The 63,401-nt window shown below is 31.8% G+C and overlaps 3 protein-coding genes and 1 long non-coding RNA gene across 4 annotated transcripts in view; 2 read left to right on the forward strand and 2 right to left on the reverse strand.

Moving 5' to 3' along the window:
• The first annotated feature begins 20,988 nt into the window (after window positions 1–20,988).
• LOC111700492 (bone morphogenetic protein 2) lies at window positions 20,989–24,463 on the forward strand. Its single transcript, XM_023471423.1, has 3 exons — window positions 20,989–21,261; window positions 22,051–22,198; window positions 22,513–24,463. The coding sequence occupies exons 1-3, from the start codon at window positions 21,130–21,132 to the stop codon at window positions 23,289–23,291; spliced, it is 1,059 nt and encodes a 352-aa protein (XP_023327191.1). The 5' UTR covers window positions 20,989–21,129; the 3' UTR covers window positions 23,292–24,463.
• Window positions 24,464–35,241: 10,778 nt separating this feature from the next.
• Window positions 35,242–54,690, forward strand: LOC111700502 (uncharacterized). Its single transcript, XM_023471434.1, has 20 exons — window positions 35,242–35,426; window positions 35,681–35,784; window positions 37,660–37,764; window positions 39,475–39,526; window positions 41,917–41,967; window positions 43,568–43,609; window positions 44,070–44,468; window positions 45,718–45,895; window positions 45,995–46,046; window positions 47,838–47,952; window positions 48,631–48,721; window positions 49,738–49,814; window positions 50,455–50,484; window positions 50,874–50,928; window positions 51,214–51,317; window positions 52,257–52,313; window positions 52,507–52,628; window positions 53,445–53,646; window positions 53,904–54,149; window positions 54,268–54,690. The coding sequence occupies exons 1-20, from the start codon at window positions 35,388–35,390 to the stop codon at window positions 54,319–54,321; spliced, it is 2,175 nt and encodes a 724-aa protein (XP_023327202.1). The 5' UTR covers window positions 35,242–35,387; the 3' UTR covers window positions 54,322–54,690.
• Window positions 54,691–56,701: 2,011 nt separating this feature from the next.
• LOC111700503 (uncharacterized) lies at window positions 56,702–59,101 on the reverse strand. The gene is made up of 2 exons (XR_002764998.1): window positions 58,489–59,101; window positions 56,702–57,813 (listed from the first exon to the last, which is right to left on the reverse strand). It is a non-coding gene; the product is annotated as an uncharacterized LOC111700503 (long non-coding RNA).
• A 2,796-nt stretch (window positions 59,102–61,897) lies between these two features.
• The window catches only part of LOC111700496 (uncharacterized), a 17,083-nt gene continuing 15,579 nt past the window's right edge, over window positions 61,898–63,401 (reverse strand). The window contains exon 8 of the mRNA XM_023471426.1: window positions 61,898–61,994. Coding sequence (XP_023327194.1) covers window positions 61,921–61,994 — 74 coding nt within the window. The 3' untranslated portion in view covers window positions 61,898–61,920. The remainder of the gene's footprint in view (window positions 61,995–63,401) is intronic.

Raw genomic sequence — 63,401 nt, forward strand, 5'->3', positions numbered from 1 at the left:
AAAAGTGTAAGGACAGAAAATAAAGAACAAATAAAAATGCACTTATTTTACTGTAAGATAAACACTTTATCCTAAAATGATCACTTTTTTAAAAATATTTGTCTGACACAAAACTGAATTGACACTTCTGACGTAAGAATAAAGATGTACTGAGAGTGTTTAAATTCTACGTTGCCATCTATTGTACAGAATCTATTTGGAACCATTGTGTTTTGGTTTTTATAATATTAAAATATATTTCGGATTCTGTATTTATCTCACTTTTTTTACATTATTATAATGGATCTAATTTTTGTTTGCCAGGGTGTGAGAAGTTTTTATATACAACGATTGAAAAAAAGAAATCGGGTTGTTTGCAACAATGAACGAACGAAATGAAAAAAGTCGACCATGTCCATCTCTATATACTTAAGGTTAAAATTACAATTAACATAAAATAAAATTTGACACACCTATAATACTCTTTAATTACCTTTTAGAATTGTAATCTTACTACTTACATACAAATTAGACCCCCAGCTATTATAGGGCTAAACGTGTCACCTTACTCCTCACCTTTTAAACTTGTAATCTTACTCCTCACCCTTTAAACTTGTAATCTTACTCCTCATCCTATAAAATTGTAATCTTACTCCTCACCTTTTAAATTTGTAATCTTACTCTTCACCCTTTAAACTTGTAATCTTACTCCTCATCCTATAAACTTGTAATCTTACTCCTCACCTTTTAAACTTGTAATCTTACTCCTCACCCTTTAAACTTGTAATCTTACTCCTCATCCTTTAAACCTGTAATCTTACTCCTTACCCTTTAAACTTGTAATCTTACTCCTCACCCTTTAAACTTGTAACCTTACTCCTTACCCTTTAAACTTGTAATCTTACTCCTCATCCTTTAAACCTGTAATCTTACTCCTTACCCTTTAAACTTGTAATCTTACTCCTCACCCTTTAGACTTGTAACCTTACTCCTTACCCTTTAAACTTGTAACCTTACTCCTCACCCTTTAAACTTGTATTCTTACTCCTCACCCTTTAAACTTGTAATCTTACTCCTCATCCTATAAACTTGTAATCTTACTCCTCACCTTTTAAACTTGTAATCTTACTCCTCATCCTTTGAACCTGTAATCTTACTCCTTACCCTTTAAACTTGTAATCTTACTCCTCACCCTTTAAACTCACTACCTTACTCCTTACCCTTTAAACTTGTAATCTTACTCCTCACCTTTTAAACTTGTATAATCTTACTCCTCACCTTTTAAACTTATAATCTTATTCCTCAACCTTTAAACTTGTAATCTTACTCCTCACCTTTTAAATTTGTAATCTTATTCCTCACCCTTTAAACTTTTAATTATACTCCTCACCTTTTAAACTTATAATCTTATTACTCACCCTTTAAACTTGTAATCTTACTTCTCATCATTTAAACTTGTAATTTTAATACTTACCCTTTAAACTTGTAATCTTACTTCTCACCATTTAAACTTGTAATCTTACTCCTCACCTTTTAAACTTGTAATTTTAATCCTTACCTTTTAAACTTATATAATCTTAATCCTTATTTTTTAATCTGTAATCTTAATCCTTACTTTTTAACCTGTAATCATAATCCTTACTTTTTAACTTGCAATCTTAATCCTTACCTTTTAAACTTGTAACCTCGAACTTCTAAATGTGTAATCTTAATCCTTACCTTTTGTAACGATGTAAGTCCACAAAGAGTTCCCAGAACTTTTACAAGGCTTAGCTTACACCGATCAAACACCTGAAAAAATAGACTGTCCTGTACAGTGATAATTAGACAACTGTACAATGTACAATGTACACTGTACACTGTAAAATGTACACTGTACAGTAGAAAACTTAAGAATAGGAAGACGACAATAAAACAATGCATAACATTAAAACAGTGCATAACTACTTCAGCACTGTTTTTCCAAGGCCGTTTATCATGCAACTAACAAAAAATTGATTCACTTGGAATTTCAGTGACAGTCCCTTTAAAATTATTATTTTTATGTTGTAGACAACAAAATTTGCAAACACCTCAGAATCGCTGAGATCCCCAGCGTCTACAGCACAGCGTCCCTACGGAAAAAAATCTTAGAATGCATTTAAAACGTAAAAATGTTATTCTGTTTAACTTTTTTTTGGTATCTTGGAAAGCAATGTTTTTAAAGCACAGCCATCTTACGAAAAAAGAATTCATCTTTGGCCCATGACTCGTCGAAGTTGATTTTGTGAAGAAAAAAATATAATATGTCTAGACGAATCGAGACATTAAACTAAGGGATTAGAAAATAAAGTGGTTGACAAAACTCAATTCCTTTGTATGTATGTAATGTATATATTTATGATATCTTGTATAATATTGTATGTATGTAATGTATATATTTATAATATATTGTTTGATATTGTATTTATGTAATGTATATATTTATTATATATTGTATAATATTGTATGTATGCAATGTATATATTTATAATATACTAGAAATTCAAGGCGCTTCGCGCCCATCTCCTAAATTAATTGTGAACATGTTCTCTTTGTGTACATCGCAAAACAAAACAAAAATAATTCGCGGATTTTCACAAAAAAATTCGCGGATTTTCAAAATTTTAAAAAATTTAATGACGATCGAATTTTATTATAATTTATTATATAATATTGTATTTATGTATTGTATAGATTTATAATATATTGTATAATATAGTATGTATGTAATGTATATATTAATGTAATGTAATTAATTAAAGTAATTAATGTATGTAAAGTATACATTAAGTTTGACAAAGTTTAGCAACATTTCATCTCTTGAAATTTTTGACTGAATTTTTGTTATCAGACATCTTACCGTTTTATCAGCATCAGACTAAATATTTGTTAACAGATCTTACCGTTTTATCAGCATCAGACTGGATCTTTGTTATCAGATCTTACAGTTTTATCTGTACCAGACTGAATAGCTATGATAACAGATCTTATACAGTTATATCCGCACAAGACTGGATCTATGTTATTGGACCTTACCGTGTTGTCAGCACCGGACTGAATCTTTGTTATCAGATCTCACCGTTTATCAGCAACAGACTGAATCTATGTTATCAGATCTTACCGTTTTATCTGTACCAGACTGAATCTTTGCTATCAGATCCTCATTTTGACAATTTTTGCCTAAACAAAACCGAGTTAAGTGTTTCCAAATAGGCATTTTCCAGACTCACTTTCCCAAAAGTATCTCCACTTATTAAGGGACTTTGTGCAAAATTTAAAGTGACCCTCCATGCAAAAGGATGGATTATATAATTTATAAAATGGCCAAGTTCACATGGATCCAGGCTGCTTTAAAAAGTTGCATCAATTTTAAGTTGACTGGGTCGATTTTTAACTGTCAAAACATCCTAATCTTTGTTTTGACATTACTGATTTAGTCATACTTTTTTGTAGCCTTTAACATGTACATTTTAGAACTGAAAAAAACTTGTTTTAGCTCTATTTTGTAATAGGTAATTAATAAGTTTAATGTGTATAATAATTTTATTTGCCGTTTCTGAGGACCCTCTGAATTTGGCTTTGTGTTAAGCATATTGACAATATTGGGAAATTTTATAATTGGTATTTTCACTGGGGAACATGGCCTTGGGAATAGCTGTTTGGGAAAACGTCCTTTCGGAAACCATTACAACATACAATTGGGCCCATTAACTGTGGAATAGGAAGACGACATTTAAGCAGACATTTGCATGAGTTTGGCGCTTTTATAAAGCAGATAATTTTCAGAGTAGCTTGAACATTAACTTATTTTTGACGTGTCACGTGACCTGAATCATAATCTTCGGACCAGTAGTTGACTGCAGCAGATTTATGGGTGTACAGGAGCAGGAGAAAACTGTACAGAAACCTGCAGTACGTTAGTCTGTACATCACATCAGAGTTATCATGGCATTTTTATTTTACACTGAAAAAATATGTATTTTTTTAACGAAATTAAGAGATTTGTATATGATTATGTCTAATCCGTAGGTAAAATGTAAATTGCGGTTCATATTTATATACTCTTCTATCTTAAGTGCCCGGCAGTGACCAGGTTTCTCATATTTACTCCCGCCGTTTATCCGCGCTTGGACTTAAATTATGATTTTATCTGAAGTGCCTGGGGTTGACAGCCTATCCTCCCCAGGGTAACCATGGGTTCCCTAAAAATCATTCAGCCAATTTGGTCCAATCGTTTGGTCAGCTAAAGCGAACATATAAATTAGCAAGGATAACAGTCATATTTCTGTTTAATTTAATCTTATAGAAACAGCTGGAAGTATTTATATTGATATTGACCTAATTCTTTATTAAAGGGACTGAACGGAGGTACAGGGTGTCCCTCGAAACATGACAGTAAGCCAAACGACTTGAATGTCGTCTTGATTTTTGATATAAATTGCTGCGTTTATTTGTCAACCTAAATTTAGAAGTAAATTTCTAGAGATAATAATCACAAAATTTCCCTTGTCCTGCCATTTCCAAAATGTGGTCTGCCTTTTTTGTGCTTTCAATATTGCCCGAGATATGAAGAATTTCGTTCAGATTTCGACAATTTTGCTTTTATTTAACAAAATTGAAATCTGAACCAAACTCTTTATATCTCCAGTAATATTAAAAGCACAAAAAACGCAAACCACTTTTTGGAAATGCCAGGGCTAGGAGAATTATGTGATAATTGTTTCAAGAATCATACATGTTAAAGTATATAGAAGACTAAATGTCACAAATAAATTCAAATACCAAAGACGACTTTCAAGTCGTCTTGGTATTGTCATGTTTCGTGGGACACCCTGTAGCGTAGTTGAACTGAGCCAGCAGTATTATTGTAGGATTGATTTGATACTACGGTTTCCAGCAAACGAAACGTTTCGCAAACTTTATTGCGAAATTTCCCGTTTTTTCGCGAAAATAAATTAAGCAAAATTATTTTTTTGCAAAATGCGAAAATATTTTCGCGAAACTGCATAAAATTTTTGAAAACCATGAGTTTTATAGCTGCAAAATTAAAATTAATTGCTCAAAAGAAATTGTGGAATTGGGTTCGCGGATAAATGAAAATGAGTCTTGTATTCTCAAAATTTAGTCGTGAGCGAACGAAATGCGAAAATGAAGCGAAATGGTCGCGAAAAAAAAATTTCCCGAAAAATGCGAAATTTTCGCGAAACGATTTTCCTTTTCACTGGAACCCCTATTTAATATCAATCACTTTGAACTATCAAATTATATAAATACTAGACTTTTTGGGCGCTTCGTGCTCATCTTCTATTTCAACTTTTAATTGTAGCTTTATCTAAGAGCATCTTCTCTTTGTACTGAATAAAACAAAAACAAAAAATGTTTGCGGATTTCATAATATTTTTTTGCGCATTTTCAAAATTTTACAAAAAATTAACAACTTTTAAACTCAAATTTTTTAAACTTTGATCTTTTATAAACCTTCCCTGGGGCCACGTGAGGTCCCACACAAAATTTGGGCCCGATAGGTTCAGCCGTTTATTGGGTACAAACAAACAGGTACCTAGACAACTTTTAGTTCCAGTTTTCTTCCAGGTTATTGAATAATTGTAAAAAAAAGGTTTCTTCCGCGGACCATTTTTCCAGAGCCCGCGATTTAAAACTTCGGCTCGAGCTGTAATTACTTAAACCCGACTTTAAGGCCCAATCTTCGACCCGACTCTGACGACAGCTTGTGGCACGTGATTGACAGCTGCAAGATCTTAGGCTCGACTGAAGGAGTTAGGCCCAATAAAAATAAAAACGACCTTGGTCGGTTTTAGTGGAGAATAAGGCTCAATGTTGAGTCTTGTTCTCATAAAACCCGGAATGCGCCAATTCCAATCATAAAAATCCGCCAAATACAATATTAAACCGGTTTTTGAACTCAACTCTGTGGAAAATAAGATGCAGCTTGAATCCGAAAGCTAAAGCCGTAAATAAGGCCCAACGACAGAATATACCTGAGTCGTAATTTCTTGAAATTCAAAATCGCCGGCTCTGATGAAATTTTACAAAAGAATTACGCTTCTTCTTAGAAATTATTCATTGTGAAAACATCTCATTAGTATTAAATTAATCCTAAAAAAATGTCTCTATAATCATGCAGTCTCAGTTCAACTATGTTTCCTGGGCAGTCACTCCCATTACTGACTTTGGTTTTTGTATACAATCCCTTTAGTAAATATACTTTCACTGGTGTTATACATTTCATTCTTGATTTTCAAGAATTTAATTGCATAATTATTATTCTCTATAAAGAGATCTTGACCAAGGGTTAACAAGGGGCTGGGATCTTAACCACCCCCCCCCCCTGTCGGACAAATTCACGGATAAACCCCTTATTTTTAATTTTCCTTGGTCGTTTTGTACAATTTCAGTTTCATAACGCTATATTTCCTCTTATTCGTTAGATCACGTATCTCTCGAAACTAATCCTTCAAGCTATTTTATTAATTGAAATTTGATACTTATTTGTAAAATAGAATAATCTAAAGGGGTAGACACAAAACTGAAAGAATAAAATTTTGGAATGTCTGATTATCTTTAAAAAATTACTAATTTGTCTAGTTTTTGCCTTTCCCTTTCCGCTTTTACAAACTTTGGCTGGATGTTGCCGTCTCAATAAAAAATGAATTTATTTTTCTACAAGTCTGACATTTTCACTATTTTATTTTCTTTTCTGCGTCAAAATTTGATTTCTGTGAAAACGGTTTTCTAAAGAAAACTATACAATTCTCAATTTATCTAAACCTTCAAATTTAATTTCAGGATACTACAATGAAGACCTTAATAACGAATAAATCGAAATAAATAGCCATGAATATGCGGGAACAGTTTTAAAGAGTTCCATATAATCATCTAATTAAAAAACTAAATATCCGCAACATTCCATTATTAGAAAGTGAAGAATACAACATTTGATGAATTCTTTCGATGTATTCGTTACTAAGGGTTTTACTGTATTTCAGAACAATACTTTAGTCTCAAAGTCCTCTTGCTTTTTCCAGTTCAATTGGCTATTAATGGACCCGACTTTAAACCACTTTTATTCCAAACTATGCTTCTCATTTTCATACACGATATTATTTGCACGTTCTCTTTATTCCAATATAAGTAGGTTCATGGTCGGTAATTTTTATAATTGTTCATTTAGTTACAGGGGTACCTACAAACAATGAGATTTTATTGACGACTTAAAACTTTTTAACTTTAACAATATGAAGGTTGAAATGAATAGAAAGTTTTGTAACGGAGTATTAAATGATTTGGCAAGAAAAAAAAAACATATACAGCTGTATTGGACAGTATGAATAAAAGAAAACATATACAGCTGTATTGGGCAGTATGAATATAAGAAAACATATACAGCTGTATTGGGCAGTATTAATATAAGAAAACATATACAGCTGTATTGGGCAGTATGAATATAAGAAAACATATACATCTGTATTGGGCAGTATGAATATAAGAAAACATATACAGCTGTATTGGGCAGTATGAATATAAGAAAACATATACAGCTGTATTGGGCAGTATATCTCATCGTGTGTGGGTATCCCTGTAGAAACAGAGGGGAAAGTTGATCACGTTGTTTGCGTTCTTTGAAAGAAATTTGAAACTTTAAAAAAGCTTAATTTGCCAGAGTGTAGGATTTCTTTTTTTCCCTCTCATTTCGCTTTGTTATCTAAGCAATTTATAAATTGTGTTAAAGGGAGTGTTCGCGAAAAATGAAAGGGGGTATAGGCTTAATGCGATAAAAAAGCGCTTTTGATCACTACTAATCTTACTTCTATCTGTTGCTTCTCTATAATGAGAAAATTATTAAGGACGTCTCATACCGAATAACATGGCGTTCATACAAATTGAGAAAATTGCAACATACGACTTAGACCTTTAAAAAATCAATTTAATTTCAAACAAATCATTCAGATATTTTAACCTATAGTCATCGATTATCTTTCGCCACATTTATATATAGTTGATTTTATATAATATGTTTTAAATGTTATGATTTGAGAGTTACTTATAAAAACATTTATTCCTGTTTCGGGGATTTTTGGTAATGAAGACGACATTTTCATATTTTCCAGGAATGTTCGAAAACAAGTTGTAAGCTAGATATTATTTTAAAAAATAAAATCAAAACATATTATGAAAAATCAACTATATACAAATGTGGCGAAAGATAATCGTTGACTATAGGTTGTAATATCTGAATGATTTGTTTGATATTAATTTAATTTTTTTACGGTCAAAGTCGTATGTTCCAACTTCCTCAATTTGTATGGGCGCTACGCTCTTCGGTATGAGACGTCTTTATCAATTTTCTCCTTAAAGACGCAACAGATAGAAGTAAAATTAGTAGCGATCAAAAGCGCTTTTTTATCGCATCCCCCCTTTCATTTTTCGCGAACACTCCCTTTAAGTGTACCTTTATCGTTTAAATGTAGACAATCTCATAAACGTGGAATTTAAAACACAATTTGATCTTATAAACGTAAAATTTAAAACACAATTTGATCTTATAAACGTGGAATTTACGACTCAATTTTATTTTTAAAACTGATCCAAACTGCTTCTATTTTAAAATCATTATCACTTGTGGATGCTCAATAGAAGTGACCTAAAGATTCAGGCAAAGATTTAAAATCTCTAAAATTTAACCCAGAAAAAGTCTTTGGTGTTTGAAAAAAAAATTCTCTTCAGCTCTGGAAGAAAGCATCCCTTACTCAGGTGTATATTATGTGATTAAAAACCTCTGCAAATTCAACAGCTATAGGATTCTCACCCATAACATTACAATAGTTAAAATATAAAAAATACAAAACTAAGTTGTACACAGCAATCATATGTTCTACTGTATCCTATATCATAAATAGAAATAAATAAAAGCGAAATGCAACTCCCAAAAACATATAAAAAAATGTGTGTTGTATATAGTCATAATCCCGATCTTGATATCCACTGCGGGAACTTTAATTTTGAGGATCAATAAAAAAACTATACCTTTCCATATATTTCTTTAGTTATTCCTCTCTTTAACCCCTGACCGTGGAGATCATTATCATGCAAATAAAGATTAAATTAATCTGAAGATTTACGAAAGATCTAGATCAATGATTGATCTCAATGTCCAAATCACAAGTTTCAAGTTCAGGATACTGAATTGTGAATTGAACGTTTCCTCAAGATCAAATTGCCTTTTAATTGCCCTTTTAGGACTCTCTATATCTTTGTATTATGAGAGAAACTATGTTTGTTTTTTCTAGCATTAGAAAATAAAATAATAAATTTTTTAGCGGATTTTCCTGTTGATATTGGTGAATTTTTTAAAATTTTACATTATCGATATTTTAGTTTCAAGTTCACTGTTTTGACAAGGGAAACATTTTTATATAAAGCTTTTGGGAATTACCGTCAGTTTATTTAAAATTATAATATCTGAACTTGTAATTATATCGGAATAAACTTCGTAAACTAGAAACTAAGTTTAATAAAACTTTCTCAAGATCAAGGCCTCTTTCTGATCAACTTAGAATTGGCAAAGTAATCAGACCATGACTAGGCTTGAAATAACATGGAAATTTTAATAATAGAGAACGAAACTTTTGAATAGTTAAGCTGTACATTCAGCGATAACATGGCTTCTTTCTCTTTGAACGGTTTTATCCCGAAACATTTGGGTCCTCATCAGGCTTAGATGGATTAAATAATTAAGTCGTTGCCACAAACTTAAATTCACTAATCATATTATCTTTGCAACCTGATGGTGTAAACCTTTGATATTGCAAACATAGATTATTAGATTTAACAGAATTCATTATAGCTTGAAATATCTCAGGTGTGCGACATTGGGTTGAAAAGGTGTAAGGGTTAGGTAATTAGATTTTGTGCAAAGATTTAATTCCGTTCCTCGACTAAATTAGGGAGTAAGGAATAGAAGGGAGATATAACTGACGCGGTTCGCCCTATCATATGATTATACATGCTTTGCAGACGGTACTTAACGGTACTTCATTTGAATAAGATATATTTGTCTGATGTACAATTACTGCGTATACAATAACCTATTCTGAATATTTCTTATACAAATGGAGTACCGTCTGCAAAGCATGTATAATCATCTGGTAGGGCGAACCACGTCAGTTATATCTCCCTTCTATTCCTTACTCCCTGGACTAAATATATTAAAATTTCATATTCCTCTAGATATATCAAGATATAAGTTCATAAAGCTGAACGCTATCTTGCACAAACGTGATAGAAAAGGTATCTAGTAGCTCTGTAACGTTTGTATAATGGTATTCGGTTTAACGGCATGGACAAGTTAGAAATTTGTTTGCTGACAGCTTATAAAGCAATCGTTTATTCGTTCATTAAGAATAACTGAATTTTCCGTTTAGCTGGTAGTCGTTGAGACAAGAAAGTATTAATTTATTAAGTTTTGTAGTTTAAACATGAAAATTATAAAGAAAAATATAATTTATAATATTTATAATTTATAATTTTATAATATCATTTTCATGAATGATGCGTACTAAACGCATACAAAATTAAAACTGACCGTTAATATCCTTTCGTTTAAAGAAAGAATCTTGCCCAGGGCTACAGTTGTGTCCAGAGCCCAGGCAAGTTGAACCATATACCAACATTAAAATTCCTTGTTTGACAGTAATTTATTTATACATATTCTTATGCACAATTATGGATGATCAGAATATCAAAAGATGTCTCCAAAAAATTTAGATTTTCGTAAAATTTTTAAAAACCACGGAAACGAAATAGTACATCCGAAAAATATTTTATCACTGGTTTGACGAAGAGAAAATACTAATAGATTGAGAAACAGTTAAAGGTTGAAAGAAGAATACGTGTGCGAAGCACCCTGATTGTGTAGTATCGTAATATTGATCTACAGCATTTCTTGTATTTTCTGAAAGGCTTGGGCTCTATACTTAAATATTCCTGGAAAATAAAAAATTGCAAAATTCCAAAGGAATTGAATATTTGCCGCAAACACTAAGTTTCTGATCCCTATAACTTTGCAACCCAATGCCTAAAACTTATGTATTTCATACTTAGAATTTAATTTAAAAAGTTTGGTTTAAATTTTATATTCAGAAAAATAGCATAATCGCCGTGGAAAATTTTTTGTGCTGAGTTTTTGGCCATTTATATTAACTAGGCTTTTAGGGCGCTTGGCGGTCATCTTCTTTTTCAACTTTTAAGTGTGGCTTTATCTGTGAGCATCTTCTCTTTGTACAGTATAAAACAAAACAAACAAAAAGTTTGCGGATTTCATAATATTTTTTCGCGCATTTTCAAAATTTTTCAAAAATAAAAAAAACTTGCAAACACAAATTTTTAAAATGTTGATCATTTATAAACCTTCCCTGTGGTCACATGATGTCCCACAAAAAATTTGGACCTGATTGGTTCAGCCGTTTTGACGTTTATTATATACAAACAAACAGACAAACAGACAAGCCAAATTTATATACAGATGACCAAAGGCACACCGTAATGCCACACCGGTTTGAAGAATTTTTTCACATTCACGACTAATAAATATTAAAACTATTATATCGTGTGCAGGTGTACTTTTGGAATTTCCATTGATTTGTATTTTGTGTGAACCCCCCCTTTTTAACCCTGATAAACAGAACTTTACGTTTGATGTTTAAATCTTGTCATGGAAATCAAGCACTGCTATAAAAAAAATTTAGTTTTTTAAATGTCATTAAAAATTGTTGATTTTCTTCTTTTTTCTAGTTCAAATAATATTTGTTGTAATCGTAACAAAATTACTAAAAAAATTTTTATTTAAAGGCATTGAGAATATGAAAACAAAAACAAATATGTAGGAGGGGGGGGGGGTTCAACATCTAAAATTTGATTAATTTACCATGCTTTAACATCCCTTTTTCCAGGGCTTTACAAAATTATAGATTTTAGATCCGTAACTTAAATAACAAAATTTAAGATTTATATACGCAGACCGTCAAATTTTTGCTTTCTGTAACCAAATCCTTTGCACTGAAAAAAGTCCAAAAAATTCTGTATTTGTGTTAATAGTAAACCAATTTCAAGGTGAGTGACTGTTTCAATTCCCTGTAATGTATATTAAAAAGATTTTTTTAATCATAAAGTAAGGTTGGTTTATATAATTTCTTCTCGTTTTCATAACAATGTTATGCTTAAATTAAATATAACATAGATTATTAAAATAAAAACTAATGTTTTTGATTTCTTGATTTTTATTAAGCATAGAAATAATTATACCAAGCATTAACTTTCATAATTTAATAATTCTAGTTCCTTTTTATTTAAAATAACCGAAGTAGTCAAAGAGAAGTCGAGAATGGGCAGTAAGGGTGATTGATTTGTGACTTTTTTTATGAATCAGTCAGTCGCCCACCTGAGGTCACTGCGTTTTTACTTAAAAAAATATTATAATAAAAAAATATTCAAAATCGTCCAGAGGTTGCGAATTGGCGATTTAATATTGGAGAAACTCCGTAAGGCCTAAAAAAATATTTAAAAAAAATAAATATGATACATCATTTTCTTGGAAATTTCATGCTGAATTCAGATTCAAAAACATTTCTAAAAATATTAAATCTAAAAAAGTTATGACCAAATAACGGTACTAAATTCCAGTTTTTTAACTTGTTAATGTTTTTGATGAGTTTTTTAGCTCTAATTCAATTTTTAATTTTTTTTTAAACGCTTTCAAGATTTGGAATCAGCACTAAATTTCCAAGAAAATGATGCATAAAATGAAAATAAAAAATAAAATTTTTTTGTGGCCTTCCGGTGAATTCTCCGATATTAAATCGTCAAATCGCAACCCTAAGGGCGATATTTCTTTAAGTAAAAACGCAGCGACCTCCGGTGGGCGGTTGAATCAATTCCAATATTGATCACCCCTAATGGACAGTGCTATCACACTTTTAAGATCTGAAACTGAAGAGTGAAGAACATAAAAAATAGCCTGCTGTTTTTTTCTGCTAGTTTTGTCTGAAGGAGAGATAAAGCAGTACTTGTAAGGTAATTGGACTGTATTCCTTTAAAGTATCCAAGAATCCAAATGTTTTAAATTTACAGTTCAATTTTGCCACCCTCTATGAGCTTCTAGGGGGGGAGGCTTCCCCCCCCCCTAAATTTATTTCTGTGTACTCCCAGGCACTTTTTTGACTAGATTATTTTTTCATTTTCTAGAATATCTTTCACTATTACGCTACATTGAACTCAAAAATAATAAATGCCGATTCATTTGGAGGGCAGATAAAATTGCACTTGCAGATAAAATTGCACTTGCAAGATAAAATTGCACTTGCAAGAAAAAATTGCACTTGCAAGATAAAATTGCACTTGCAAGATAAAATTGCACTTGCAGATAAAATTGCACTTGCAAGATAAAATTCCACTTGCAAATTAAAATTGCACTTGCAAGATAAAATTGTGATTTGTAGGAATGCCCTTGTAATCTACAAGACTTTTTTAAATCGTACATTTTATTGTAATAACAATAAGTTTTGCAGATTTTCTTGTTGTCGTAGTGGTTTTATTTTAAGTCGCTTGGACAATTACTGGATACAAATAAAAACATGATTGTAAATAAATCTTTATATAAAATGCCCTAGTTTTAGGATTAGGGTTTCTGACAGTAGATTCAAAAAAAGCATTAAAGTTAGATTAGAATTTGAAAAGTAATTTAAATGTTGCGCAAAAGAACTTTCAGCTACCGGCCCGAAACTGGAATTTTTTTTGGTGGTGGGGGGGGCAAACAGTGTGGAGGGGTGCTCGATCGGGGGGAGCTCTCGTATACATTAGTAAACAATTTTGTTCTTAAACTCCTTCTCTCTTCTGTATTTTTCCATGAAACGTTCCATGGTTAAAGATTCACAGTTACCATTATTATTACCATATAAAAGGATAGCAAGTAAATTAATTCGAGGATCTCTCATTTATATCAAATACTATCATCTAAGGGTGTGCATTTTTGTGAAATTTTTCTGAAATCATTTTACAGAAGCAAAATTATATTCTTCTTGGAATTTGAAGGCAAAATTTTTAAATGCATTTTTTACAAATAATGTGAATCAATAGATTTTGCGAGTTCAAAAATACTAAAAATTGAGCAAGATATAGTCAAAAAGGTTTCTATCTAAATATATTTGAGTACTAAAAAAAATGTGCATTTTGCTTTAAATCGGTCAATTTTAAATATTTTTATATTCTGAAATTTTATTTTTAACCGGGAAAACAACTCAGATTCAAAAATACCCACTTATTTAATGTCTTTTTAAAATTTAAGTTTTTATTTGTTTTAGTGTTTTTTACATTTTTGATCATTATACAACTCATTTCAGGGATCCATTTCAGATTTTTGTAAACATTTCATTTTTATCATTATACAACTCATTTCAGGGATCCATTTCAGATTTTTGTAAACGTTACAAACTTAACCCTATTCCCGCTGGGGGGGGGGGGGGTCAATTTGACCCCCCCCTGTAGTTTTTTTTACAAAACTCAAAAAGTATTGGTCCAAGGCTGTTGAAATTTTCTGACTTTTCTTACATACCCAAAGCCCTCCCTTTAGGCCTAAAACCGGGCTTTAATACTAACTGCCTGAGTCCTCAGGCACACTGCCTGAATGACTGCTTTTGCCTGTAGCAAACTAAATCTTTGTTTTGACCCACTTTCACTTGTCAGATTTTGATAAAATTTAGCTTTTTGGAAAGCCTATTACATAAGGAAACGGATTGCACAAGTTTTGCGAAAAAAAAATTGAAATTTTTTGCAAACAACCTGTCAAAGGAAATTTGCACATTTTTAGTTTTTCTTGATTAAAAATCAGGTTATTTAAAATTTTGCAAAAATTTTTGCATATTTGAAATGGCATGGTTAAGGGCTTTTCAAAAATGTATAATTTGTCATTTTTTGGATAAATTTTTTTTTTGCAAACATTTTTACTTTAAAACTGGATTTTGCGATAAAAAATTCAATTTTCGCAAATTTGCAATTTTTTTTGCAGATTCTAAAAGTAGAGCACAAGAGCTTTCTAATGATGTATCATTTGTCATATTTGGACATAAAACATGGGATTTAGAGGGGGGGGGTCAAATTGACCCCCCCCCCAGCGTATCCTGGTTTTCAAGTACCCCAGCGGGGATAGGGTTAAAACTTTGTAAAACTAGACAATGATTTTGGGATACTGTTCATAGAATGTGAAGGCTTATTTTAACCCGATTTGTGGAATTGGACCAGTTTCCTTTCATCTTGTTCTGAAAGTAGAATTCTTTGTGGGTAACCCTGTAGATAGTTTTAAATTGTATTCTGCGTTATGATTCATTTTTCATGTTTGCATGACAATGATTTATTCCAGGAATACAATTCTATTAGTTTTCAAAAAATATGTTTTACACCCCNGAAATTTTTTAAAGGCACTGTAGACTCGCTTCTTTATATTTAAAACAAAATTCTGAGATTACATAAAATTTTCAAATTCCGCGTAAAAATGGTCGACTGAACAATAAATTGTATCAATTTAACTTAAGTGCTAGACGTTCCATTTTGTAGAGAATTCGAAAATATTTATAATCAGTTCGAAAATGTTTATAATCACTTCGAAAAAGCCAATAATCATGGATTAATTTATTCTAGATCAGACAGAGGTTTTCAACAACTTAATGTGAATACATTATGGTATAATTTAAATTTATTCGATAACCTACGTTCTATCAAGGTTATAAGTTAAGGAAAGTTATTTGAAGTTGCGTATACTCTTGACTCTGCGTACATATTGAAACCTGTTCTCTCTGGGCAGAATTTGTAAACAAGAATAGATGCATTAGTGTTCGTGTAGTATACGAGGAGGTTAAACGCATTAAATTTTGATAATTTTGAAAATTTACACAATAGTTTTTTATGAACCGAATATTTCATTTATTTTTTTATGTGAAAGATAAATTCTATGTCAGGCTTCGAAATCCATCTTGTGTTTACATTACCGCCCAGTAAACTGCAGTACAAAAGATGCGTACACCTCTGAAATAACTTTCCCTGCATTATAATCTTGCGTATTATTATCTAGCGTCCTGACCCCCTTCCAAATGTAGTAAAAAAACGTTGATAAAATTTGTTTTTGATCGTGAAATGAGCAATGTCGCCAAGATTGAGCATTTTTGCTATTTCTGAGTCAAAATAAAAAAACTAGGGTTAATTAAAGGGACTGTTATCGTCATATAAAGTAAAACCTTTACCTAAATTCTGCCAATTACTTCTCAAAAGCTCAAGTTAAAAACAAATGATTTACAGCTCTAAATTGTCTAAGGCTACATACAAGTATAAGTGAGTTATAAAGGTATGATCAGAGGCAGAGACGTTGCGAACCATTAAAATCGACCCATTCTTGAAAATTCATTCATGCAACATTTAATAGCAGTCTGAATCTTTGTGCTTTCTGTGTTGTAAAGTGTTTAATTTTCAATAATTGTTACATAGTTTTATTGCAGCAGAAATGCGCAGACAACTCAAAAATAAAAATAAACAATTTTCATAAATAAAAAAAGGACATCTTATTTATACTAGATAAAAATTTTCAGGATACCGTTGTCTTGTAGATACAGCCAATCTCACATATATGAATACATAGCAAAAGCACATGAAATGTCGTCTTGAAATTTATTAAAATATGTATGACAGCTTTAATGCTTCATAATTGGTCTGCACAAAAAGAAAGCTGCTGAAATGAATGCAGCTTCAAAAGGGCTGAAAACGATTTATGAAAATATATCCAAATATCATTGTAAAGTCTTAAGTTTTTGATAATTCTTTAGAAGCTGCATTTTATTTCTAATTCAAGGTAAATTAATAACCCTGAAATATGAAGGACAGCAATCGATATATAAAACTCTATTTTTATGCGGCATTTGATCTTAAATAAGTTGAGAATACGACATTATAAAAACTCTTGCTATGTACTCATATATCTAGGATCACTGTATATAATAGGAAGGTAACTTATATTTATGTTTACAGTCCCTTTTAAGGGTTTTCATTTTTCAAGCATTTTTGCTGATCTACTTTGATCGTAAATTTTGAGAACACAATTTAATCTACTTCATAGCAATCCATTAATAATAATGGGAAAATGAATATTCCCTGATAATTAGTTTTTTTGAATACAAAACAACTTAAATTTTTTTCTGAAAAAATATTGCCATTCCTTTTAAAATAAACGACCCCACACAAATGAAGAGACTTAATGACGACCTTAGACATGTAGTAAACACCTACTTCATAACAATTTCTCAAGATGTATCTATCCAGGTTCAATCTGTCTACTATTAAAGTCAAACAGGACACGATCCACACGGCTACAATCCCGTGACCAATCAACGCCACAACACTACACAGGGCGCAATCTTGTTAGCTATCGATGTCAATACAGACACTAGCAATCAATAGATTAATACCATTACTCCAAGCACAATCTCCGCTTGTATGTTTCAATGAGAACTATATTACTTCTAATACGCTAATCAAAGTAGAGTCTCAATCGACTAAGGTTTATTTGCAGTTTATATGAGAAATTGGTCATTAACAGCGTAATTACAAGTTATGTGCTGTTATATCTATAATGTAGTTAGCAATTACAATATTGGTATGACGGAAGGGCACAACAGAAGTGGTTTAACTAAGTCTACAGTCTACACCTAACCGAAGTGCCTGGTGGTGCAAATGCCCAGGTTAATCATAGTTTCTCCCACCACTCCGTTTACCCCGACTCGGTTTTAAATAATGAGTTTAGCAGGAGTGCCTGGCATTGCCTGTGAAATTTCGAAAACTTCTAATAAAAAGAATTGACTTATGTCACACCCATAGGTTCCCTTTAAAATGTTAATCACTTTGGTCCAGCCGTTTGGCCGGCTATAGTGAAGATATAAAAGAGTAAAGAGCCTTATTTTAGATAAATATACACCCCCCTTTCACTTTTCCTAACCACTCCCTTAAAAATGTTTTTGGGACCCATGGAGTAAATAATGAATGAAATTTATTTCAAAACCATAGATAAAATAAAATAGAACCTCGTTTTTTAAAATTCATAATGACCTACAGTGAAACCCTTAATAACGAATACATCGAAAGAATTCATCAAATGTCGTATTCTTCACTTTCTGATAATGGAATGTTGCAGATATTTAGTTTTTTTAATTAAATGATTATATGGAACTCTTTAAAACTGTTCCCGCGTGGCTATTTATTTATTTTCGCAAATACTGAAATTTACGTAATATAGTATAAAACTCATTAAAAAATTGTCAAGACGACATTTGCTAAGTTCTTCCGATGTCTTCGTTATTAAGGGTTTAACTGTACAAGGAAAAAAGTACGTTTTAAAGCTTTTAAGTTTTTAAGATGAGTTTGAGTTTGTTTGCACAATGAATGTGACTAAGGCAGGCATTGCTTTTGAAATGACGGAGAAATTAACTGAATTTAACGCTTCTCAAGCCAAAAAAAAGACTTTATATCCCTCAATATTGATCAGATTACAGTTTCAAGGCTAACGTTGTAGATCATGCAAAATGTGAAAGTGAATCTTTTTCCTCCTTTCTCCACCTGCATCTCATTTTTTATTATTACTTTTTGCCTGTAAAGTTTAGGGCTTTATATTAATGAAATATAACAAACCGCTGCCTCTTTTGAGAAATTTGTAAGTGTAATGTGATCACTGATATATGTCTCCAAAATTTATTTGCTTTTTGTTGCCATTATTCTTTCTGAACTGCACCTTTGTATCCAAATATCTGAGTAGGAATAGATGAGAAAAGGGGGGACATATTGGGTGACAGTCCCTTTAACAAAGGGCAGGAGTCCAAACACATAGATTCAGCCAGTTTATAAATAGTCTCATCAATTTTTACGCCAGGGTGGACTTTGAAGTATTGCCTTGGGCTTAGATTTTAACGCTCCAACTTTCTTGCTTACCTTAGCACTATATAAAGCACTTGTTCTTTAATTAATTGGCAAAAATCTCATCGATTTAAAATTGAGATCCTGAGACCTTTAAAAACCAGTAAAAAGGAGTTACGCGCATAGAGAGCCTGTTCCAGTTGAGGCGCTTGGCCCCCTATCCTGTCCTAGCCGTGCAGCGCTCATCCCCTGGCCGCAGATCTCGGTTTTAACCTAACCTAACCCCAAAATAAATGCTAAGCTCTCTCGTTCCTGTAATTCAACGCGGCAAGTGCATGTGACTCCTTTAGGCAACTGCTCAAAAAAACCATTGCATTTTAAACTGTTTGAATCCATTATGCAAAGATAGTGAGTGTGACGTTTACATCTAGCTTTATCCACGTAAAAGGTTTCTATAAAATATTTCGCACATAAATTATTCAAGCAACCTCGATAAACGTGGAATTTAATTTGTTTTATATCAGCGATCGATTATTCAATCGTCAGAATAAATGGTTTACATTAATTATACTTTCATCACATGCCTGCCTTTCCCAGATCTAATTGAGAATGAAAAACTCAAATGCGATTACTCTGTACTATGCTCCATTCTCTTTTACAATTACTCTGTACTATGCTCCATTCTCTTTTTCAATTACTCTGTAGAGTTTACACATGCTCCATTCTCTTTTACGATTACTCTGTATAGTTTACACATGCTCCAGTCTCTTTTACAATTACTCTGTAGAGTTTACACATGCTCCATTCTCTTATACAATTACTCTGTATAGTTTGCACATGCTCCATTCTCTTTTATAATTACTCTGTAGAGTTTCCACATGCTCCAATCTCTTTTACAATTACTCTGTAGAGTTTACACATGCTCCAGTCTCTTTTACAATTACTCTGTATAGTTTACACTTGCTCCATTCTCTTTTACCATTACTCTGTAGAGAATTTACACATGCTCCATTCTCTTTTACAATTACGAATACATTAAAAATGATGAAAACCTTGATTACTTATTACGTAATAATAATACAAAATAACAATATATATTATATATTATATCATATATAACATATAAGTAAAAAACATAAGAAAAAATGTGTTACAGAATTGGGGATTTAATAAAAATTCAATACCTCATAAATCATCAACGATTACTCTTCATTTTGTAGTATTTCAGTACCGGAGTATTAAAATATATATCATCCTCTGTATTTCATCACCATTTCAGTAAGTTAAAAAAGAAGAATGTTTTGAATTTTTTTGTCACATTTAATTCAATACTAGAAATATTCTTAACAGAAAATAATATTTTGAATAAACGACTAGTTTCAAACCTTATAATGAACGTTAGATATACTTGGAATTCGGATCAGTAAAGATAGAGCTAAGCGTTCAATTCTTTTGGCAAAATTAAATTCTTGCAAATTTATTAGATACTGGATTTTTTCAATATCGAATTTGGAAAAAAAATATTTTTTCGAAAGACAAAAATGTTGATTTTTTTAGCCCATGTCAGCCCATTCTTGTTCACTCTTCATTGACCATAGTTCAACTATTTCTTGTTATTTATTGGTTCCGACCTACGATGTCTACTGTTTTGTCCCTCTAAATTTGTTGTCGATGATCATGCATGATAAAATATCAATGCTGTATTTTGTTGACTTTTGACAATTAGAAAAATTTGTTTTATTGGTTTTTAACATCTAATGTTTTTCCAGGCCCTCCACGGGCCAAAACATTAGTCAGAAAATGTTCTAGGAACTAGGCCTCGCCAAGAGGCCTAACCTCTACCCTCCCTCCCCCCCCATCCTCCTTACCTCTCTGTCTCTTCCCACAGTCCTCGGTTAAGTTTTTCAGAAATCCCGGGATCCCTGGCCTCTCATTGGTCGGATCCTCAGGCAGTTCTGGTTTTTCATTGGTTGGATCTAGATTCACCGGGCCTTACCTGCTTTAATATATAAAAGGGGAGACGGACAATTTTCTTGACAGTCTTGAGTTGAAAGTTGAAAAGAAAAGACTAGTTTAAATTCTAAACAATTTATATTCACAGCTTTTCGTGTTTTTTAAGTAAACAGTGTTTTGTAGTACAGTATAAAAAACATTAACATACTAACAATAATGAAGTTTCTGTACATAATCTTATGTACAGTTGCGTGCAGCAATGCCGCGTCTAAAGCTAAAGAAGAAGAGAAACTCCGGGAACAAATCGTACATGATCTAGGCCTTTCACGGATTCCTGATGTACATAAGGTAATTTTAGTCTTACTAAAAGAATAAGTTTTTTAAAAAGCGAAACAAAATTCAAATATGCAAAAGTAAATTTGGTTTAATTTCTAATTTTTTAAGTACTCGAATAAAATTTCGACTTATTTGTTACCTATGAAATATCATGCTATTATATAGACTATTTTGATGGTTAATATGCAGTATGAACTTAGAACTTATGTACTTTGATCAGTCTAACATGCCCCCCCTCTAAAACTTTAGACAACTAGACTTTAGACAACTAGACTTTAGACAACTAGACTTTAGACAACAAGACTTTAGACAACTAGACTTTAGCTATCTATATATCTATCCATTTATCTATCTATATATCTATCCATTTATCTATCTATTTATCTATCCATTTATCTATCTATATATCTATCCATCTATCTATCTATTTATCTATCACCTATTCATCTATCTGTTTTTTTGTTTATCTATCTATCTATCCATCCCTTTAACCCGGATATATATCCCGGGTTTCCCAGCTGAACGTAATTTTATTATTCTCAGTTAGACCACAAATATACAAATATATAAATTAGAAAACATAAAATATAAAAGTACGCTTAAATACTTGGGATGTCATTAGAAGTTATGCAATTTCAATAAATAAAACTTTAGATTTTAAGAATTCTTTAATTATTTAATTACAAATTGGGAATATAATTTGAAGATGCTTAAAATGCTCGAAACAGCGGATTTGTCAAAAATCCGAGGTTTTTTATTTCGCAGATTTTGTGGATTTGTTGTTTAACTGTTTATGTTTAGGCAAATGTATCTGCTGAGGAGTACGCCTTGAAGTTGGATATCTACAGACGAAGTATGGAGCAGACCAATGCTATTCGGGAGCTCCAGGATCATTTCATGGAGCATCTTGAATCCACAGCTCCCTCCTCAAGTACACTGCTTTATACAGGTATGTTGCACGTCAAAATGAAGTAAATTTCAAGATTGAAATCTGAGATGCCTTCAATATCTCCACTTATTGAAAAGATTAAAATGTTTAAACTTTGTGTGTAAGCAGAAACCTTTTCTCACACTTGTGCGCAAAATCAAAAGTAGAGGAGCTACCAGGTCACAAAGTCGTACAAGCAATTTTGCATAAATATTCCTTATTCCTATATTATAGTGGTTGGGTTGTTCCTTTATATTTGACACAAACCAAAAGCCTGTAATTTTTAAGCTGCCAATGATTGTTTTTTACTTAACTTATAATTTTTTTATGGCTAGGTCTAAGACGAGGCAAGAGAAGTCTTCACAACTCCGTGATTCTCAAGTTCGACCTAGTTGATCTCCAGGCAAACACTGGTGCAGTGTTTGTGACCTCAGCCCGCCTAACGGTCAACCTCCGTCAGGTTAAAGACGGATCCTTTCCTGGCCTTCTAGAGGATCAGGTCTGTGCTATTCAGCTGGTTAAAGAAGAGGAGGGCCTTCAGCTGGACTGTTCAACAAGCCAAGAATCTGATGAGGAGATGGTTGTCGTTCTTGACGTGACTCATGCTCTCCAGGCGTGGATGATCGATCCCACAACAGATCTTGGTATTTTGATCAGAGCTGTTGGATGGGAGATAGAGGGGGAGCCTGCAGTAGCAGTTGAGTATGTTGTTGGAGATACACCACGTGTTAAACGCGATCTTTACCGAAGTACCGAGTTTGATGTCGTCAGCAAATCTAAGACAGACTGCAAGAGCGGAAGCCGGGGGCGATGCTGTCGTCAAAGCATGCCAGTCGATCTACGACAGCTAAAGGGGTTCGAGTTCATTATGCAGCCAGATGTATTTGATGCTTATTACTGCAAGGGGAAATGTCACTCCCGGGACCTTGCTTTGAACGACCACTCGCTTCTTCAGTACTTCATGCACCTGCGGGATTCTAAGGTGAAAAAGCCCTGCTGCTCACCCCGAAAATACGAATCCCGGGACATATTGCATCTAGATGAAATGGACTCCACGCGGTTAAAAGTAACTAATTGGAAGAATATAATTGTGCGGGAATGCGCATGCGCATAAGCGCGCCACTTGCAGCTTGCGCAAAAATATTTAATGCCGCAAATTAAATCCAAATTCATTTAGAGAAGAAACCTATACTGTACCAATATATTGTATCTAGTCTGAAGCCAAGAAGGGCTTGATCTCAGTGATATTTTTTTTGAATGTTTAATGTTTGTACCACATTAAACGTATTTTTGTGCACGTCAGGCGTGTTTTTTGATACCCTAGCATTTATATACACATCAAAACTTTTCGAAAATTTTAGAATTTGAAAATATTTACAACTTTTTAAATTTGAATTAAAAAACATTTACATTTAGACTAGGCTCGAATTTTTATCAAAGGAATTCAATTTTCGAATTCTGTGCTTTCAGAACGGTTGTACGCGTACTGCACTGTAACTTTGTCAAAACATAATTCCTTCCGTGAAAAAAAAACACACACATTTACAGAGTATTTACATATATATATATATATATATTGTTATTGTTATTATTTGTTTTTTAATGTCTGTAATTTGTGAAGATTTGGACTTAATGAGCCGTTTATAAAGCTCTTTTTATATATAAAGTTTTGTCGTTTTTGACGTTTTTATCTTTCATGGATTTTGTCGGACTTTTCTGACGCATTTACAACTCCTATACGGAAAATATTTATAAGATTTATAAAATATCTTTGAAAATTTTAATCGAAAAATTAGAAAATTTATCTGAGCGGAAAAACATAAAAAAAAACTACTTATCCCTAGCTCGGCTTTCACTATAATGCTGTGATGTGACAGACCAAAATATTTGTAAGTTTGTCATTAATATGAATATATGTATTGTGATTGTAAAAATTGTATTACTTTTTATTCTGCACTTAAATTGGCTGGATAATACTTTTTTTACATAAAAACTTGGAGAGTTTTCAATTGAAAACGAAGAATATTTTTGCAGGCAATTGGCATATACTTCTTTTCCAATATTTTATTAGACTTTAACCAATTGGAAAAACATCATCTTCAAAAACATGAGAAACTATAATGATCTATTCTGTGTTACTTTAGAGTAACGGCTGTGAAAGACCCATCTCCCAAATGAATAAAAATTATATACACACACATATATATATATAATTTATAATTTATATTCGTGAAAAAATTACACTTAAAACGTTGTATTCTGGAAATATACATATTTGTAATTCGATTTAATCATTTCTAAAACGCAAGAGAGAGGGAAGAGAAAAACGCAAACAAAAGTATAGAATTATTTTCAATCGAGTATGTTGAAGGTCTTCTCTAAAATACACATTAAAAGATTAAAAAAACATTAAAAAAATGCATGTTTGTTGGAGTTTTGATCAATAATCTTGTTCGTCATCATAGCTGACATTTTTGAACGCGCCTCTGACCCTTTAGTAAAAGTAAATTCATCCTGATGTCTGACCGCGTCAACTTTGTTAAACCGGCTAGTCCATATTGAGTGTCTGCTTTATTAACCCAATGTCCGGGCGACACAGTACAAACTGGGACCAGAAAGGTTGACCCGGCTCGGAAATTCAAATGTGCTGTACGTCTGCCCGTGGAATACAAGAACACATTGCTTTATTGTTCACATCTGATTTACAATTTTTAATGACTACGATAATCATATTTTTAAATTTAAGTTTAGTAAATTGTGAGACAATTTCATTTTGTTGGGGGCGGCCCGGGGAGGGTTGAGGATAATTCTGTTTTGGTGGTAGGCAATTTTACATTTGATGATGAGCAACAGTTTTCATTTTTATATAAATGTTTAAACCCGATCCTTAAGAAAAAGTATATATATGCTATTTTCAGCAGTTTCTTCAGTTATTGCCCTGCAAAGTATATAATAAATTATATATAATATATAATATATATATAACAAAAACCAACTTTTTTTTAGTTTTGTTAGATAAATTGATTGTATTAGCTTAGTGATATTATAAAATTAAGCGTCAATGAAAAAAGGTCTCATGGAAACCATAGAAAACCAACACTAGGATTTATAATTTATTTAAATATCTCTACATAATAAAGCTCTTCTCTAATATATATATATAAATATATATATGTTAGCTAATAAACAATTTTCTCCTTATTGATGCAACAGATAGAAGTAAGATTAATAGCAATTACCAGCGAAAATTATTCGACGCAAGCCTATACCCCCTGTCATTTTTCACGAACACTCCCTTCAAGAATGTTTTATAAATTGTACATGTCCCTCTTATAAAATTTAAACGAGAGGTCCTTTAAAGAGAATAAAATGCAAAAAAAATCTTTTGTAAACAAAAATGTATATTTTCAGGTAAAATAAGTTCTTCATTCTTTTTGAAAAAAAAAAACGCTAAATAATTTTCTTTCAGTTGTTTAAAGTTTTAACTTTTAACTGCAAAGTTCAATAAAACTTTTGCAAAATCTATAAAACAATGTTAGTTTTAGCTCAATTCAAACCGGAAATATCAAGAACCAGATTTTTTTGGCCGGTAGAAACCAGAAAAAAAAATTGACACGGAAAAAGAAAAGTTTAATGTACTGAAATTATTTTATACTTTTGTCTTCATTAATCCTTTTACTTCTAAGAAATATATTTCCACGATTTAGAGTCGCACATCTCCCCCCCCCCCCCCAACACAATCACACATGAATGATGTCTTAGCCCTGGATTTTTTAGTTTTGACCTCCTCCCACTGCAGTACACTGAGTTGGCGAATTGGATATTACCAAAGAGAATATAGAATATATATTAGAGTGGAACTTACTAGAGAATAGTGTAAAACGGCCATTTTAATGTACTGTAACTGTATTGCAATCTTTTGGGCCCTGGAACATCATTTCATAGAAAATCTCAAATTAATATTAAAATATTAAAAGAACACCAAATTATGAAATAGGCTGGTTTCATAATTGACCAATGATCATTTCAGATAGACTCTATGCCTTTCACTTTACAAACGATGATTTTCCGTTATAACTATAAATCAAATGATGTTTTTTATTCACCAAATTCATTTTATAAAGTTTATTTAACAGCTTTAAAAAATTCGAAATTGAAATGGATAGTCTAGGGAACTTACTGTATTAATGTATTCTACTGCATATAATTTGTGAACATTTACATAATTTGTACACTTTGAACTCCCTTTCAGGCTGAAAGGGACTGAAAAAATTCATACCGAGGGATTGTCTAAATTCCACTCTACTATATATAGTATTCTCTTTAGATATTACAGTTCCTGGCCAATATATATTTCTTGATGTGCTTTTCATTTTTTCCTATCATACTTTTTTGCAGGCATACGCACCGTGGATATAACGATTCTGTCAATATTCCAAAAAGCTGTAACTTTCGACCACAATTCGACCCATTAAACATAAGTTTTTAGTCTTTTTTCTTAAATACTTTTCTGTCGGCATATGCATTTTGAAGGAAAGAGAATTGTTGAATTGTAGACCAAAACACGCTTGATTTCAAAGAAGAAACCAAATGCTCCTCACTCTGGTTAGTCCGGGGTGACGCATTTTATAAAAGTATAAAATGACAAAATCGTAAGTTTAAAGATTGTAGAATTAAAAACCAACACGTGATTGATTTCGAATAGAAGAAACCGAATGCATCTCGCCCTGGTGAGTTCGGGGTGTACATCTCTGCCTAAAAATCGGTACAGTACTTCAAATGAACGGGAGTATCGGTACAGTACTTCAAATGAACGGGAGTATCGGTACAGTACTTCAAATGAACGGGAGTATCGGTACAGTACTTCAAATGAACGGGAGTTTACAATTGCTATCCGGCTCTCCTAAGTTATGTTTTCATTGGTTTTATCCTATCACAACGAACAGGGGAAGGCAGGCGGCCATGAGCCACCACTATTTCCCCTTCCATGCCACGTATTAGCTTATTTATCTTCAGGCAGCCATGAGCCACCACTATTTCCTCTTCCGGGCCACCACATTTAACTCTTCCAGGCAAAACTAATTTTTTAAATGGTATATGGCCTTTAACATGTGAATTTCAAAAATCCAACCGTATCACATAAAAACGTATTTTTAAATCTTAATATTTACGTGTTAATTTAATAAAAGGATGATTCCTCTTAAAGGGAGTGTTCGCAAAAAATGAAAGGGGGTATAGGCTTAATGCGATAAAAAAGCACTTTTGATTGCTGCTAATCTTACTTCTATCAGTTGTGTCTATAAGGAGAAAATCGTTAAAGACATCTCATACCGAATAACTTAGCATCCATACAAATTGCGAAAATTGCAACATACGACTTAGACCGTAAAAAAATCAATTTAATTTCAAACAAATCATTCAGATGTTACAACCTATAGTCATCGATTATCTTTTGCCACATTTGTATATAGTTTATATTTTATAATATTTTTTGATTAATTTGTTTTGAATTTGATTATTTCTCTTGTTGCTTGCGCAACTATCTAAGAATGCCGTGCACCACTCACATTTTTTGAAATCCTTTAAAAACGTTTTCTAAAATAATGAAATATAATGAATCTAATGTAAAATTGAAAAAATGGTTTGAGTGGCGCTTTTTTGCCTTACGCGGCTGGATTTTTGAAAATCACACTTTAAAGGCCCTAAATATACAATATAAAAAGATAGTTTTGCCCGGAAGAGTCAAATGTCTTGGCCCGGAAGGGGAACGCGTGGTGGTTCATAGCTGCCGAAAGAGAAAAAAACTAATGTGGCACAGAAGAGGAAATAGTGGTGGCTCATGGCCGCCTGTCCTCCCCCACTCATACAACAAATTAGCTGGGGTTTCCACTTCATAGGGAAGGAAGGGGGGGGCGTTAAGAAAAAGGAGGGAGGAGGGGGGTGTATAGATGTACTATTCTATGAGACTGCAAATATTAAATGAATCAGCATAAGTAACACAACCAATAACATCTCTGATGTTATGGAACTACATACAAACTCTAATCTTATAATCATTATATCTGTGCAACCTGATATTGCATACTTCTGATATTTAATTATGTTAGATGCATTACTTAATTTTGGAAATATCAAAGATTTATCAATTAAAAAATTTAAAGAATTTTTTGTTGTCACTCTTCCATCTATTATAAGCCTTCCTTAATCCTGTTAAAACTGAATTAATGTACCGGGTGTCCCACGAAACATAACAGTAGCAAGAAGATTTGAAAGTCGTATTTACAGTTTAATTTTTTTGTGACATTCAGTCGTCAACCAACTTTCGCATGTTTGATTCTTGAAACAATAACCACAAAATTCTCTTATCCTGGTGTTTCCAAAATGTGGTCTGTCTTTTTAATGCTGTCAATATTACCGGAGATATTGAGATTTTCGTTCAGATTTCAATTTTATTAAATAAAACCGAAATTTTCAAAATCTGAACGAAATTCTTCACATTTCCTGTAATAAATTGAAAACACAAAAAAGGCAGATCACATTTTGGAAATGCCAAGACTAGAGATATTCAGTAATTATAACCTCGAGAATTTTACTTCTAAACTTAGGTTTACAAATAAATGTATCAAATTATTTCAAGGATCAAAGACGACCTTCAACTCGTCTTGCTAGGCTACTGTCATGTTTCGTGGGACACCCTGTATATAATTGTAACCTAAATTGTAAAAAGTAAACAGGGAAAAATCTCAAATACAAATAATATTATTCGTGTTGATACCAAACTTTACTTTTATACAGAGCGTCCCATATCATATTAGATTATCTCCAATCTTTAACGTTAAAATTCGCACATAATACTCGAAAAATCTAGCATTTTCTGCAAAAAAAAAATTCTTTTAGCCTTCTTAAATTTTTCAAAATGATTAATTCTTCCTAAATTTTCTAATTTGTCCCCCAAATCGTAATTTAGACCCATTGACACGGTCTAATTTGATGTGGGACACCCTGTAATATACAGCACATACACATTCACTAGAAGGGTATCACCGTCCCGTCCCGTACTTTTACTGTACAACTTGCTCTAGGGGCTTAACATTCTGACTGGTACTTTACAGTGATAGTGGAGACCAAGGTTCTAATCCAAGGAAAGTTATTTCAGAGGTGTACGCATCTTTTGTATTGCAGTGTACTATCTCTGGGCGGCAATTTAAACACAAGACGGATGTCGAAGCCTGACATAGAAAATCAATGAAATATTCTGGTCATAGGAAACTATTATGTAAATTATCAAAATTTTATGTTTTCCCTTGGATACTAAACGGACACTGATGCATCTATTCTTGTTTACAAATTCCGCCCAGAGAAAACTGGTTTCAATGTGTACGCACATTATACGCAACTGCAATTAACTTTCCTTGTATTATAACCTAGGTGGAGACGACGTTGAGAATAACGTTAATGTTTTTTTTTCTAAATTATGAATCACAAGTTCAATGAGCAAAGACAACGCAATTATGCAATGTGCAGTATAAACAGACTCATTTCACTAAATTAGTGTCTAGTAAAATTAATTGCTTTGTAACAACATCAAATACACCTAAGTATTGATATGATGTTTATATTATTATTATGTATTAAGAATTGATATTGATACAAATATGTTTAATATTTATAATATTGAATTTTTTTATAAAATGTAAAGTTTTCTCAATGCCAAACTCTAAATATTGGAAAATCTAAAAAATTATTTTGTTGCTAAATATTTATCGCAAATTTAGAGAAATAAGGATGGAAAATATTCTACAAATGTTCAATTCTGGTTGAAGGTGAAAATTGAAAATTGAAATTAGGTCACAAAGTGACAAAAGTAAAAGAAAATTAAAGAAATTCTAAAAGAAGATTAATTTTTCATGTTTTGACGTCAAAAAGTTTCTCATGATTTTTTAAAAATTACTTACTTACTTACTAGCTTGTACTAGCTTGTGTTCCTAATATTGGTAAAACTGAAAATAAGATTATAAGAGGTTTAGAATTTTCTCCGTTAGACCGCACGGGTAGCCGTAGTACATTTGAATTTCCGAGCCGGGTCAACCTTTCCGGTCTCAGTTTGTACTGTATCGCCCGGACATTGGGTTATTAAAGCAGACACTCAATAGGACTAGGCGGTGCAACAAGGTTGACGCGGTCAGACTTTAGGTTGAATTTACTTTTACTAAAGGGTGAGAGGTGGTTGACCGGAAGCAGGTTGAACCAAGAATTAAAGATGGAGCGTACCTCCTAAATGTTGGGCCCTGCCCATGCCTCACATATTATTCGAATTCAATAACAGTGATTTTTGCTCTGACGCCTTGGCCTAGAACGCTAGAATTTTAGATGACTCTCCATAAGTGCCACTCTACCAGTGCCACTCTTAAGTGCCACTCTACCAGGGGCACTTCCTATTCACATTCTATTTAAATCCTTGTATGCTCAAGAATAAATGAGCTTTCCTTGTTTTTCTAGATAGAAATTAATTATTTTCTTTTGTGGTTTCTCCACAAAAGTAACCAACTACGGATTCTACAGCAGAGACAATGACGGAAATTGTGATGTAACTCAAATGGAAGGTCCTATATGAAATTCATAAAAAGAGAGTCACTTGAAACTAAGTCTACTAACCCTTTACTGGTGTAGCACTAAAAATACAGTGGAACTTAGAGTCTTAGATTGATGTGATAGATAGATATTTCAAGATATATATTTTCTTGAAAAATATTCCCCCCCCTCAGCTCTTTTGAAAGAAAAAAAATTAAAAAATTCCCCTGAGCTGAGAAGAACAAAATGTTTTAAATTTCTAATATGGAACCGGATAAATCAGCTGTTTTAATTTTTGTGCGTAAAATCAAAACAGAAGAGCTACGAGGTCACAAAGTTGTAACAGTAGTTGAATAAATATATAATTTTGTTCAAATGTAAATAAGAAAGCGGGTAAAAGAAGGAATTGAGCCTTTTTCTTAAAAAACTGCCTGACCTGAGCTTATTATAGCTTATTGTTAGCAATTATCATAAATTTTGTAATTTTCTCTTTTTCAATATGGTGACACTAGGTTAAAAAGTGATAGATAGATAGATAGAAAGATAGATAGATAGATAGATAGATAGATAGATAGATAGATAGATAGATAGATAGATAGATTGAGGTTAGATAGATAGATAGATAGAGGTTAGATAGATAGATAGATAGATAGATTGAGGTTAGATAGATAGATGAACAGAGGTTAGATAGATAGATAGATTGATGTTAGATAGATAGAGGTTAGATAGATAGATAGATAGATAGAGGTTAGATAGATAGATAGATAGATAGATAGATAGATAGATAGAAAGTAGAGGGATAGATAGATAGAGGTTAGATAGATAGATAGCTGGGGTTTCCCTGAGACCAAGAATTTTAGGGCTAAAAGGTAGAAATGTCAAAAAAAGGCTTGAAATAAATGCCCTGCTTCAATATTTCTTTATAAGTGTGTCTCAATCCACATACAACGATATTGAACTCTATCCTCTCTACCGAATCCTGGTAGGTCTAAGTATGTATCTATTTATAAATTGGAAAAGTATTATAACATATATTCTTTTAGCCAATCAAGGCATTGTGAATCAATAAAATTCAATTCCTAAGACTACAACAATTCTGCCGTGTATTGCCACTTGCCGAGTTCATTAGCGCCTGATCCAATCAGGGTTCAATCATGTGTTTGTTGTCTATTCTGAACCAATAGAAATAGTATGGCGGTAACATCTATCTTTCTATCTATCTCATTATCCAATCAGAGTTATGAATCCTTCAATCGGCGATATCAGTAAATAGAAATATTTACTTCTACTGAAACTAAAGTGTTGCGTTTCACTGTATATCTTAGTTCTCTTTTTTTTCTTTCTTTTTATCCAACAAATTTATTTTCTATTCAACGCTTGGTTCCCTTCAGATTGAATTCTTTCGCTGGAACTTGAAATCAGAGTCAAATAACACAAATATTTACAAGGGTGTATATTTACAAAGGTGTATATTTATATTTACAAGGGTGTATATTTACAAAGGTGTATATTTATATTTACAAGGGTGTATATTTACAAAGGTGTATATTTATATTTACAAGGGTGTATATTTACAAAGGTGTATATTTATATTTACAAGGGTGTATATTTACAAAGGTGTATATTTACAATGGTGTATATTAACAAGGGTGTATATTTACAAGGATGTATATTTACAAGGATTTATATTTACAAAGGTGTATATTTATATTTACAAGGGTTTATATTTTCTAGAAAAATCTTTAAAAAATCATTTCCGCTCCATAAGTTTGCTCACAGCGCAGAGCTCAAATTCTTTAGCTTTTCATTTGCTAAATTGGGGAAAATTGATAATTTTCAGGGAAAAACAAATGAATTTTTGGCGGAAATTTTTTTGAAAAAGAATCAAAAAAATGTGTCTTTTGATAAAATTTTTTTTATTTTTTCCCTCAAACTATAAAACTTATTTTTGTGAAAAAGTACCAAAAAGAATTTTTAAAAAAACTTGCCTTTTAATCCAATTTTTGTTTTTAATTTAATTCTAAAAAATATACACCCCTGACTTTATAGAAATAAGAGGTTGCCGTTGTTATTTTAAAGGAAATGAGTTTTTGCCACACACTCTAATTGTTTTATTCCTATATCTTTGCAACCCAATGTCGAAGATATTGGAATTCTGATAGATAAAATAGTCTAAGTTTGAAATATCAAATCAGATTACAAAGATATAAGGATTAGAAAATTTGAAATTGTGACAAAGACTTTGGCTTGTTTATCTGTCTGTTTGTTTCCAAAAAACGTCACAACGGATAAACCGATCGGGCCCAATTTTTTTGCGGTAACTAAGGCGACCCCAGGAAATTTTCATTTTTTATTTTAGGAATCAATCAATGTTAACAATTCCGCAAAATTTTAACTATTGTAGTTAGGAAGAAAAGGCCGTTTAAAAAGCAACATTTAAGTGCATAGGTTGTTGCTAGAAAAGAGGAGCAAAGCGCCCGGAAAGCCAATTGAAAGATAAAACTATGTTAAATATTTTAAATATTATTGTCATTGAGGTTTTACATTTTTGATGTCATTTTGTAAAATTCAATGCCCTATTTCCTTCGTAAAAATACATATTTTATATCCGTAAAAATACATGTACGACAAACGTAAAAATGCGTATGTAAAAAATCTAAAAAATCCAGTGAATCAGGATTTTTTAGGGTTTTCCTATACAGAGATTTAAGTTTGAAAAAATCCTTACATTTCTTAATTTTTAGAATTTATAGGTTTTACCTATACGTAAAAATACATATTTTTAAGGCATATTCAAGGTCTAAAACCAAAATGTTAAGAAGATGACTATAATTTTTCGTGCACATACTATATTTCCACAAATTTCAAAAATCCATACATAATTATCATTTATTACTTTCAATCCATTCCAATCCAATATTCTTCTATACAAATTCCCACCATCATCATTCCTTCATCTGTATCCATCTAAATCAACATTCATATATGCATTTTGTCTGTATCTTCAACAATAACGTATTCAATATCTGTTATACTTCATAACGCTAATATTGAATCTAATAAAAACGCCAATTTACTCCAAAATGATAAAAATTTTGAAACATTGTATTTACCAAAATTTTTGCATTAAATTTCTTACATAAAAATTCTCTTTAAAAATCATAAAAAAAATTAAATTCCAACTTAAAAATGAATTTTGTGCAGTTGAGGTTTCGTGAATATATTGACACTGACATCTAAATTTTAAATTCTAAAAAATACAATTTTTTAAGTAAAGAAAAATCCGAAAATCCGAAACAATTTGGACTCAAAAAAAGATCGTAGTAAGATTTCTATTCCACTGGAGACCACCGCCGGAGGGATTTTATTTTTCACTGGAGGGCCGGGTTTGAAAAGTCACTTTTTTTCAATTTAAAATCTTACGCATGGTGATTTACAATCCACAGGAGGGATTCGGATATCTTTCTAGTAGGTTTATAATTCAACTGGAGGGATTCAGGTATTTATCCGGGGGGATTATAATTCCTCTGGAGGGATTCGTATATCTATCCAGGGGGATTATAATTCCACTTGAGGGATTCAGGTATAAACCCCCTGGCAATAAATCTGAATCCCTGTAGTGGAATTATAAACCCCCTGGATAAATAACTGAATCCCTCCAGTGGAATTATATAAACCCCGGGAAGAATATCTGAATCCCTCCAGTCTAATTATAAACCCCCAGGAAGGATATCTGAATCCCTCCAGTGGAATTACAACCCCCCTGGAAAGATATCTGAATCCCTCCAGTGGAACAGTTGAGGGTTAAGCATCCAATTTGAAGATTATAAAATGAATTCTACAGTTGAGGGTTAAGCATCCAATTTGAAGAATATAAAATGAATTCTACAGTTGAGGGTTAAGCATCCAATTTGAAGAATATAAAATGAATTCTCGTTCAGTTTAAATATAAATAATACAAAAATTGTAAAGAAAAGTAGTTTAAAATATTTGAATATGCAGATTTTAATTTAAAAACAAATTTCAAGTATACTGCACATATTGTTAGTTATGGTTTTCCTCATTTCTCTCCCCCCCCCCCCCTTCCTCCCTATCGTTTCATTTTCCTGCGTGATGTGCAGCCAAACTATTTACCCTTTATTTTCTACTGCAGCCTTTAACCCTAGCCTGCCTTTTCCTTGTTTGGAGCTTGTAACCCAACCTGCATCCCCACCCCCCACTCTTTACAACCCCAGCACCGGTTTTAACCCTAGTATACCGTACCGGTTAAAATAAAGGGGGGCCGCTGGGGGGTTAAAAGGAAGAGTCCAGGTGAAAAACAAGAATCTATGAATAGAAAAGGTCGCTCTAACCTACCACCCCCCCTCATCCCACCCTCTCATCCCGTTCCTGAGGTGTGTGCGCCCCAGGGTTGGAAAACTGAAACCCTCCCCCCCTCCTTCCCTCTAGCCTACTCTTCCCCTGAAAAAATGCTCGGCGCGGCCCGCGTCTAGAAGGGTTAAGGCGCAAACAGTGCGGGGCCGGACAGTGAACCCAAACCTGGAGGGTTAAAATCAATATAATAGTAATATTCTACTCTAAATCAAACGAGTTAAAAATTTTAAAAAAAAGTGAGTTATACAGTGAAGTTAACCCTACGATGGAGGGGTTTCTCATCGAATCAACTGGAGAATTTAAGGTTAATATTAATTTAAACATTAGATGTTAGATTCATTTGGATTTTCAAATATTTTGATCAAAATAAATTACGCATTTCTTTAAAGCTCTTTTGAAATATTGAAACTTAGCCCAAAATCAAATGTTATAATTGTGGGAAAGGTCTTTCTGTAAAAAACTTTTCAAACTTTTTAGTAGATATTGCGTAAAATTATGTAAATACACCAATATAATGTATGTTCGACAATATTAAACATTTTAGATCATTTTTTTCAGAGGGGTCGTGGTAAGCTGCTTGTTAATTGTGTTCAGGAGGAGACAAAACTTGAACCTGATCTGCATCTTGTATCTTCACAAGGAGATATAGTTCCTGTTCATAGGTAGTTAATTATATATAGCTCCTGTTCATAGGTAGCTAAATATATTTAATTCCTGTTCATAGGTAGTTAATTATATAAAGTTCCTGTTCATAGGTAGTTAACTAAATATATATAGTTTCTGTTCAATGGTAATTAATTATATGTATAGTTCCTGTTCATAGGTAGTTGAATTTATTTAGTTCCTGTTCGTAGGTAATTAAATTCCTGTTCATAGGTAGTTAACTTTATATATACTTCCTGTTCATAGGTAGTTAACTATTTATATAGTTCCTGTTCATAGGTAGTTAATTATATACATAGTTCCTGTTCATGGGTAGTTAACTATATATAAAATTCCTGTTCATAGACAGTCAACTAGATATAAAGTTCTTGTTCATAGGTAGTTAACTATATATATAGTACCTGTTCAAAGGTAGTTAACTATATATATACTTCCTGTTCAGAGGTAGTTAACTATATATATAGTTCCTGCTCATAGGTAGTCAACTAGATATAGTCCTGTTCATAGGTAGTTAACTATATATAAACTTCCTGTTCATAGATAGTTAACTATATATATATACTTCATGTTCATAGATAGTCAACTAGATAAAAAGTTCTTGTTCATAGGTAGTTAACTGTATAGTTCTTGTTCATAGGAAGTTGATTAGATATAGTTCCTGTTCATAGATAGTTAACTAGATATATTGTTCTTGTTCATAGGTAGTCAACAAGATATAATTCCTGTTCATAGGTAGTTAACTATATATATACTTCCTGCTCATAGGTAGTTAACTATATATATAGTTCCTGCTCATAGGTAGTCAACTATATATATTGTTCCTGTTCATAGGTAGTCAACTTGATATATAGTTCCTGTTCATGGGTAGTTAACTATATATATACTTCCTGTGCATAGGTAGTTAACTAAATATATAGCTCATGTTCATGGGTATTTAACTATATATATAGTTCCTGCTCATAGGTAGTTAACTAGATATATTTCCTGTTCATAGGTAGTTACCTATATATATAGTTCCTGCTCATAGGTAGTTAACTAGATATATTTCCTGTTAATAGGTAGTTAACTAGATATATTTCCTGTCCATAGGTAGTTAACTAGATATATAGTTCCTGTTAATAGGTAGTTAATTATATATATAGTTCCTGTTCATAGGTATTTAAATATTCATAGTTCCTGTTCATAGGTATAGTCACCTAAATATATTAGCTTCTGTTTATAGGTAGTCAATTATATATATAGTTCCTGCTCATAGGTAGTTAATTATATATAGTTCCTGTTCATAGGTAGTTAAATATATATAGTTCCTCTTCATAGGTAGTTATCTAAATATAAAGTTCCTGTTTATAGGTAGTAAATTATTTATACTTCCTGTTCATAGGTAGTTAACTATATATATAGTTCCTGTGCAGAGATACTCGTAAAAAAGATTAAATATATCCATTTCCTTCCTTGTTTCTGGTGCGTAAACTTGAAAGTCATTTTGGTTTAAAACCTTATATTCGCAGTTGATATCTAATTTATTGCAATATTTTGTACAGAGGATACAGAGGTCGGAATTTTTAGATTGGATATTAAGCTACCCCCATGGGATTACTAAGCTGGATATACAGGGTGTCTCACATCATATTAGATCGTTTATAGCTTTTTAAATTGATTTTTAAGGGAATAGTAAGATTATTAAAAAAATCTATCATTTAAGAATATGTATAAGGCTAATATGAAAAATGTCTTGCACCAGGTTTTTTGAATATTATGTGTTTCTTGGCGTTAAAGCTAACAGATAATCCAAAATGATATGTTTCATGTCATTCTCACTTTACCAAAGTACGTAACAGATTGAGACTCTTAGGTTTATTTATTATTTTTTTCAGGAGTGTACTATTGTTATACAGCAGTACACTGTGCCGTGTACTGAGTACAATACAGTGCTGTCAGAGTGTTGCTGTATCTCTGCCCTTTCCCACTAAAGTGCTCAGGTGAGTTCATAGAGTACAAACTTTACAACAGGGTGTCCCAATAAACATGGGAATACAGAGACGACTTAAAAATCGTCTTGGATGTAAAATTGTTTAAAAATAAAGAAATCTTGACATTTAACAAAAGAATTTTATTTTTTTTATCTTATCCTCCATTGTCAAAAAGACAACAATTTTTGGTCTTGTCCGAAAATTGACTGCGGTGATTTTGGATTGAATTTTTTTCTAAACTTTTTCAAACTTTCTCCAAATTTGCAGCCATCCCAGTCCTTTTTCCAAAGGAAAATAATGCGCAATTTTGGTTTAAAACGTCGGACGGTACAAACCTCAGACTGTCGAACGTCGGACAGTACAAAAGTCGGACCAATACAAACGTCGGACTGATACAAACGAGGGAAAGTACAAACGTCGCATTGAATGAATACAAACTTCGGACTAAGGGAAAATTTTATTCGAATTATAAGATAATTTTTTTAAAATCCGCTATTTTCTCTTTGCAAAATTTACAATCTCACAAAGTCTGAGGATATTAGTTCAATTTTAGCTCTGCTTTTTTTTATCATATGGTCTGATTCAAATCCACCAAAAGGAACTGTGTTTTATACTCAGTTCCTTATGTTCTGTTGTTTATACAGTGGTGCCTTCAAAAGTTGAGTCTTTTCAGTTTTCATAAAACAATGGTCTTTTTTCAAACTCAACCAAAGTCTGATATTTTTTCTTAAAAATGTACCCGTCCGACGTTTGTACTAGTCCGATGTTTGTATACTAGTCCGAGGTTTGTTACTGTATCAGTTCGACGTTTGTAATAACCGACCTTTGTACCTTCCGACTTTCATATTAGTTTATTGTACAAAAACCAGATGAAAAACAGAATGAATCAACAAAATATGATGACCTATAATCAAAATATTCACTCACACGTACCAGATATTTTGTAGACATCACGTTGCCAACTTCACGTGCCAGATTAATAAACGAATTAATGTATGTTCTAAAATGAGATGACCTTTGCTGTTGAAAGCTCTTCCCAAATAGATTTAGTTTTTTGTCACATGGCGGAGAATGTGTACGCTTGCTATGCATTTTCTAAACCTTGCACATTACCACGCTTTTGAGTATTATTTTTTTGATTCTCTTTAAATCGCCGTCATCACCCCCGTTATTTCTTTAGACCAATAACAGTCCTCCTTTTTTAATTCAATATATTTAATTAGGAGCTTACAAGCTCAACCAATCTACTCAACGGAGAACTTATTAAACCCAAGCTTAGAATATTGGTCCTAAAAGTTCCCCGACCAAAAAACGTTGATGGAGTTCATATTTTATGATGGGACTGTATAATAGACAACAAGAGATACAGATTTACTAGCTTGGGAACCCAGCACTACCTGGTTTTAAGCTTTTTATAAAAATGTCAACCAACTAAGCTTAGAATTTTTAAACCAAGCTAAGAACATTCTCGAATTTTACCAAGTTACCCAATCACAGCATGAGGCAAATTGGTCTATGGGTTTGTGAGTTATGATCGAATACACAAACAGACAAACAGACAGACAGAGATAACAACATTAGTTTTTTTCTTTTTCATTTCATTTTCATATTATTTATTTATTTATACATACAATTACAATTACAATTACAATTAGTTTTTTATCTTTTTACTTATTCATCTACTTTTCTCTTTACTTGTTTTACTTTTTTTATTTATAGCGGACTATTGAAGTTGATAATAACTGGTTCTGCTGGGGAGTTGGATCGTCAGGTTAGAATTTATTTATTTTTTCCCCATTTTTAGATTCACAACAGTACCGAGTACGTGCCTGTAACCTGTCAATAATTTGGAAAAATCGTCGTTTTTCTAGTTAAAAACATTTTTCTAGTTAAAAACATTTTCTAGTGAAAAAACATCTTTCTAGTTAAAAACATTTTTCTAGCAAAAAAATTTTTTCTAGTTAAAACATTTTTCTAGTTAAAAACATTTTTCTAGTTAAAAACATTTTTCTAGTTAAAAACATTTTTCTAGTTTAAAACATTTTTCTAATCAAAAACATTTTTCAAGTTAAAAACATTTTTCAAGTTTAAAACATTTTTCTAATTAAAAACATTTTTCTAGTTAAAAACATTTTTCTAGTTAAACATTTTTCTAGTTAAACATTTTCCTAGTTAAAAGCATTTTTCTAGTTAAAAGCATTTTTCTAGTTAAAAACATTTTTCTAGTTAAAAGCATTTTTTGTAATTAAAAACATTTTTCTGTTTAAAACATTTTTCTAGTTAAACACATTTTTCTAGTTAAAAGCATTTTTCTAATTAAAAACATTTTTATAGTTAAAAACATTTTTCTAGTTTAAAACATTTTTATAGTTAAAAGCATTTTTCTGGTTAAAACATTTTTCTAGTTAAAAATTTTTTTCTAGTTAAAAACATTTTTCTAGTTTAAACATTTTTCTAGTTAAAAACATTTTTCTAGTTAAAACATTTTTCTAGTTAAAACATTTTTCTAGTTAAAAACATTTTTCTAGCTAAAACATTTTTCTAGTTAAAACATTTTTCTATTTAAAAACATTTTTCTAATTAAAAACATTTTTCTAGTTAAAAACATTTTTCTAGTTAAAACATTTTTCTAGTTTAAAACATTCAAATTCTCGGAATTTTCTCCATTTCTTCTGCAGCAAAAACCCCGTGGCCCGTTTGTCAGTTTTCTATGAGAACTTTTTTAATAGATAAAATTGATAATATTATTTACACGTCCGGTCGCCGGATCATGGGACCAGAACTCCAACCAATTGCATTGCAGTATTATTGTCACATGTCTCCGTCTGTATCACGTGACCACTATACTGCACTTCTATTGGAGGGAGTTTTGGTCACTTTATACGGACGTGACACAGTTTTATGTCAATTTCTCGAGACAGGAACATCAGATAGAACTCTTATAGGTCTCCATCAACTCCTGAGATTTTCAGGTTTCAGCCTATTCCCGCCTTTCATTTTTCCTTTACAGTCCCTTTAACATTCTCAGTTTTTAACTTAATATGATGTTCTCTATCATTTTTGAAATCCCTAATATTGTTCTAAAATGTATAAAAAAATTAAAAATTACATTGTTTAAAAATTTGCAAATTAATTAAGCTGTATATTTCTATTCACCACTTTTTCACAGTGTCTCTCTTTCTAAAGAATTAATTTTGAGACACCTCTAAATTAATGGATATTAATTATTAATATGTCAACAAGGCTTTGCCAGAAGTCGGAATCTTATCTAATCTACATCTTTTGCTTTCCTATTCGGATTAATTTAATCCCTTCGATATCCCGTGGAGGTCATTATACCCTACAGGGATTATTTGAGGGATAAAGCATTTATACTTAAACTTTACTGTGCCCACATTGGATTTAGAGATCAAGCGTTCAAAAGTTTTCACCTCTCCGTTTTGGAATAGTTGGTTTTACGTGTTTTCTTTAGAAGCACGGGCCCAATAAAAATAGCTTTTTCCAATTACATGTTCTAATATAATAATATATATTTACCTCTGTTTTTCTAACAAACAGACACACAACACGGACAAACATCAGTAGTAAAAAATGGAGAAGTTTCATTGCTAGGATTCGAATATTTATTCAATATACATATTTATTTTATTATAGATACATACGGGGTGAGTAAAAAAAAGTGTGATTTGCGGCGCCTGGTGCAAAAGTGTAACTTTTTTGTGCAACTCTTCTGTATGGTGTTTCTTAATATTTTTTTTGAAAATGTGTGTTTTTTTGGTACTTCAATGGCCCCAAAAAAATCCGCGAACCTTTTTCTCTTTCAAAATGAATAGTTCAGAATAACAAAAATGTGTAAATAAATTGTTTCTATAATATTGTAGGAACTCGCTGGTACGTCCTACAGCCCCTTTAACTATAATATTGTAGGAACTCGCTGGTACGTCCTACAGTCCCTTTAACTATAATATTGTAGGAACTCGCTGGTACGTCCTACAGTCCCTTTAACCTTTATTATTGTAGGAACTCACTGGTACGTCCTACAGTCCCTTTAACCTTTAATATTGTAGGAACTCGCTGGTACGTCCTATAGTCCTTTAAACCTATAATATTGTAGGAACTCGCTGGTACGTCCTATAGTCCTTTTAACCTTTAATATTGTAGGAACTCGCTGGTTTAACCGAGTGTGCTCAGATTCTAGGGATCCCTACTCAGGTCTATATTATAATATATATTTGTCAGCTTTATTTTGTAGTCCAATAAACGTCAAAACGACTGAACCGATTGGGTCCAAATTTGTGATGACATCTTACATGACCCCAGCCAGGGCCCAAAATCGGTTTAAGAAAGTCAATAAATTTAATTGTTTTGCCACATTTATTATGTTTGAAAATGCGTCAACTTGAACAGAAAAATTAGCGATCATTTTTTTGCAGGGTTACGTGAAAAATAGAAATTTCAAAGCTAAAATTGTTAATTGAAAAGAAGCGCGAAGCTTCTTAAAGCCTTTTTTATTCAAACTTTGCTTATCTGTTGTTTTGTTTGCATCTAATAAAAGTAAAAACGGCAGAACCGATCCAATTTAAACTTTTTGTGGGACCTCACATGACCCGGGGAAAGTTTAAAGATGGTCATAGAAGAGTAAAGACTTATTAAGCTCTGAAAATATTTCTTGTTATGGTTAAATAATTTAAGAAAAGAAAATGCCTCCGATAGAGGAATTAGGAAAAGTTTGACATTTTTAAAGAAGACGACATTTTTCTCTCAACAAGAAATTTTATGTTTACTGGGCCTGGGGTAATATTTGTAGTGACAAAGATACTTGGAAAGCGTTTTGGCTATATTCTGAAAATTTGCACAAAATAGAAAATTTGAAAAAAATGCTTATTTTTCACATGGCAAAAAATGTGTACAAAAATATTTCCTTAAATTATGCAAAATAATACAAATCAAAAGTGCTGACATATTTTTTCGATATATCAGAGATTGGGGGTGGCGTGCATAAGTTCATAATGTTTTAAAGTTCTAAAATATGATAGACATTTAATGCAATGTTAAAAATTATCCATGTCCAAAATTAATATTTTTTTTCTAGAACTTGGTTATTAGACTTTAAAAAGGTGACTGCACTGAGCTGTACTGTACTGTACTGTACTTTACTTTACTGTACTGTACTGTACTGCAATTTACTGTACTGTACTGTACTGTACTGTACTGTACTGTACTGTAATGTAATGTAATGTACTGTACTGTACTGTACTGTACTGTACTGTACTGTACTGTACTGTACTGTACTGTACTGTACTGTACTGTACTGTACTGTACTGTACTGTACTGTACTGTCACACTTTTGTAAAGGTTCTAGCATTTAAAACTGTATTCTGTCGATTTTCTCTCTTCTTAAACTTCACAAAAATGTGATTCAAAACATAAGGGATAAACTAACAAAAAAAAAACGAAATTCTTTCATATTTTATCGTTAATTTTCCTTCATATACTTTCTCTCAGGGTTAAAATGTGGCTAGGGGGGAAGGACAGAAAATGTAAAAAATAACCAATTTTAAAACTTTAGATTTATCTTGAACCTATCTAAAACTATAAAGGTTATTTCACTATCTGTAAATGATATCAAACGATTAGATTAATCCCAAAGATGTAATGATCATAAATTTAATAAAAAGAGAATATCTAAACAATTAACGATCTCATGTAAGAAGTTTTCAAACACAATTTAAATCAATCAATCAATATAATCCCTCTCAATTTGTATGTATGCTCCCTATTCTCCAATTTGCTAAAATTTAAGATTCTTCAGGGTTTAGAGGTGGTGGAGCAGAAGAACGTTGTTACTGTTCAGGTATAAATTATGAACCAGACATGGGGGGGGGGGCATAGCATTTAGTGGATACATTTTGCATCAATTTCCTTCTCTTGTGCCTCAATATATGCATGTCTGGCCGTAAACTTTGGAATCTTGTAATTTCCTCCGTTTGAATCTCTATCTTTATATTTAAGTGTATATCTGGTTCTTTGTCTATTTGGATGTCCGATCATAACTCAGGAACCTGTTAACAGATTTGCCTCACGTTTTGATTGGTGATTTCGGAGACCCACGGGAATGTACTTAGCTTGGTTTTGAGATTCTTAGTTGAGTGGTTGGGAAAAATAGCTAAAATATTAATGCGGGTAAACAGCGGGAGTAACTACGAGAATCGTGGGCAACACTGGGTTCTCAAACTAGTCATATATATATATAAGAAAATTAAATTGGTTTCGTAGCAATTTACTCTAGACAATTTTTTAACTTTTAAATTTAGGTTGGAGATGATGGCGCTTTACAATCTCTTCTCTCCAAAACTAAACAGTACCAAGGAAACTCAAGCTATGGCGGACATCAAGGACTATCTGGTTTGAAAAATCTTTCCGGGTCCCCAGTCCTGGGGGGGCTCCCTGGACTTCCGGGACTCCATGGACTTCAGCTTCTTCAAAATTTGCAGGCTCTGCAGAGCCTGCAAGCACTTCCAAATCATCAAGCTTTGCATGGACTTCAACGACTTCAGGAGCTTCAGGGGCTACTAGGTGTTCCGGGGGCCCTACCAGGACTTGCAGGGGCGCCAGGGTCGGCTTTAGTGAAACCAGGAAAGATGAGGAAGAGAAAAGCGGAAGGAGAGGAGAAAGTAGCTAAAAGAAGAAAGAAGGATAAATCTAAGGAACCGGTGAGCAAGTCTAGACCCCTCCCCCTTAAAGGGATAATTCAATCCCCCCCTGAAAGGGACAATTCAAGAACCGCCCCCTTAAAGGGACAATATAATAACTGGTTCTGCTGGTGAGTTGGATCGTCAGGTTAGAATTTATTTATTTTTTCCCCATTTTTAGATTCACAACAGTACCGAGTACGTGCCTGTAACCTGTCAATAATTTGGATTAAAAATAATGTTTTGTTAAATAATCTCTTAAAAATAATGTTTTGTTGAATAATCTCTTAAAAATAATGTTTTGTTGAATAATCTCTTAAAAATTCATTGTTTCTAATTTTGTTTTCTCTACTGACAATGGAGCATTTCTGCTACTGCTGCAGAAATACCTTTTAAATTATCAGAATCAAACACTTATAAGCGAGGAAAAAACACGTTAAATCCACAATAATGATCAGATGAATCGTACATACCATACTGTAAAAGGAAGCTGACTTTAAATTTCGTCTCCAGGCCTTCTCTCTCTTTTCACAGAATATGATAATATTATTAAATAACAGATATATGATTTTATAACAAATAGTTAGCCTAAATAGTATTCTATCAAATTGTGATACAGTTCTAACATCTAGTATATAGTTCTAACATCTTTTGATCTGCGACATATTGTATGTGATACATTTCCAACATCTGGTGATGCAGGTCTAATATCTTGTGATTAAGTTCTAATATCTTGTGATATATTTCTAACATCTTGTGATACAGTTATAATATCTGGTGATGCAGTTCTAACATCTAGTATACAGTTCTAACATCTTTGATACCTTTTGATCTGTGACACAATTCAATCATATTGTCTGTGATACAGTTCCAACATTTTGTGATGCAGTTCTAACATCTTGTGATACAGTTCTAATATCTTGTGACACAGTTCTAATATCTTGTGACACTGTTCTAATATCTTGTGATATAGTTGTAACATCTTTTGATACAGTTTTACTATCTTCTGATACAGTTCTAACATCTTGTTATACAGTTACAATATCTTGTGATACAGTTCTAACATTTTGTGATATAGTTCTAACATCTTGTGATACAGTTCTAACATCTTGTGATACAGTTCTATCATCTTGGGATACAGTTCTAACATCTTTTGATCCAGTCCTAACATATTGTGACACAGTTCTAACATCTTTTGATACAGTTTTACCATCTTGTGATTCAGTTCTAACATCTTGTGATACAGTTCTAACATTCTGATTTATTTTAGGCATTGGTTGAGCAGCCAAGGTTTAGTGAGGATGAAATTATTGAGATAACTCCTGAAATGTATGCTGGGATGGGGGGTAGTGATGATGGTATTGGGGAGGAGGAGGAGGAGGAGGAGAGGGATGGGGAGGAGGGGAGGGAGGGCCTTCCCATGCTTCCTCATCATTTCCTCATTCAAGGTAAATTAACTATTTCTTTGTTTAATTACTGAATTATCTCTTAACCTTGAATATTTACAAAAAAATTTATAATTTTAACTAAAATAAAATTGACTTTAGAAAATGGTGAATCTCCCTTTGTCGGTTCTCGGGATAGTTGGGAAAACACGAGGTAGGAAATCGTCTTTGATTTTACAACCAGAATTCTTGGTTTGGTACATTTCATAGAGAGACATTTCATAGATGGACATTTCATAGATGAACATTTTATAGATGGACATTTCATAGATGGACATTTCATAGATGGACATTTCATAGATGGACATTTTAAAGATGGACATTTCATAGATGGACATTTTATAGATGGACATTTCATAGATGGACATTTCATAGATGGACATTTTAAAGATGGACATTTCATAGATGGACATTTTATAGATGGACATTTTATAGATGGACATTTCATAGATGGACATTTCATAGACAATACATTTCATAGACAATACATTTCATAGACAATACATTTCATAGACAATACATTTCACAGATGGACATTTCATAGATGGACATTTCATAGAGAGACATTTCATAGATGGACATTTTATAGATGGACATTTCATAGATGGACATTTCATAGATGGACATTTCATAGATAACAAGTTCATAGACAGGACATTTCAAAGAGCAATTTTTCATAGATAGGACTTTTTATAGATATGTCTTGTCTCTGAAATGTCCTATCTATGATATGTTTTATATATTAAATGCCCTATCTATGAAATGTCCTGTCTATAAAGTTTCCTATCTATGAAATATCATATCTGTTATTTTGTTATCAATGAAAATGTCCTATCTTAGGGGAATCACATTTTCAATCAATATAGTTAATTTCAATGTATAAAGTTTAAAAGTCTTAAAGTTTAATCAAATAAAAATGTTTTATCTAATTTCAGTTAAAAATGATAAGTTTAAAAAAAGAGTTTTTTGGGGGGGCTCAAATCCCGCATCAACGGGGGGCATTGTTTACTACGTTTTACTCATTTTGCCCCCCCCCCCCCCCCCCATAGATACGGCTCTGGATCCATTGCTAAATCTTCAGAGCTGGTTTAGTCTTATTTCTAAACTTGCTGAAATTTTCAGAATTTTTTTACAAATTTTAATCTTCTTGAGTTGCATGAAAAGATTTACATATCAAAACAGGAAATTTAAAAAGAAGATTTAAGATCAAAGTTTTTAAATTTTTGAAAAAATCTTGTTTTCAAAAAAAATATAACCATTTAAAAAATAATATATATGAATTCCCTTTTTGGTTTTTAATATGAATTCCGTTTTAGATTTTTTTAAAGCTTCTAGACATATGTTGTAGAGTTAAATATAAATAACTATGGTATTAAATACTCAAGAAGAAGGTTATTTGCTTTTTGAAATTTTTTACGATAAAACTTTGTTGCTAGCTTAATTTATGCCTCAAGAAAACGTTATTTTTGTTGAATGACTTTGAATAGAAAAATTCTTTAAAAAACTTCATAAAAAAGTGACTTTAAAATAAAATTTTCTAAAATTGATAATATGAAAGGAATGCAAAGCACTATAAAAGCCTGGCACATTAAAATTGGCATTGGCAAGAATGGCTTATTAGTGTCTAAAATTTGTTTTTTTTCTGACATGAAGATTGCATTTAAAATGAAATTAATTTAAATCAATATTCAATTAATCCCAAATTATGAATTCAATCAAACTAAAAGATACGTTCCTAAATCTTTTGCTGTCTCTTCCATCAACATCATCCAATTGATTAACGCTATCTGTCAACAATCTATTTATCAAACATTTTTGATTGTTTTAGTAGATTTAAGATTTTAAAAAACAATGGCAGATCAGTCTCCAATCAATTCCAAGTGGGGGGGGGGGAGGGGCTGCACCTTAAAAAATTCTTTTATTAAAATAATGAGATTTTTTTTAGCTGGGATATGGAGAATTCAGACGGTCAGCCACTAGGACATGGCGGAGATTTCGATCTCGACGCTGATCATGCTACTCCTGAGGTCAAGGAGATCGTCAGTGAAAACGATCCAGAGGTATTTTGTCCTATTTGTCGAGCGGAGCATTTGTTTCCAGTTCTCAGGTTTTAGATATTTTTAGTATACACTTCTTTCTGAGTTAAACTTCTTCGGAAAGTAATCAAAGCACTCAAATTTTTATTTTTCAAAACTGTAAATGGATTTTTGGGACGGGTGTAGAATAAAATAAATTCTAACTGTATTATGTAAACTTATACAGATTATTTTCAAATTTTTAAAGGACATACTGCAAAATCAGGAAAAAATAAATATTGTCATAAAATTTTCTTTTATATCTCACCTTTAAAGATTAAAAAATCAACAGTTTTAGTGGTAGGTTGCAAAAATATGAATTCCTTTACAGTTAAAAATCAAATATTCACATATTAAAAAATCTATTGTTTTCATCATTAGATTTCAAAATTATAGTTATCAGCAATTTGATAGTTTAATAGCTTAATAATTGATAAAAACAAAGCAGTTGTATTGTGTACACACATACCCATTTTATTTTCTTCATAATAATATTAAATAATTATATGTCGTTTTCTTCTTCCACCATTATATGTGTCGCACTGTATTCTCTAAATTTCGAAAAAAATTGCCTATTTGGCAGCTTTCCAACTATTGCTGCCCATTAAGTGATTTAATGATTTTTAAATGTTGTGTAATTATTGTAATTTTAACTAACTTTAGGTGATTGTTTTTGAGTGCAGTTTTTGCCCAGGACAAATTTTTAAGAAGAGAAATGATATCAACAGACATCTCAAGAAACATGTCCCAATAGGTGAATAGACAGACGGAGAAGTAGCAGACACCAGACGGATAAATATCAGACAACAGACGGATAAATAGCAGACAACAGAGGGATAAATATCAGACACCAGACGGATAAATATCAGACAACAGACGGATAAATATCAGACACCCACACCAGACGGATGAATATCAGACACCAGATTGATAAATATCAGACAACAGACGGATAAATATCAGACAACAGACGGATAAATATTAGACTGACAATATTTCAACTAAACAAACTGAAAAAACATCAGATATACCGAGTCACTTGTGACACATTTCAATTAGACTAAGGGATCTTAATCAGACAGACTGACAGGGTGTTTGCAAAAATTGAAAGACGTCGAATCCAATACGATGGTGATCACTACTAATCCTAATTCGGTCTGTTGCATCTCATTAAGAAAAAATGGCCAAACACAAATCATACCGAAGAACGTAGCATCCATACAAATTCCGAAAGTTGCATTATTCCGCTCAGATCGTAAATAATTCAATTAGATTTAAAATTAATCATTAACATATAGTGATCGAATTCTATTCGATGCATTCGTAAAAAGTTAATATTTAATAATAATAATTTTTATTTGTTTCATATACAATTTTCTTAACGACGAATATTTAGCTGCTAAGCGTCTCTGCTATCAGGGGTTCCACGTGCAGCGTGGGAAAGTCATCTAAGCGAACAAAAAAAAAACATCGTTTAAAGTACATTGTTTATGAAACAAATAAAAAATATTATGAAATATCAACTACATATGAATGCATCAAATTAAATTCGATTAAATTGAATTTGTGTGGACGCTACGCTCTTCGGTATGAGTCGTGTTTAACCATTTTCTCCTTAATCACCATAATATTCGTTTCGACGTTAGCCTTTACCCCTTTCATTTTTCGCGAACACTCATTTTAACAAAACAAAAAAAATCCAAGACGAAAAACAAGGAAAACCAACTATAGAATCTAAACTATTAAATTAATTAACAAATCTAAATTTAGAAATGCGTAAGCGGTTCCAGTGTGAGAAGTGCAAGGAGAAGTTTATAAATAACAGCAACTTGAAAGTGCACATGAAGGTGAAATTCAAATCATTATTCCTAACATCAACAAAGTTTTTATCAGGAGGTCAAAATTGGGCTAAACTAACTTTTATTTGTTTTTAACTGTTAGTCTTTAACATCTTATCATTCAAGTCGTCTTTGTGAGAAATATCATTTATTCAAAATTCTTAGTTATGCACTTTTTTGTTAGTTTTCAAGTATTANAAAATTTCTATAGCATTTAAATACATTGTATATAATACATAACTATATTATACAAAACGCTTAATTTTGCATATAAATTTTAAAGTTTAACAAAATACGTATCTTCTGTTAGAGAAAAAAAATATTTTAATTTTTTCTAAATCTTTAAGAATCCGATTAAAACCCCAAAAACTAAAAATTAACAAAAAAAAACTATTACCTCTCTGAGACTTAATATTATTGTTATGATTTTTTTAGTAAAGCTGCTTCATCTGCAAACTGATTTAAATATAAAAGATGGCATTTGGAAACTATTATGTTAACTGGATGCGTTTTAAAAATAGTTCTTGTAAATAATCTTTTTTTGTTAATATTCACAAAAACCCTTCTTTTTGTTATTCAATCTACAAACTAGACAAATTAAATACAGTATATGACAAATTGTTTTCTCTAAAATCTAAATTTGTTTTAGGTTTGCTCTGGGAAGATAAAGGAGTTTTTGGTAAGTTAAACTAAATGTATTCAAAACTTAAAGTAACCCTCAATTTGAAGTCCTTAATTACCCTCTGTTGGAGTAACAAGATTTCTGTATTTTTCTGTATTTAAAGAAAAATTACAACTGCAAATTTTCAAGGCAAAGTTGTAAAGTTTACCGATGTGAATTCGACATGCCGGTGAACATATGAAGGGTAACTTAAAGTAAGCCTCCACTCTTCAGTCTCTCCTAATTTTGCACAAGATTTGGTGATATAAACAAAAATGAGTCTCCGCTTAGAGTATCTGCTAACCTAACAGTTGTGTACAACAAAGATTTAAAGAATAACATAATTTGGCTGGCATGCAACTCTCCGAAGGTCAATGGACTGTCCCTTTAAGATATATTTTGTTTAGTGCAAGAAATGTGGAGATGTTCAGTACAACAAAACCGACCATTTAGAGCATCTAGGTAAACTTTCTCGTCTAGTCTTTCATCTCTTCGATACTTTTTACTAACATATCTATGTTTGTGGGTTTGTATGTCCAATCATAACTCATAAGATATATTAAGGCGGGCTCTTCGAAATAGGTCACAAAATAGGTATCAAATCTATTTTCATAAACACCTCAAATGTTGATTGGAAAACTCGGAAGAACCACGGTAATGTTCTTATCGGTTTTTTTAATTGAGTGGGCTGACTTTAATGGGGAAAATCCAGGCAAAACTAGTATCTATATATTTATGTACTTTTAGCTCGTGTACATAACATCAACAAGAAGCATGCCTGTCCTATCTGCCACAAACAGCTGAAGAAAACTAGTGATCTGAAGAAGCACATGGCAACTCATAGTAACATGGTAATTATTTTCAGATTTTTTAATTGAAAATTTTCTTTAAATTCAAAATCACCAAATACAATTCAACGTTTTCCTACAAATTTTAATTTAGGGGTATTATGAAAATTAATCATTAACATTTTAAAATATTTTTTTGTCGGCTAAAATCTTGCTAATTTTTTTTTCGATTTTTTTATGAAACCCTTTCCGTTAACCTATTGTCCAAAAACGGCATCCCAGTCACTTTTTACTTTTAAAGGATATATATTTTAAGTACTTAAATGAACACTAATCTGAGTTTGCGAAGATTAAAATACCATTGTATAGGAAACCAATCAAAAATAATTGTTCTTGTGAAAAATTATTTGTTATTTAAGAAAAAAAGAAAAAATTCAGAAAGTTTTGTTGGCGTCAAAAAAAAACTGGGGATAGAAAGAAAACATTGTGTGTATTTTGTTGTTATAAACAAAAACTTTTACTCCGAATTTCCAAGTTTCATATGTATTAGACAATTCAACACGATAATTTGAGTCTGATTGTCGTCTTCCTCACTGTACGCTTTCTACAACCAATTTTTATATTTATGATCAAATATATAAATATCGATTAACTTTAAAGAGACTGTAAGCGTCTTTAAATTGACCCTCCATGCAAAGATAAGATGGCAGTGCCCGATTCACATCGGTATCCTGAAAACTTTATCTGATGAAGCTCGAGTTAGATTTCAATGTTTGTAATTTAAAAAACTGATCATTTTCTATTTTGGGTTTCTCTACAAATGTGACTTGTATATTTCTGTTGCAGGAAAACATATGGAAATGATAAGATTTCAAACTTTTACATAATTGATCAGATAAAGGCTAAAGATCTTTGTATATCGGACATTCCTATTTTTGCATGGAGAGTTACATTTATTTAAAATCACACTTTTGTGTTTGTTTTTATAAGAAACCTTTTCAGAAACCCTTCTCCTGTGAGGTTTGCGGGAAGAAATTCAAGACCGAATCTTACGTTAAGGTTAGAATAAATATAGAACAAATTTAGAATAAATACAGAATAAATATAGAATAAATATAGAATAGATACAGAATAAATATAGAATAAATATAGAATAAATATAGAATAGATACAGAATAAATATAGAATAAATATAGAATAAATATATGATTGTTTTTGTTTAGTTATAATTCAAGAACATGTTTTTTTGCAGGTTCACATGAAGTCTCATTTTGTAAATGGGGAGATACCAGAACATTTCGGGAACGGATCCAATATGGCCGCCGGAAATGAAGGGTCAGCTGGGGAAAATGATTTACAGGAGGATATTGAAAGGTATTTAGGGAGGGGGGGGGGGGATATTCATTGGTTAATGGTCCTCCACATAAGTTTTATATTCCGAGCCCCATTTTACTTGATTTCTCACCACCTTCTTTGGGTTAAATTCATAATAACACAGATAGAACATTATATATCGTCTTTCAAAGCTTTTGGGGGTTTTAGTACAGAAGCCCAAAGGAGTTCCGCGCAGTTCTCTCTCTGTCTTGTAATTCAACGCAACGCAGCAACAAATCTTTTGCCTTCTGCCTCAGGGTTATTTTGAACGAAAACCCCCTAAATCTTGAAAATACGTTTTATCTGTGTTGTCAATTAATCTTTGCTTAAATTGATAAAATTTATAAATTTATTTGCACTGACATGATATAAATTTAGCAAGATCTTGGTTACAACTTACAAGTTGTTTTGCTTTTAAATTATAACATATCTCAAAGAATGGGTTGAAAACATATCTTATTGAACTATATATTCCATCCTTCCTTGAACCAATATATTTTCTTCAATATAAATAGAAATGTTTTTCCCCCCAGTTCTCCTTTTAATAACATTTACAAAACTTTTTTATCATTTTCAAATGGTTCTAACAAAAGCTTAAAAATACATATATTCAAATATTTACGTCTGTTAAAAACCAAATTTGACATATTTTATTTCTTTGTTTTTTTTTACTGTAAACCAAATACAAATATTTGGCTAAAATAAAGTAACCCAACCCAGAAAATGCATTTTTAGCGAAAAACAATTTTTCATGGTACATGATACTGTTCATGTTAGCGTTATATCATCAGATAAAATTATTGATTGATCTTAAAGGAGCTCCGAAGCTTTTATGGAGACTGTTGGAAGCTCAGACCTCGCACAATGCTCAGATGATGAGGAAAGTGGAGCGTTGCGAATTGATTTGGAACAGGTGGACAATCAAAATGGCAGAAATCTACTGGAAAAGCAAAATGTCGGAAACCCACTGGAAAAGGAAAATGGCGTGAATCAAAACGAGGAATTGTACAATGACCAGGTTGGTCATTTTTTCAGTGTTTATTTAATACATAAAAAAATTCTTAAACTGGCTCTTTCGTAAAATGTTCTCCCCCCGGGCCACTCTCACAAAAAAATCGATACATTACAAGAAAAATAAAATCATAGTTGGCATGTTTACTGAGTTGTATCAATGAGGATTTAAACCCTTTAAACCCCTCTAAGTTGTTATATAAAACATGTTTAAAAAATGATAACATATTTATAATATTGTATAATGTTGTAAAATACATATAGGAGGGTGCTCAGCTGAGTTGTGAAGACTCCACTGGTTCCCTCTGGACGAATGAGAAGGAAATAAAGATTATGAAGAATACAGAAGATACTCCTGAAGATATTTCGGAGACTGCTGACACCCCTGAAGGAGGGAGTGAGTGCGTGGACACCCCTGAAGGCGGGAGTGAGTGCGTGGACACCCCTGAGGGAGGTAGCACAAGTGATGAAATGGAGATACAGGAAAATGGACTGGAGTTTGGCAAAAAGGTAGAATTGTTAGTCTAATTAAAAATTCATTTTTTTATATCAGTAATTTTAAAAGTATTTAAATAATATTCATTCCCTGTTCTGGAATTATAATTTTCATTATATGAAATAATTTCAGGATCTCTATGTTGCTCAGATGAATCTGTTCAGAAATTCGCGAGAAATTGTTTAAAATCAGCTGATATCTAGGAAAAACAGCTGATACTGTATAAAATTCAGCTGTTTTCTTGAGTATAACAGCTGTTTGCTTGGTAGATTTTTAGCTTTAACAATTCTAGTAAAATCTACCCTTTCACAAAATTGTAAAAATATCTTCGAAAACAATTTAGTAGAATAAGAGGACACTTGAAGATGTTTTTTAGGCACTTCTAGTAATCAATGAAACCTAAGAACTACGTGTAATTGGGTTTTGTGCAAATTAAAGATTTGACTGAACTGACTTGTAAACAAATATTCAATTTATTCTCAGGAATTTATTGCAAATACAGTATTTGTTATTTTATTATTTTAATTAGATAAATAAACGATAAAATTTGCAGAATTATTTTAATTAAGACATCTAGATAAATAAACGATAAAACTAGGAGAATTTGAACTTAAGAACTAATATCTGGACATGCATGGTGTTACCTGTTTTGAATGAGACTTCAGAGACGACAGGAAAAAATTTACTAATACTTATATTCTCGGTTTCTCTTCAAATGTATGCATTTATAGGCATTCAGCAGGTCGTAATATACTTAGTTACTTAGACAGTGTTTTAGCTAGTGTTTTAATCAATTTAGCTATTCCTCAAGGCTTCTTGAAGAGATTAATTAAAATAACAGATTGGACACTAGATGTCGTTTTTTAAGATTTGGATGAAACTCGGTCGTAATATCTCTGAGGCAGAAGCCCAGGGGAGTTTTGCGCAGTCGGCGAAAGAGCCTGTTCTACAGAATTTCGTCGAAATTTCTTATCTGATAGATTTAGCTTAACCGTAAATTTCCAGTGTTTCAGTCATATTTTTCGGGCCTCTCTGTAAGTGTTAAAAAAAAGTAATATAATTAAACATAATTTCATATTTTTAATTTTTTTGTTTAAGATAATTAAGGTTTGTTAAATTTTACAAAAAAATAATTTGTTTAAAATGAGTAAATATGTTTGGCGAATTTGATGATCTTTAACATCAATTTAAACAATGAACAGGGGCGGATATAAGGATTCTGTAGGGGGGGTTTAGATTTNATTCTAGGGGGGGGTATTTAACCCCAGGATTCTAGGGGGGGTATTTACCCCCAGGATTCTAGGGGGGGGGGTATTTACCCCCAGGATTCTAGGGGGGGGTAAATAACCCCAATAACCCCCCTTATTTACGCCACTGACAATGAATCCCCTATGAAACCGAATATCCCGGATTTTAGACAAATTTTCAGTTTAAATTGTGGGCAGGTTTTTTATCATGTTTTTAGAATTTAAAATCAGTTATGTGTGTTCAAACGAGGGGGGGGGGGGAGTGCAGAAGTGAACAAACGTGTTTTGCGGCATGCGCGCGCATTAATTGATTATCATAAATATAAAAAATTTACTTTAATCTGTTTATTTCTTAGAAATAAAACCATATAGACATCTATTAATGGCCCTATGGTGTACAATATTTTTTAAGCTTTATTGCTCCTCAGTTTCCTCAGTTTCGTAAAATCTATAAATATATATGCCGCATGAAAGTAACGGATGTAAATGCCTGTAAAGATCTAGAAAAACTCAAGCACATGAAAATCTTCCGCTTTTCCTGAACTCCCATGCAATCTTGAGGATGAGCTTCTCTTAAACCTTGCAATATTTTATAAATAATTTCAATTTGTCTCCAAGTTACTTTTTGCTAAACAATCAACTAAAAAAGGAGCTTATCAAAATAAAAAATGATTTTAAATTGTTAATTTACTTTTCTTAATCTAAAGGGTGTCACAATCAATGTGCGAATTCAGAGACGATTTTTATATTGTCTTCGATCCATGTTGTATTTTTCATGAACTCAATTATTGCATCATTCCAGCTTGACATCAAATATCTAAAACGCCTCGACATTTTCAAAATGTGGTCTACCATTTAATATCTTGAATAATGACGGAGATATTTCAAAATTTGTAAAAAATTCAATTTATTTAATATATCAAAATTGTCTTAATATCTGAAATCTGAAAGATACAGGTTGACCACTTTAAGAAAACCTAGTCAGACGTACAGCCTTTTTTCTATTTTCTTTGCAACCCATCAAATATTAAGAAATTAAAGACGACTATAAAGTAGTCTCTCCATTCCCATGTTTATTGGGACACCCTATAAGTCAAATTTTGAGTGTGACGGAAGATATAAGTAAAAAACGACCCAAAAACTAACTTTTTGTAACTATTTGTGACTATTTGTGGATGCTTTTTTCATTTCTTTCTATTTCATGATAAAGAAATTGTAAAGTTAGATAAAAGCAAACTTTAGTAAAGGTTTGAAATCTTGCTAGTTTTTCTTATACGATCCATAGCGATTAACAACACTACCTTTGCCTAGATTATAAATTAACATCTTAACTAACATTTATTTCTGTGCTTTCAAATACAAGGAAGTACAAAGATAACAACCGTAAGGCATTTTTGGTACATTTGTGCACAATTCAATTCAAGAAGTACAAATTATATGTATTTTCATATGATTTATAAATATAAATACAAAAAGTATAAAAATGGCTTTCGGGGGTTTATATTTTCGAAAAGAAAGGACAAAAAATTAAATTTGAAAAATAATGTTTACGCTGAAATTTCAAAAAACACCTTTTTAAAAAGTAAATGATCTCTTCCGAATATCCGGATATGTATAAATTAGAATTCTTCTCTTAAAATGTAGCATTAGTGTGCCTGATTTACAAGGGTACTCTTTAAGTCAGTATCTGAGCATGTGGAAGATACAGTCATTCTTCATTTTGAAAAGTGGAAGTCAGTCAATTTCTGACATTTATTACAAGTCAGTTTAACAGAGTGATAAATTAGCTCACATGAAGGGAAAAAGGCACGATTGTGAATAATACATGCCACTCTATAAAAAGAGGGTATTTTTAAAAAATAGTTTTCGGATGAACAATTGGAATGCATGTAAAAAAAAACGTTATCAAGATTTCATTTGATTTTTGAATGCATACAGAATTTGATACATTCAAAAAGACAATTTTCCTGGGAAAAAAACTTGGTAGGGAACCTCCAAAAATGGGAAAAATTCGCAACAAAAAAAAGGAATCCGCAACTTTAGGCCACAGAGCAAACTTATCCTAACGAGTTTATCACAGTACTGCACTGTGTACTACAAAACTAACGAAAACATTTATGTACAATCTGTACAAACACTGGTGAATTAGGACTGTGAATTTTACAACCATAGAAAAAAATAGGTGAACTTTCATCTTAATAAAATTCGAATTTGCTGTTGGCTTTAAACATTTTTTATATATAATTACTTAATATAATAGATACTGGAAAGACATAACCTTGAGATATAGAAATGCGTTGTTGAATGTTGTTTAATATTGTTGTTGAATGTTGTTGAATGTTGATAATAATTCAAAAATTGAAATTAAAAATTGTTTAGCATTTTCTACATCGTGTATATTTTGGCAACATTCGGTGGCATTTCATTAGATCTAAAATCAGAACTTTTATGTGAAATTGCACTAATCTACATTTTAGTAATCCCAGCAGGGTATGGGCATCATTTTTGTAAAATAATGAAATATTTCGTGAAAAAATGTGTCGTTTAGAAAAAAAACCCGAAAGATGGACGAATGAATTGGATTGTTCAGAGAGATAAAAAATTATTGTTTTTAAAACTAAAGAAAAAGTACAAAACAAACGACAAGTTTTTCGAAAGAACTTGAAAAAACAATCGTTTGTTATCTAAACGAACGAATTTCCCCTAAGATTTGGAAAACTATCGTGCTTTACCGAAAGAACAATTTTTCGGGACAAACTTTAAAAATCTAGCATTTTTAAAACTGAAAAACGATTTATTCGAACAAATTTTTGAAAAAGCTATCGTTTCTTTTAACTAAACGAACGTTTTTATTGAACTAACGTTTTTTTGTGAATGAACGATTTTAGTAAACGAACGATTTTACTGAACGATCTTTCAGTGAGAAAACGAACGAAACAAATGGAAAATTAACGATAATTTTGAGTACGAACGAAATCGTATTTTTTAACGATTGAAAAAAAGTACAAAATGTGTCGTTCACAAAAAATGACGAACAAAATGGAAAAAGTGGAACGTGTCCAAAAGTAGGGTTCGAACTTCAGATTCACAACACAAAAGATCTGACTTTAATAATGAAATTAGAGATAGCAAATTCTATCCGTTAAGAAAATAATAGAAGTGAAATGTTTTTATTTGAACTTTTAAGGTTATGTTTAGTACTTTTGATAAGAGAGACACATTACAATTTTAAAAGTTTACATAAAAAATTATTTCAGTTAATACATTTAGAACAAATCTAAACCGGTTTCTTGGTGTTAAAAGGTATAAAAACCGGTTCTAGAATAGTTCAAACCAGTTTCAAGCTGTTGATGCTTAACAAAACCGGTTTCAAGATGTGTATGTTTTACCAAGCCGGTTCATCCCGGTTTTCTATGTCTCGGTGTTTATCCAAACCGATTTCTCTTTTCGTTGATTTCTCGGATTTCCCTAAAATTTTTTTTGTATAATTCAAGCTTAAAGGGACTGCATGTCGGTCGTACAATGGGAATTTTCGATTTGCACATGTGCCCTTTAATCTTCAGCTAATCAATAATAGTTTCCAGATAAAAAATGTGTTCAATTACGACAATTTTTTCTCCGTAACTTCTGAAGAAATTTTGAAAGAAAAGATTATTGATCAGAAAACGCTTGTAAGGGTACTATCTATACGCATAAAATGACAGCTACAGTCCTTTTAAGGAAAAAAATAAGATTTCCGTTAGAAAACGGAAAACGACAAATTAACGTTGTTTGTTCAAAAACAGAAAACAAATTTTTTTCTTTAAAATGAAAACTTGTTAAAACGGTCGCATCGATTTTTTAAACAACAAAAGTTTAAAAGGATCAATTTGAAATTAACATTTTTTGTTTGAATGCAACATTTTTTTAATGTTTGTTGATTCTTAGACGAAAAGAGGTCCGAAATGAGGCGCTTAGGAGAAGTAAAGTTTGAAAAAAGGTTCAACTGCGGAAGGATCCCAAAAGGGTTGGTTCCGTATACCTCTATACCCTTAGTTCCAAATCAAGTATTATAATTTACATATTACTTTTAACAATAAAGAATTTGTATTAGTTGAAGTCTAGTCGGATAGGATTTGCGGCTTCTCCCGGTATTAACAAAACTGCAAAATATCATATTTGCTTCTATTATTTCTAATTATTCAATTCTATTTTTTTGCAGACAAACTGTGAGGTTAAAACAAATTCCAACATTAAACGCCCTGAGAAAATTATTGAAAAAGATAAGAAATTTACGATAATTTTGAGAACGAACGAAATAATTTTTTTTAGAAGGATTAAACAAATCGGAAGGAAAGGATTAACGAACGATGAACGAAAAAAACACAAAAAGCCTAATGCGCCCATCTTTATTAACAAGTGTTGCATCTTACTATTTCTAAAAAATATTGAAAAAACAGTCGGCGAAGTGTTTATTTGAAACTCCTAGCACCTCAAGTGCTCAACTAATTAAAGTTAGCGGTCAAAATCGTAGAAAAAAATATTTACGAAAGCATGGAGTCGAGTGGGAGGGGGGGGGGACACTTTTTTCTAGTAAATTCCTCTCTATATATTCTATTCTATATGGTACTGTCCCATAAGTTTGACCTTCTTCTACTGTTTAGTAGCAGTTGATGTATTTTGTACAAAAGGATTAAAAGACAGTTCCACAGTTTTATTCTTGCAATTTTTAGTTATTCAAACTAGCTTGGGAACCCATCGTTGCCCGGGTTATATTGTTACCTCTGCCGTTTTCCCGCGCTTGGTCTTAAATTACGATTTTGGTGATTTTGACTATATAAGTTGACTCACTCAATTTAGAATCTCAAAACCAAGCTAAGACCATTCCTACGGTTTTCCCGAGCCCCCAATCAAAATTTGAGGCAAATCGGTAAAGGAGTTCCTGAGTTATGATGGGAGATAGAAACAAATAAAGATTACTATAGTTAAAGAACATACATTATAGGAGCTGGAGCTAAGAATTGATACTCAGAAACAGACACTCACTGCTCGGGATGAAAGCATTAAGAAACTACTTGAGATGCTTCAGAGTAAAGGAGAAGGTTTGTTTTTTGTTAATTATCAAATAATTTGCTAAAATGGCGGGAATATACAAATCAATATATCTTTGCAATCCATTATCCTTAGATTAAATAATCTAAGTTTAAAATATAAACGGGTTAAACCATCAAGTTGCAAAAATATAGGGATTAGAAAATTTGAGTTTGTGGCAAGGCCTCAATGTCTTTAAACTCAAATACAATTCTACTTTAACGTTTAAATTCACAGAAATTTAATAAAGGTGCAAATAAATAAAAAATGAAGAAAGCTAAGCAAAAAAATATAAATCCAAATAAAATATTCATTTATGTCATTGTAATGGGTATTATTAAGTGCGATAAAGTTTTTGCCGGGATTTTTATTTTTTCTAGTTTAAAAAACTTTTTCCCACGCATGATACCCATTTCAATATCATTTATAGTTTTATTCAATTTTACTCAAAATATTTAAAAGCAAATCGATAAAGTTATTTAATCACCCTGTCGTAGGGTGATTAAGTAACTTTATCACCCTACAATGAGACAAATTAGGTATGAAATTTGAAATTTTAATAGCAGGGTGAAAAGGTTACTTTTTCGACCAGTTGTAGGGCGATAAAGTCACTTAATCACCCTACAACGGGAAATATTAGGTATTAAATTCCATCAAAATTGAATAATTTGATTTTGGTCATAAATGGGGCTTAGTTTGGTTCAAAGCAGTCTGTTTCTTTGGAAATATAATAACTTTTTAAACATATGTTACGAAAAAACGCTATAATTAGATTAATCATTCATCTTTGCAAAATACATTGCACAAATATTGGCAAAATGCATATTTAATTGCAATGATAGAATGTCTTATGCACTGTAAAAGTTCTTAAAATTCAATATTTTGCACCAAGTTCCTTCAACATTCATTTATTATTCTTAAATTTAGATAACACATTTTGATCAAATCTTTAAAAAAAATTTAACACTATTAAAAATAATAATAATAATAATAGTAATACTAATAGTAATAATAGAAATAATAAAAATAAAAATAATAATAATGATAGTAATAATAGTAATAATAATAATAATAGTAATACTAGTAATAATAGTAATAATAGTAATACTATTAAATAGTAAATGAAAACGACTTTTAAAAATTCTTTTTCTGTCTACGAAGTTCTAGGTTTAAAACTGTTATATTTTGATTTGATTATATAACCAAAAATAACAACAAAAACAAAGATTTATAGCAAAACAAACAAACAACAGTCATCGGCATCAGCATTAGTACAATTCAATTCAATTCAATTCAATTTAATTCAAGAAGCTAGGGAAGTCCTGTGGGCTCCTCGATCTAAATGGGGTACAAACATGATTCAGCCATATCTATATAAACATGAACATTAACATGAACATGATGAATGACTATGAACACTAGAAATGAACATAAACATGAACGTAAACCAACTAAACCATAAGTCCCTTTAAAAAATCAATTTAATACCTGACTTGGTTGGAGCTGGACTGTACTCATATTCTCCGCTTTCAAGAATCTGATTTACAACCGTCAAAATCAAGGAAAACCAATATATCAGTAGGGGTAAATATTTTCTTAAAATCATACAAGGCCAAAAAAAAAGGTGTTGCTTATTCCATTTAACACCCAGGGCATCAACAATTAATATATATATATACAATAAAAATGTAAAAACGATCGTTTTTTCAAAAAAAAATTGTCATTGATAAATATGCAACTTTATCGAATGTCATCTTACAATGCATTTGAAAGGTTGTGGGGGAGATAAAACTTCTTGATATTTTCTTTTAAACTATTAAATGATAAGAACCGATGCCCTTCAGGTCGGTTTCCTCTCTTCTCAAAGAAAAATAACGATATTTTTCTTATTAGTTATTTTCACACAAACAGAGGTTTAAACTTACAAGGGCATGTGAATAGGATAGATTCCAATGCCATAAACACCCGGAGTTATTGCTTATCAAGGTCCCTCTCGCCTCTATATTTACTAGTTTAAGTCTAGAAGCCGATTTTGTAGACTTAGACTATATTAAACTTTATTGTATTTCAAATAAAATTTATAACATTAACCTTTTGCATTTTCGGGATTGTTTGTAATTATGTAAACCTTCATGCAAATTGTGTTATTTTTTATATTATCTTGAATGAATGATGATAATAACTTTTGTAATTCAAACGCGTTGGCAGTTCATTATGGTGTCTTATTCTCAGCATGTTTTCCATTATTCTAAATTCAATATTTACATCATCCAAATTGAAATATAATTTAATCTTTGCATTTAGGGCAATTTAAACTGTATCAAATTCAAAGATAAGATACGTAAAGAAAAATTCTGATTTTTTCATAATGATTTCCAATTGTAAAACTATACCGTCTGATGGTGAATTAAGCATGACGTATAAAATATACGTATGCTAATTCACCATCAGGGATTTGAAATTTTATGACGAACATACTGATACAAGACAAAACAATATACAAAAAGCGAAATTTTTAAAATGGTATTTTTTGTTCCCGGATAAAGGACCTCACTAGTCTCCTGGAGTTTGTAATAACTCTTGTAATAATAGAGATAAATGGTGCTAACTTTGCACCTATATTCTTTTAATCCATAAGGGGCATAAAAAAATTTCAAATTTTTTTTTTCTTGATCAGGGGCGTAGAAAGGGGGGTATTTGGCCCAAAACAGGTATTTATATATATAAATATTTTTTTGCCGATGTATCATTATTGTTTTCAAGATTTTAGGTCTGACAGAATATTAGACCATGACAAAATAGCCTAACAAGGACAGATTCAGCTTGCAGGAGGAGCCCTGTATGGTTCAGGGGCTAAAAAGCCAACAGTCAGGGGGGTCCTTTGATCCACATCAGACTCCTGAAAAATGAAGAGGAATCAGTGCCAATAATGCAAAATTAAATAAAAAA

This window comes from Eurytemora carolleeae, unplaced genomic scaffold (genome assembly GCF_000591075.1).
Source record: "Eurytemora carolleeae unplaced genomic scaffold, Eaff_2.0 scaffold394, whole genome shotgun sequence".
Classification (NCBI taxonomy): Eukaryota; Metazoa; Arthropoda; class Copepoda; order Calanoida; family Temoridae; genus Eurytemora; species Eurytemora carolleeae.

Coding starts and splice junctions, on each gene's coding strand:
- LOC111700492 (XM_023471423.1), top strand. CDS start 21,130: ATGAAGTTTCTGTACATAATCTTATGTACAGTTGCGTGCAGCAATGCC. Junction 21,262..22,050: donor GGATTCCTGATGTACATAAG/GTAATTTTAGTC, acceptor GTTTATGTTTAG/GCAAATGTATCTGCTGAGGA. Junction 22,199..22,512: donor AAGTACACTGCTTTATACAG/GTATGTTGCACG, acceptor TTTTATGGCTAG/GTCTAAGACGAGGCAAGAGA.
- LOC111700502 (XM_023471434.1), top strand. CDS start 35,388: ATGGAGGGGTTTCTCATCGAATCAACTGGAGAATTTAAG. Junction 47,953..48,630: donor TCAGTGAAAACGATCCAGAG/GTATTTTGTCCT, acceptor AACTAACTTTAG/GTGATTGTTTTTGAGTGCAG. Junction 53,647..53,903: donor AGGAATTGTACAATGACCAG/GTTGGTCATTTT, acceptor AAATACATATAG/GAGGGTGCTCAGCTGAGTTG.